Source organism: Helianthus annuus, chromosome 8 (genome assembly GCF_002127325.2).
Source record: "Helianthus annuus cultivar XRQ/B chromosome 8, HanXRQr2.0-SUNRISE, whole genome shotgun sequence".
Classification (NCBI taxonomy): domain Eukaryota; kingdom Viridiplantae; phylum Streptophyta; class Magnoliopsida; order Asterales; family Asteraceae; genus Helianthus; species Helianthus annuus.
In genome coordinates this window covers 37,206,324-37,278,412 of record NC_035440.2, presented here as the reverse complement: position 1 = coordinate 37,278,412, position 72,089 = coordinate 37,206,324, and positions in this window count along the sequence as shown.

Genomic DNA, 72,089 nt, shown 5'->3' with positions numbered 1-72,089 from the left:
ACTCACGTTATTCATGGGTTTTCTTTTTAGGTACAAAAGATGAGACGGCAGAGATGCTGATAGATCTTTTTACAAAATTGGAAAACGTCCATGATGCAAAGATCAAGAGGATAAGGAGTGATAATGGCACGGAGTTCAAGAATCGTATTCTGGATCTCTACTGTCTTCGCAAGGGAATTGAACATCAATATTCTGCTCCTTATACGCCTCAACAGAATGGAGTTGCTGAGAGGAAAAACAGGACGTTGATTGAAGCCGCTAGGACGATGCTTTCAGATTCTAAGCTACCAGTTCTTTTCTGGGGGGAAGCTGTGAATACAGCTTGCTACGTCCTAAACAAAGTGTTGACTGTTAAACGTTTTAACAAGACTTGTCATGAATTAATGTTTAACAAGAAACCAAACTTAGAAGGCTTTGAACCATTTGGATTACCCTGCACCATTGTGCGAAATAAAGATAAACAAAAATTCGGTGAGGTGGCTGACGAGGGCTACTTTCTAGGTTACGTACCTGGCGCACCGAATAAAAGGGTTTTTAATCTAAAAACTGGTAAAATTGAGGTTGTGTTTAATGTTGAAATCACTTCTTACAAACCTCAACAGTCAACGAGTGGACCAGCTATATTATATGATTATGAAAGTGTCTTTAAATCATTTAATATTCCTGAGTTTTCCAATGCAGATGAGTCTCAGCTGATTCAAACAGTGATTGGTGATGATAAAGGCGAGTTCATGCCTAGATCAAATGTTGATACAACAGATGCTCCGGGACCTTCTCAAGATGCTGCTGATACTGATTCAAGTGACGATGAACCCGAACCCAATCAGGGGGAGGATTTCATTAATCCGTTTGCGGATCAGCATATTCAGGGGGAGGTTGGCTCAAACCTTGGTGACAATTTAGAAGTCGATGCTGTTGCTACTACACGAGCAAATAGAGATCATCCAGTTGACATGATACTGGGAGATCCTACTGCAGGTGTTCAAACAAGAAGAAGCATAGCAGCGAATACAGGGTTATTTGTTTCAATTGAGAAGACTGGGATTGTGAACGAGTGCTTGTACAGTTGCTTTATATCCCAAGAGGAGCCGAAGAACATTCATATGGCTCTTAAAGACAATTCATGGGTTGAAGCAATGCAAGAGGAATTGGCCCAGTTTGCTAAGTTGAAGGTTTGGGAGTTGGTTGCAAGAAGGATGAAAGAGGTATAGTCACGCGAAACAAGGCTCGATTGGTGGTCAAAGGTTTCAATCAGCAAGAAGGAATTGATTACAATGAGGTGTTTGCACCAGTGGCAAGGTTGGAGGCAATTCGTTTGTTTCTGGCTTTTGCCTCATTCAAGGGCTTCAAAGTTTACCAACTAGACGTGAAGAGTGCGTTTCTTTACGGGAAAGTCCAAGAAGTGGTGTATGTCTCACAACCAGATGGGTTCGTTGATCCAGATTATCCAGATCGAGTGTACAAACTTGATAAGGCGTTATATGGGTTACATCAAGCTCCCAGGGCGTGGTACGAGACACTGTCTACACATCTGATAAAGAATGGTTTTGAAAGAGGTCAGATTGACAGTACACTGTTCATCAAGAGGAAGAAGGACGATTTTCTGCTGGTACAGGTGTACGTGGATGACATCATCTTTGGGTCATCTGATGAAAGCATGTGTAAAGAGTTCGAGCAGGTGATGAAGAGCAAGTTCGAAATGAGTGCTATGGGTGAGCTGTCCTACTTTCTGGGATTACAAGTTGAACAGAAGGCGGATGGGATGTTTATTCATCAAACAAAGTATGTGTATGACATTTTGAGTCGGTTCAAAATGAATGATTGCACTACTTCCAACACACCCATATGTGAAAATCACAATCTTGGCCCAGATCATGAAAGTACTGAAGATGTTGATCCTACTCAATACAGGGCAATGATTGGTTCTCTAATGTACTTGACTGCTTCAAGACCCGACATCATGTTTGCCGTATGCTTGTGTGCCAGATATCAGGCGAATCCTAAAGAGTCACATATGAAAGCAGTGAAGCGCATTATTCGTTACTTGAAGGGGAAACCTAAACTTGGGTTATGGTATCCAGCTGATAGTGATTTGACATTTGTTGCTTACACTGACTCAGACTTTGGAGGATGCAAGTCAAACAGAAAGTCTACAACAGGTGGTTGTCAGTTCTTAGGAGGCAGGATCGTGTCTTGGCAATGCAAGAAGCAATCCTGTGTGTCTACTTCTACGTGTGAAGCTGAATATATTGCTGCTGGAAGCTGCTGCTCTCAGGTTCTCTGGATTCAACAGCAGATGCGCGATTACGGTTTGGATTTCACTCGTACTCCTATTATGATAGACAATAATGCCACTATTTCAATAACTAATAATCCCGTGAACCACAGTCGCACAAAACATATTGACATACGTCATCATTTTATACGGGATTGTGCTGAAAAGAGACTAATTGAATTACATCGAGTCGACACAGAGGATAACCTGGCAGATCTTTATACTAAAGCATTTGACAGGGCTCGCTTTGAACACTTAGTCGAACTCAACGGGATGAGGAATCCTGAATAACTGGTTTTTCATAAGAATTTTTTTTGTAAATAGTTTACTGCTTTTCTTAAAAAATCAAAAACACAAAAAAAATTGAAAAAATCAAAAAAAAACATAAAAAAAATAGAAAATCAAAAATGAGATATCACTGTGTGAAAAAGAAGAAATGATAGTACATCAGCAAGTTAGACTGTCACACTGAACTTGAAATTAAATTGCTTAAGTGTGATAGCAGCTTCATCATATGATGTACCAGTAGGCAAAAAGCATGAAATAATCAACTTACCAATGTGATATAAACATAAATGAACTGAATATGTGTGGGGAACACATCAGTGGTGTATGGTTTAATGACCTTAATTCTTGCGTTGATAGATTGCCAAAATCTGAAGTTTTGGGTCTTTATACTGTTGTTTCAACTAGGGATATCTTGGCTGTCTGTCTGTTAGAACTAAAATTGTACATGACCCCAGGAAAGATAGTCACTTGGAATTAGCTCATTTCTATTTGAATGTCTGTATATTTCCCGATACACACAATTTTGATCTGATTCTGAAATCTTCTCTGTACAAAGTCGTGTACCTCCTCTGCTGCATCCAGATATATGCTGACCTGGAGGTGCTAGGCAACGACAGCTTCTGCTGCATCCAGATACATGCTGACCTAGCTGTTCGTTGTCGCGCTATAGATCTAATACACCCGAAAGAGGCCCTCTAGTGCCCAAAAGAAACCCAATAAACCTATATCAAACTGAGAAAATCTCATTTGATTTGTATATTATACCATCTCTACTAAGATCTATTCTTTTCTCTTCTCAACCTAATCCCAGTTAAGATTTCAGAACTCTGGATTGGACTTGTGAAAATATGTGGTAGGGAAGATACTTGCATGATAGAGTGTGCTGTTTATATTTCCAGGATTTGATTAGTATTTATTTGGGTGTTCATGGTTACGAAATCAAAACATGATAAAACAGGTTAAATGCAGAACTAAACACAGACAGGATATCTTAAAGGATGACATCAGTATACTCACCTACTACGATGAATCGTTGTGCATACCTTGATCGTGGGGGTATATCCTGAAGTGGGACACACTAGTATTTCAGAAAATAATATTACATTAACGTATCATATGGTAATGGTACTTGAAATGTTCATGCATTTTGTTTAAGTGGACAAACATACTGGTAATCGTCTTGAACTGCTTTTCACGAAAAATTAAATAAAGAATTATCTAATTGTGTGAAACAGTTTGCTTGTGCTGATATGATCTTCTTACCAGTGATTCTCACAAAAATAGAGTGTTTATTGTTTTTGTTATTTACTTGCTTTCAGAAAATATAAAAATCCAAAAATAGTGTCATTTTCTGTTTAAAATTCTTAACGTACGGAAAACTGTTATTCGTGGAGGAATTGTTACTGATAGGGGGAGACGGTGTTAGAAAGTGAGTTCAAAATTTTCAATCAGGCAGGTCCTTGTGTGTTGAACAAAAAGTTTTGCGTGTTGGTGATGAAATTGAAAAGGCTTAATCTGTGATACAGTTTAACTAATCTCTTGAAAAATAATAATTTATTTAACTTATGTTGAAAAATTCTTATGGTTTCTCGAGATGTTTGTTTTATAGTATACAGATTGAAGCAATTTGTTGCTGAGAAGTTGCTGTGAAGTGTGAAGATGAGAGTTTGATTGGATGCATGGTAGAACCTCCTTTCTATATTGCAGACAAGATTGAAGAGTGTGAAGATTGCTGTGCAAATGCTGAACTGGAGTTTACTCAAACGCTAACGTGTTGATGATTTGGTGATTGGATGCATCAGCTTAGGGGGAGTCTGTTGCTGACAGAAGCTATTGAAGCTGAAGCTATCCAAAGACCAAAGGCGTTGCGAGACTACTTTGAAGATTGCAAGAAGACTGAAGACAAAGTTTTGACTCAAGACAAAGTTTTTATGAAGCTATTGTCAAGGGGGAGTTTGTTGGTGCATATTTGTGACAACAGCTTAGATTTGGTCTTTGGATATCTTGTAATTAGTTAAACGATAAACAGTTAGCGGGTTTAGCTTTGAAATAGTTAGTTGTAATGTTTAGGCTTACTAAACCCAAGGAATTGGGTGATGGGGGCGAATTGGGCCTGTCCAATTCGCAGCCCAGGAGTGTAAACCTAGCCCACTTGTAAACCTTGTGTTATATAAACAAGGTTAGACATTAGGGTTAAGGTTAATCAGCCAAAACAGTGTTTGTGAGAGGATTTTCGTGAGAGTTCTAGCAATTTCGTGTAAGGGTTAGAGCTTGGACGAATTAGGGTTTGATTGATTGTAATACGTTTGTTTGATAATCAATAGAAACCCGGTTGAAAGTGATTTGCTGTTTCCTACACGTTTTCTGTTGCAATCTGATCTAGAGGATTCCGCACTCTAGGTTAGATAGACGATTCTGTGAAAGATCCATACATCAAGGGGACCTACACTTATACTCTGCTCGTTAAATCTGCAATGTGAGTCATTCTCTTTTTATCAAATTATTTCCAAAACCCTATTTATTTTCAAAAGTTATAATTACAGGGATTAAGTATTTGTAATCACCAAATTACAGCCGGTATGTGGGGTTTTGTATACATTACTTGATAACCGTCGCTATTAGACAACGAGTTAGCCAATGAGTGATATGACCATAGTCACAGACACCATCGGGCAAAGAGGCTACCGATGGATGTTCGAGTGACAAGTACTGTGGGTAGTTGGTTTGATATCAGAAACATTGTAATCGCTCTTAATACTGTAATTTATAACCAATGTGTCATTTTATTTAAAATGAATGATTCACTCAGTATTTCCCTGCTGACAAAACCTTTTTCAAACATGTTTCAGGTGATCTGTTGTGAGCAAAGAAAAAGTGCCGTAGAGCACTACAAGCTTAGAAAAGTGGCTCAATGTAAATAAATAAAGAAACATGTTTTGAGAAAATAAAGATTTCCCAGTGAAATCACCTTATTGTAAATTATGGGATTTATCCCTATATTATATATATACGAGCAGTTTTAATATTTAAAGATCCTGTTTTAAAAAGACTTCCGCTATCGCCTAAAATAAATACCACGGGATTTCCTGCCTCGCGGCCCTGGACCGGGTTACACCGGGGCCGTGGGCCGTAACAGGAAAAGGTGGTATCAGAGCCACTGATTTAAGCTTAGTATTGATTTTAGCCTATTAAAGTAATTAAGAAATACTTAGGAAATTTAATTGCCATTCTGTGAATATATGTTTTATTAACTGGTTAATTATTGAGTTACAGTATGGGTAAACAAAAGCTTTCTGCTATCTACCACAAATTAGATACTGCACCCACAGAAAAAGGAACCTCTTCCTCAAAACGCCCAGCAGATCTGGAAGAAGGGATTTTTGTCCGTAAGGCAAATTATGAAAATCCTCTCACCCCAGATAAAAGAAATTCGATTCTTAGGAAGGGACAGGAGAAAATAAAGAAACCCCAAGTCAAGAAAGTGAGGTTTAATCCAGAAATTCAGGAATTAGGCAATAATCCACCTTGGGAAGACAAATTAGATGAAAAATGGGCAAATCCTTATATGCTAGCTACCGTAGCAGAGAATGCAAACCTCTAATATCAATAAGCCTGGTCTAGTAGAAAATTACTACCCAGTAAATAAATAAATCCTAGTGTATTCTCTTTCCTGTTATCTTTTGTACAAATTAATATGCAATAAAACTTTAATGTTTATTTGTAAAACTTTGTTCCAAAGTTTTAACTTAGCATTTTTGTGCATTTTGCATATATGCTATCCAGCATGAATGAGATATCGGAAGCATTTCAGAATCTCAACCTCTACCCAGTACCAATTGAAGTCTCCCACGACTTTACTGGTTATATTGCTGACATAGAGGAACCTCTGGAATTCCAAGCTCCACCGCTGGAAAAAGCAAAACCTAATATGTAGGATGGAGGAAAGTGCGCAGAAGAAAGCCAGCCACTAGGAAACTCCCCAAAATAGAAAACCCTATAGACAAAGGAAAAGGAATCGAAACCGGAGAAAGTTCTAAGCCAGCAGAGATAGAAATAAGGAAAGATTCTAAAAAAAAGGAATAGAAATTGGAGAGAGCTCTAGACAACCTGAGGAAATCACATTTCAAGACGAAATAGACCGTCAACTGGCAAATTGTGATGTCATTAGCCCTATCCAGAATAATCTATATCCTTACCCAGCCGAAAACCAACTTCCTGTAAATCTGGAACCAGCTATTCCAGACCCACTAATCCACACTCGACCTTTAGGCCAAATGGAAGAATGGTGGACGAATGACTGGCAATTCCAAAATATGATCAACAGTCCTTATTCCTTCCTCCCACAGTTTGATCCAGAACCTATCCCCAATCCTCCAATGAGCAACGAAAACTTAGCCGAACTTCGTCAGTTCGGTGAAGAACTGATAGGTACAGGGAATAGGATCTGGGAGATGGGGGAACAAATCTCCTGGAAATACGACGAAAGGGAGCGTCGCTACTAAACTGCCAGTTGACCAAAGAATAGTGGGGTTAGGAAGAATGTCTGTATAATAACAGTAGTATAAAAATATAACTTTGTAAAATGGGAAATAAAACAGTGTAAGATAAGCAGTGTGTATGGATGCCTATATAATCTATAACACAAAATAGAAGTCGAAACATCAACAATTTTGACTCTATACACGTGTGTTGTAAAAAAGATTTATGTGATTACTTGCCATTGTTTTAGTTACAATCATTTGATACTAATAGTTATATCTATAATAATTATCAGATGGAAAACGCTAGTAATGAACCAGTTAATGAAGGGAATCAATCTGAGCAAAATCAGGAAAACCAATATATGACTAGACAAGATATTGAAAATATCATCACTCAAGGTATAGCTAATGCTATTCCTGCAATCATGGCTGCTGCTCAGAAACCTGTTGAACCGCAACAAATCATTCCTAGTAAACGTACCCAGGAAGACAATTTTAGTCATAGTGTAAATGGAGGCGGCAATCATGACGATAATAATCCACAACAGGCTCCACCTCCTAAGAAAATGAAAGCTGCAACGCCTGGGTGCACTTTCAAAGAATTTCTTGCTTGCAAACTTGCTGAATTTGCAGGCAACGAAGGAGCAACTGCAGTACTGCGTTGGTTAGAGAAAACCGAAGCAGTAATTGCAATAAGTAAGTGTGCCGAAGAAGATCAGGTTATGTATGCGTCAAATTTGTTCAAAGAAGGGGCACTAGAATGGTGGAACACCGTATTACAAGCAAAAGGTAGAAGGATGGCTTACGCTATGAGATGGGAAGAATTTAAGATTCTTGTAGAAAGAAAATATTGTCCTGAATATGAAAAGGAACAAATGGCAAATAAGTTCCTAAGCTATCGTATGGTAGGCGTAGAGTGTCGCGGTTATACTTCGACATTCTTTGAATATGCTAGAGTGGTACCAACACTGGCTTCGCCAGAACCGGTACTCATTTCCCGTTATGTTTGGGGATTAATTAGTGAAATCCGTAACATCGTTAAAGCTGTAAGACCTCGCACTATTGACGATGCTGTGGAATTAGCTAATACCCTAACTGATGAACTGGGACGTGCAAGAGAAGAAGATTGAAAGAAGGAATTGGCACAAAAGATTACCCAAGTATTTCGTTTGGGCAATAATAATAATAGGTTTAAAAAAAGAGGAATGAGGCAAGCTGCAAATCCGCCTTTTTGCAGAAATTGCAGAAAGAATCATTTTGGAAGATGCAATGTAACCTGCAACTTTTGCAAAATGATAGGACATCGTGAGGAAGATTGTAGGAAAAAGACCAGGGTCTGCTATAATTGCGGAGAAACTGGGCATTTCAAACCCGAATGCCCTAAATTGGTTAAACCAGCAGATAACAAAGGCAAACCAGCTGACGGAGCTACTAAGAAAAATGCTAGAGCATTCCAGCTGACCACCCAGGAAGCAGAACTCATCCCAGATGTAATAGCTGGTACGTTCTTAGTCCACGACGTTTACGCAAAAGTATTATTTGACTCTGGTGCAAACCAAAGTTTTATCAATACTTCATTCTGCCAAGCTCTTAATTTACCCTTAACCACCCTTAGGCAAATTTTTACAGTCGAAACGGCAGATGGGAATTCTGTTAACGTAAATAAGGTTTTGCAAGAAGGAAAGATAGAACTGTTAGGCCATAAGTTTTCTGCAAACCTGTTACCTATGAAGTTAGCCGGATTCGATGTAGTGTTAGGAATGGATTGGTTGATAGCCAACCATGCTCGAATCCTTTGTGATAAGAATTCCGTAGAAATCCGTACTCCCACAGGAGAGGTAATTTTAAATACAGGAGATAAACCACGAAAGCCACTAAAATTCATTTCAGTAATAAAGTTGGCTAGTTATTGAAGAAAACAAGAAATGGTGTATATGATTTCGGTAATCATTAACACTAAAAGTAAGGAACTCCAGGACATCCCTATAGTCTCAGAATACCCAGACGTCTTTCCGGAAGAATTACCTGGGTTACCACCTGATAGAGAAGTAGAGTTTAGAATTCATCTAATTCCGGGTACTACACCGATAGCCAAGGCACCTTATCGATTAGCACCCACCGAAATGCTAGAATTGAAGAAACAGTTAGATGAATTACTAAGCAAAGGATTTATACAACCTAGTTCATCCCCTTGGGGAGCACCAGTGTTGTTTGTGAAAAAGAAAGATGGATCGATGAGAATGTGTATCGATTATAGGGAACTAAATAAGGTTACAATTAAGAATCGGTACCCATTACCTAGGATTGACGATCTTTTTGATCAAATTCAAGGCACTAGGTATTTTTCTAAGATAGACTTGCGCTCCGGATATCACCAGCTGAAAGTACAAGAAGAAGACATACCTAAAACTGCTTTCAGAACTAGGTATGGTCATTATGAGTTTACAGTCATGCCCTTTGGACTAACAAATGCCCCAGCAGCATTTATGGACATGATGAATCGGATCTGTAAACCATATTTGGATAAATTTGTAATCGTTTTCATCGACGATATACTTATTTATTCCAAAAGTCAGGAAGAACATTGCAAGCACCTGCATGCACTCTTAACTTTGTTAAGAAAAGAAAAACTTTACGCTAAATTCTCGAAGTGTGAATTCTGGCTGCAAGAGGTACAATTTTTAGGTCACCTGGTGAATCACGAAGGAATTCATGTAGATCCTGCTAAAATTGAAGCAATCACCAAATGGAAGGTTCCGCAAACAGCTATGGAAATTAGAAGTTTTCTAGGCTTAGCTGGATACTACAGACGATTTATTAAGGATTTCTCTAAGATAGTTGTACCTTTGACTAAGTTGACCTGTAAAGCCGCTAAGTTTGAATGGGGACATAGACAAGAAGAAGCTTTTAAGATTTTAAAGCACCAATTGACGAATGCTCCAATTTTAGCCTTACCCGAAGGAACAGAAGATTTTGAAGTATATTGTGATGCTTCAAAATTAGGATTCGGATGTGTGTTCATGCAACGCAAGAAGGTAATTGCGTATGCCTCCCGGCAGTTGAAAAAGCACGAGGAAAATTATACGACTCATGATTTAGAATTAGGAGCCATAATTTTTTCCCTTAAAATCTGGAGACATTATCTGTATGGAAGTAAGTTTACTGTTTATACGGATCATAAAAGTTGAAGGTACATATTTGGGCAAAAAGAGTTAAATATGAGGCAAAGAAGATGGATGGAAATCTTAAGCGATTACGACTGTGATATTCAATATCACGAAGGAAAGGCGAACGTAGTCGCAGATGCCTTAAGTCGTAAGTATCAGGAAAAACAAAAGTGAGTCCGTGCTCTTAGATTAAATCTACAAGTAGATTTAAGGGAACAATTAAAGAAAGTTCAGGAAACAGCAATCAAGGACGATGCTGAAGGAATGAAAGGTTATATAAAGGAACTAGAGCAAGGAAATGATGGAATTTGGAAATTCCACAAGAAACGAATTTGGGTACCTAAGCAAGGAGAATTAAGAAATAAGATTTTAGAAGAAGCTCATAAATCTAGGTATACCATACATCCAGGAAACAATAAGATGTACCAAGATTTAAGAAACAATTTCTGGTGGATAGGAATGAAAAAGAATATAGCTGAATACGTATCTAAGTGTCTTACTTGTTCACAAGTTAAAGCCGAACACCAGAAACCTTCAGGACTACTACAACAGTTAGAAATGCCTGTATGGAAATGGGAACTCATAACAATGGATTTTGTTACTAAGTTACCCAAAACCAAGAAAGGTAATGATGCGATTTGGGTAATTGTGGATCGATTAACCAAATCAGCTCATTTTCTACCAATGAAGGAAACCTTTAGCATGGAAAGATTTGCCAAATTGTATGTGGATGAAGTAGTATCTTTACATTGAGTCCCACTCTCCATTGTATCAGATAGGGATAGTCGTTTCACTTCCCATTTCTGGACTAGTTTCCAGGAAGCAATGGGAACCCGACTTAATTTGAGTACTGCATATCATCCTCAAACGGACGGACAAAGTGAAAGGACGATCCAAACCTTGGAAGACATGCTTCGAGCATGTGTAATTGATTTTGGTGGTAATTGGGATAACCACTTACCCTTAATTGAATTCTCCTATAACAATAGTTATCATTCAAGCATCGAAGCTGCTCCATTCGAAGCACTGTATGGACGCAAGTGTAGAACCCCAGTTTGTTGGGCAGAAATAGGAGAAAGTCAATTATCCGGTCCAGAAATTGTGAAAGAAACTACTGACAAGATAACTCAAATCAAGGAAAGACTGAAGACTGCTAGAGATCGCCAGAAGAGCTATGCAGACAATCGCCGCAAGCCATTAGAATTTCAAGTCGGAGTCAAAGTACTTTTGAAAGTCTCTCCTTGGAAAGGAGTAGTATGATTCGGTAAGAAAGGAAAGCTGAATCCAAGATTCGTAGGACCATTTTCAGTAATGCAACGAATAAGACCAGTTGCTTATCGCTTACAACTACCAGAAGAACTTGCTGGAGTACATGATGTATTTCATATATCCAATCTTAAGAAATGTTTATCAGACGAATCCCTGGTAGTACCTCTTCAAGATGTAGAGGTAAATGAAAAGTTAAAATTCGTAGAGAAACCACTGCAAATAGAAGACAAGAAAGCCAAGTTTCTCAAACACAAGCGACTAGTGCTAGTCAAAGTCAAATGGGATTCAAAGAGAGGACCAGAATACACTTGGGAGCTGGAATCAGAAATGAAGCGGAAATATCCTCATTTATTCCAGTAAATCTCGAGGACGAGATTTTTCTTAGGGTGGGGAGGATGTAACAACTCTCACTAAAATAAAAACTTAGTAGGATAAGTATCTATTAAGGAAACCCTAATTGAGAAACCTAAGTAATTCTGCATAAACCCTAAAATTTTCATAACAATCGGAATCAGGATCAGGGCCCCTAAAACTTAGGGGGGGGGTAAACCCTAGCTGATAATTATCCTCTGAAAACGTTGTCTAATTTGAGAATTCTTAAACTGTCGACTCACCAGGCCTATACCAGTGACTAACCTACCCTACCCTAAATTGACACCCCAGGCGATACGCGACACGTGAAACGAATTCTTCCGCGACTAGCGGGAGGCGCCAATTTTGGGTATAAATAGAGGGGCCTGGCACTTGCATTCTGTTGATTGTTCGACGTTAAAATTCAAAATATACTACGAGATATTAGCTGATTACTATAAAACACACACAAATCACGAAGTGCTGCCGCAAAACAGGGTAATAACTCGATCGCTATTACGATTCAACGTCCGATCGATTGTAACTATCCAACGATTGTTTAAGTGCTGCTCAAATTGAGTTTATACTTTGTTATTCATCGTGATTTCGACTTGAATGTTTGATTGCTGTTCGAACTCGGACTATACTCTGTCATTCGTTGTGAATCCGCTGAATTGTTAAGTATTGCACTTGTAAATCGTTGTGAGGGTTTAATCTCGTGAATTGTCGTAACTGCTGTATTAGTTACTAACCCGTTTGTGTGTGCATTGTTATTTAAATTAGGTTAATCAAGGCTAATCAGTAGGCTTATACTCTGCTCGTTAAATCTGCAATGTGAGTCATTCTCTTTTTATCAAATTATTTCCAAAACCCTATTTATTTTCAAAAGTTATAATTACAGGGATTAAGTATTTGTAATCACCAAATTACAGCCGGTATGTGGGGTTTTGTATACATTACTTGATAACCGTCGCTATTGGACAACGAGTTAGCCAATGAGTGATATGACCATAGTCATAGACACCATCGGGCAAAGAGGCTACCGATGGATGTTCGAGTGACAAGTACTGTGGGTAGTTGGTTTGATATCAGAAACATTGTAATCGCTCTTAATACTGTAATTTATAACCAATGTGTCATTTTATTTAAAATGAATGATTCACTCAGTATTTCCCTGCTGACAAAACCTTTTTCAAACATGTTTCAGGTGATCTGTTGTGAGCAAAGAAAAAGTGCCGTAGAGCACTACAAGCTTAGAAAAGTGGCTCAATGTAAATAAATAAAGAAACATGTTTTGAGAAAATAAAGATTTCCCAGTGAAATCACCTTATTGTAAATTATGAGATTTATCCCTATATTATATATATACGAGCAATTTTAATATTTAAAGATCCTGTTTTAAAAAGACTTCCGCTGTTGCCTAAAATAAATACCACGGGATTTCCTGCCTCGCGGCCCTGGACCGGGTCAAACCGGGGCCGTGGGCCGTGACAGTTGGCTACCTGGTCAGGGGTTAAGGGAACGGTTTGGTAAGAGTCTTGCCATTGTTCAGTGTATAGATCCTGCAAAGGACCTGGATCAAATTTAGTAAGACCTCCTTCAATACCCAACGGTATTGGATGGCGGGGGTCCAAACTCTTTGATCCCCTCATAAGTTAAACTACTATTAAAACTTTAACCCGGCTACTTAGGACTGTATCCCTGCTGACTCAGACTACTTAGCCGATGTAACACCCCGAAAACGGGTTTGGTAATCAAACTCCGTTAATACTAAAGGACGGGTAAAGTACCGTTAGTAGTAAAAATAACTTGGTAAATATTTGGATTTAAATAAGAAATCCTAATATTAAATACAAACGAATCAAAGTTTTAAGGAAATTGAGTCTATAAACCATGTGTAAATAAGATGATACCATGTGGATTTATTAGGACCCTACAATTTTGGGCTTTAAAAGTAAATTAGATTGGTCCGGTTTTCAAAATGAGAAAACTAATATTTTATTTATATATTACTTTTCCAATAAAAATAATCTAACCCTATTCCTGCCGCATTTTTTCTCCGATAAACGGGTTATAACTTCCGGGACCCACCAAGTAACAAGGAATATTAACCTAGTAAGTTGGTGTCTTGACATAATAGAACAAATATAGTTAAAATAACCAAACTATATGATTAAACAAAAGTGGAGGGGCCTATGTTGTTAAAATTGAAACTTATGTTATTAGTTTTAACTAAAAACAAAACCAAACACCCCCAATTGGAAGTCTGGTCGATCAAGAACAGGAGAGGGCGACCTCCCTCATCCTCAAAACCCTAAAATTCACTAAACCCACAAATTGAAGGCTCAATCCAAGTTGAAATCAAAATCAGATCATGGAATCGTGATCACCTCGTCAAGAGGATCATAAGGTATGTCGAATTAGGGTATTTTGATTCAACCTAAGTTCTTGCATGTGATTGAAATCGAGTGTTGAGCTTAATTATGTGTAGCAAACATGAAAATTGGTAGTGATATAAGGTTTAGGGGCAAACCCTAGATGATTTCTTGTCAAATTCTTGCATGATGCTGGTATGGATCAAAATCACCATAGTGGGTGATTAATATGTTAGTAGAACTTGATAAACACTAGGGTTAAAACTCTTGTTCTAGTGTAAACTGAAATTATGAGATAATCCTTAAATTATTGATGTTAAAAATATGTGTATATTGTCTAATTGAAGTTAATTGGAGTGATAAACTCAAGTCATGAACTTGGTTTAGATCATGTAGAAATCTGACCCGCTAGGTGTTCGATAAAACGCCTAAATGAGGGATTAAAATGTTGAAAGTTGGGTAAAACGCAGATTTGAATATGTTAAGAAATAATGCGTTAAAGCTTTCGAAAGAGTTCTAAACTTATTATGAATTGAACTCTTTAGGCAAGGAATCCGGAATGTCAAGCGGACACGCCGGAGGAGATACACGCGGAAAAGGTGTGCTTTAAAGGTACGTAACTACGGTTTCGTTACGTTATGCTTGATTACGTATTTTCGCTAGTAGACTTTAAATTAGCATTATAGATGAAATTGGTAATTAGTTGAAGTGACGAAGATCACTAAATAGATAAATGGGTCAAAAGGTGAAATTATCACCCTTTGACAATATTGACTAATGGTTTGTTGAGTTATATGATTATAGGAATGAATATCAAATGGATGTATACCTCGCTATTTCTTAGCGGCTATTAAGGCAAGGTATCGAAACGGGTCAAAATATTGATCCGAGTCAGGTATGTAAAATGGTTTCACTCATCACTTAGAACTTGAGGCTCTCTAAGAGTTAAACAAAGTCAAAATTGGATATTCGGTTATCTTAAAGGCAAACCGAATGATTTAAGTTATAATTGTGGTATTCTAGAAAAATAATGGTTTCTAATCAGAATTATAGTTAAAAGATCGGATTTTGGGTCAAACAAGCATCTAAGAGTCATTCGTCGTAAAAGAGGGACTAAAATTGACAAAAATGCCCTTGTAGGCTAAATTGAACAAACAACCCTTAAAGGTTGTTTGGAAACGAGTCTTTATGATTTGATAAGTACTTAGGACGAGTATAGAAGTTGGAAAGATGTAATACATTAGTTAAATGGCTCTATTTGAGTCTTTGCCGTAGAACGATGAGTTGAGAGATAAACTCGGTTTATATAAATTACCATAGTAAACCCACCATAATTACAGTTGTGGTGGAAAATTATATGATAAGAAATGTGGTAAAGTAAGGTTAAGAACAATTGAAAGCGATTTTTTTAGCTAGAAGGTTCTTAAATACCCTTAACGGGTCAAAATAAGAATTTGAGCATAAACGTGTTTCTATTAAGTAAGAAACCCGTGATTTGAGATTAATATGATAGGAGATGTGGAATCTAGGAATTTCATTAGTTTAAAGAGCAAATAAACATGTTTGTTTGATAAAAGTTGAATGGGTCAAAACTTGGTAAAAAGGGCAATAAGCCGAAGACTTAAAAGTCTGAGATTTTGTTAATCCGGATGTCGGATTTTAACTCCATAAGATGGAGAATTAAATTACGGACGCGTAGGAAAAAGAATCGGGTAAAACGGATCAATAACGAAGAAGTTATGACCGTTTCCGTGAATTCGGGTTGAGCTGGGTATGTACAGCAACTGATTAAGCATCAGTCTGTGAAAAAGGGGGCCTAGCATCACGCGACGCCCCTTGGCGTCACGCGACGCCCCTTGCCTGTTCCGAAAATAAATTTGTTTTGTTGTTGTTTGACCCATGTAACTTGTTTATATTTATCATTTAACTATCAAAACTAACTTTTAAGTTGGTTTTGATCATAGGTGATTGCCAAGAGTGCCCGGATGAAGATCAAGCTCGAAGAAGAAGAACCGAACACATGAGATTAAAGCTTCCGCAGGGCATTACGTCGTAACTTTTAAACGAAGAACTTATTTATGTTATGTTGAAAACTTTTAAGTTGTAAAAGTTTTAAATTACTCTTATTTTTCTGAGGATACTTAATTGTAATTACATGTTTGTTTTCGTTACTTATACGAAAACCTATAAAATAATAACTAGAGTGTTACAAGTTGGTATCAGAGCCTTGGTTTAAGAGATTTAAGCATGGTGGGAAAACTATGCTTTGACTTAAACCTTATGCTCTTGATAAAGATTGGTGTTCGGTTCGAGGCTTGATCGCAAATCCGGTAAGTACGTGTATTTTAATGGTTTAGCATGTTAAAGTGTTGTAAACAACACATAGGGTTATCGTGTAATATACAATACCTCAATTAAATAATAGATATAGTTAACAAAATTACGTGCGTTAACACGTATAGTAGAAAAGCCTTGTATTATGATACGGGCATTTAATAAAGTTGACATTACTAACTTTTATGAATGTTCTAATTGGAGGAAACTCGCATTTGAAGATGACGAGGGTTGAACAAATTACGGATATGATGAAGGAACGGTCCAAAGAGTATGCTCATCAAGGACATAAATCGCGTGATGATCGCGAACAAAGTTCACGGCAAGAGAAGCCCGTTAGGGCAAGCATTACCAGGTGCATGCTTTTAAACTTAATCGCATAAGTGGTAATATGCAACAAACACGTAGGGGATAACGGTTGCATATATCTGATAAAACTTGAATAAGATATCTATTCAGGATGATGTTTCTAAGAGAAGTTTAATAGAAATATGTGTTATTTACGATGATGAACAACAAATAAATAATAGGATTAGTTCATATGGAAACTACGACGGGGGGTAATTATCCAAGTGGAAAACTCTCAATATAATGCTATTGAGAAAAGTAGCGATCACATTAACAAATGTGATTATATAATAGTTCGATAGAAAAGAAAAACATTTTATATGTTCAAATGTAAAACTAGTAAAACTAATGATTGTTGTTTTGCAATTAAATAAAGTTTTACTAAATGAAATCAGAGATATGAAATAAATAGAGGCATTACTTGCATAGGGTGTGATGTGAAAGCTATAAAAGGGTCATGTGTATCATGTGCTGATCACTTATTCTGGCCAAGTAAGTAGTGGCATATGATACCATGAGCTTTTTGTAGCGGACACATTTACGTCCGATGTAGTAAGGGCGGGGTGAATGGGACTAACTTAAATGGTACCCAAATGAATCAAATAAATAAGATGTTTGATAGTAAACGTAAACGCAAGTCGGACGACGGAAGCGTATTACGTTAAAATGACGAGCCCGAGAGAAGGGACAAATATCGAAGTAAATGAAAATACAAACCAACTAATGAGAATGCTAAGGCATGGGCATAAAGGTTTGACTGACATAAGTGATGAAATTCACGTGGACAAGTCAAACGAATTAAATAATGAATAAAGGACTTAATTGAATAAAAGCGATGGATTTCGCTAAGACGACCAAATAAATTAAAATGATGTCTAAAACCATATAAGAATGGTTACTTGATAATGATTACGGTAAAGATACCCGGTGGACGGGTAGGATTGTGGGTGAATGCGTAAACCGAGAGACGGGAACGCGAAATAGAAAGTCAAAAGACTCGGAATATGAGTCATGACTAAAAGATGACAAGAATTTTCGCAACATAAATTTTGGTAATTACGTTCAACCATTTCAAAGTTGGACGGGTCAAATAAAGAATGAAGTTTGACATTCATAAGCAATGAAAATTCACCCAAAATGAGTCAAACGATTCAGTTAAGGAACAACGCTTAATATAATAGGAAAACGCAAACCGGTGAACCCGGAAAATGAAAACATATAAAATGATTAAGATATATATTGGGAGGGGGTGTACTTACACTCGAACCCGGAAAATGAAAATATGTCTCTTAACGGGTCATTTTTATAAAACGTCAAACTTAAGGACAAAGTCGGAATATAAAAAAATTGAAGCGAGGTCTTAATGCATACCGGGAGGGTTGCAATAATAAAGACTTCTGTAAAACACCCGGTTGATGGGTAAGAATTAAACACATGCGTAAACCGAGAAACGGGAGCTCGGATGGAAACTCAAAAGACTCGGGTTTCGGGTCATGACTAAAAGACGATAAGATGTTGTAAATTGAAATTTTGATAAATTACGTTCAACTATTTTAAAGTTGAACGGGATGAATAAAGAATGAAAATTTTCATTCATAAGCAAAGGAATTTCATATGAACAAGTCAAAGGAATTAAATAAATGATGACGTTTGCTAATGTAAGTAAGCGTGAATAGAATAAACAAAAATGTGAAATATTAATGAACCTATGTAATGGGTTTAAAAGAAATATAATTTATAAATCGGGGAAACGGAGAGTGTAGGACAAACTGACGCGTAAGCAACGTCAGAAGTCATAAGCCGGAAGGTTAGTCCGAAAGTAAACGAATGAAGCCTTAGACTACGGTCAAGACCAACTAAAGTTCAAAAAGCGAAAACAAATGATTCCAAACATAACAAGGGATGCCTTGAAATTATATAGGTATAAATATACATTTGAAAATAAATACGAATAAAAGATGATCTACGGGATCATCATAACCTACGGGATTAAACGTAGCATTAAGGTATACGAGACCAAGAAGACCCTTGGGTCATAAGTAGAAAGAAACGAACTGCTAACATCTCACCTTAAAAAGGTGCAAAAATCTAAAGGAATAGCCTACAAGGCTAAGTAAAAGAACCTATGGGTCAGTTGAGTTAAGTGTGGGAACTGATTTTAAATTCCACGAATTAAATAATATCGGAAAGTAATGAATCCTCGGACTTAAAATTCCTAGAAATAATAAAAGGGTATAAGACAAGGTGAAGAGAAAACGTTAAACTAAAATTTAGTTTTAAGTAAGAAATAACGTTTTTACAAATATAAATCCTGATAGGAATTTAAATAGTAAGCATGAAGGATACAAGTCCTGACACTAATAGGCGCAAGATGATATATTCGAAAAAGAGATGTGTTCGAAAATGAAAGGTTGATATGAATTAAACATAATGTGACACGATCGCGGTCAAGAAATGCAATGTGAGGTAGAATCACGTTATAACTAAGCGAGCAGTAAAAGTAACTGGACTAATAAGTCCGGTTAATGAGACCGGTTAAGGTCAGCAATTCAAATCAAGAAATTTGGTTTGCTTGTAAGCGGTAGATTCGGTATAACTGAACCAAATAAATAAATTTGAAAACAAAAGAATTTGTTGCTAAAAGTGAAAGATTTCACTAAAGACCTTTAAACGGGTCAAAGTAACGGATTCATAAAGAATTCGATAGTATACGAAAGCGATGGATATCGCTAAGTTAACTAAACTAGTGGAAATAACGGGATTGTGTGAATTTTAAGTTGCACTATGTCTTATGAAATACGTGGACAATTAGTGACCAAAAATATGTTACCATACTTATCTGGTAGTACTAACAATTGGTTAAAAGTGTAAGTAATGTTTAAAAGATTTCTCAAATCGAATACATCGAGTTTAAACTCAATGAATTATGTAAGAAAAGGTTTCGAGGACGAAACCTCTCTAAGGGGGGTAGACTTGTAACACCCCGAAAACGGGTTTGGTAATCAAACTCCGTTAATACTAAAGGACGGGTAAAGTACCGTTAGTAGTAAAAATAACCCGGTAAGTATTTGGATTTAAATAAGAAATCCTAATATTAAATACAAACGAATCAAAGTTTTAAGGAAATTGAGTCTATAAGAGCCCGAGTTAACGGGACTTAAAATAAAAACGGGTTATAACTCCTGGGACCCACCAAGTAACTAGGAATATTAACCTAGTTAGTTGGTGTCTTGACATAATAGAACAAATATAGTTAAAATAACCAAACTATATGATGAAACAAAAGTGGAGGGGCCTATGTTGTTAAAATTGAAACTTATATTATTAGTTTTAATTTAAAACAAAACCAAACACCCCCATTTGGATGTCTGATCAATCAAGAACAGGGGAGGGCGACCTCCCTGATCCTCAAAACCCTAAAATTCACTAAACCCACAAATTGACGGCTCAATCCAAGTTGAAATCAAAATCAGATCATGGAATCGTGATCATCTCGTCAAGAGGATCATAAGGTATGTCGAATTAGGGTATTTCGATTCAACCTAAGTTCTTGCATGTGATTGAAATCGAGTGTTGAGCTTAACAATGTGTAGCAAACATGAAAATTGGTAGTGATATAAGGTTTAGGGGCAAACCCTAGATGATTTCTTGTCAAATTCTTGCATGATGCTGGTATGGATCAAAATCACCATAGTGGGTGATTAATATGTTAGTAGAACTTGATAAACACTAGGGTTAAAACTCTTGTTCTAGTGTAAACTGAAATTATGAGATAATCCTTAAATTATTGATGTTAAAAATATGTGTATATTGTCTAATTGAAGTTAATTGGAGTGATAAACTCAAGTCATGAACTTGGTTTAGATCATGTAGAAATCTGACCCGCTAGGTGTTCGATAAAACGCCTAAATGAGGGATTAAAATGTTGAAAGTTGGGTAAAATGCAGATTTGAATAAGTTAAGAAATAATGCGTTAATGCATACGAAAGAGTTCTAAACTTATTATGAATTGAACTCTTTAGGCAAGGAATCCGGAATGTCAAGCGGACACGCCGGAGGAGATACACGCGGAAAAGGTGTGCTTTAAAGGTACGTAACTACGGTTTCGTTACGTTATGCTCGATTACGTATTTTCGCTAGTAGACTTTAAATTAGCATTATAGATGAAATTGGTAATTAGTTGAAGTGACGAAGCTCACTAAATAGATAAATGGGTCAAGGTGAAATTATCACCCTTTGACAATATTGACTAGTGGTTTGTTGAGTTATATGATTATAGGAATGAATATCAAATGGATGTATACCTCGCTATTTCTTAGCGGCTATTAAGGCAAGGTATCGAAACGGGTCAAAATATTGATCCGAGTCAGGTATGTAAAATGGTTTCACTCATCACTTAGAACTTGAGGCTCTCTAAGAGTTAAACAAAGTCAAAATTGGATATTCGGTTATCTTAAAGGCAAACCGAATGATTTAAGTTATAATTGTGGTATTCTAGAAGAATAATGGTTTCTAATCAGAATTATAGTTAAAAGATCGGATTTTGGGTCAAACAAGCATCTAAGAGTCATTCGTCGTAAAAGAGGGACTAAAATTGACAAAAATGCCCTTGTAGGCTAAATTGAACAAACAACCCTTAAAGGTTGTTTGGAAACGAGTCTTTATGATTTGATAAGTACTTAGGACGAGTATAGAAGTTGGAAAGATGTAATACATTAGTTAAATGGCTCTATTTGAGTCTTTGCCGTAGAACGATGAGTTGAGAAATAAACTCGGTTTATATAAATTACCATAGTAAACCAACCATAATTACAGTTGTGGTGGAAAATTATATGATAAGAAATGTGGTAAAGTAAGGTTAAGAACAATTGAAAGCGATTTTTTTAGCTAGAAGGTGCTTAAATACCCTTAACGGGTCAAAATAAGAATTTGAGCATAAACGTGTTTCTATTAAGTAAGAAACCCGTGATTTGAGATTAATATGATAGGAGATGTGGAATCTAGGAATTTCATTAGTTTAAAGAGCAAATAAACATGTTTGTTTGATAAAAGTTGAATGGGTCAAAACTTGGTAAAAAGTGCAATAAGCCAAAGACTTAAAAGTCTAAGATTTTATTAATCCGGATGTCGAGTTTTAACTCCATAAGATGGAGAATTAAATTACGGACGTGTAGGAAAAAGAATCGGGTAAAACGGATCAATAACGAAGAAGTTATGACCGTTTCCGTGAATTCGGGTTGAGCTGGGTATGTACAGCAACTGATTAAGCATCAGTCTGTGAAAAAGGGGGCCTAGCGTCACGCGACGCCCCTTGGCGTCACGCGACGCCCCCTGTTCCGAAAATAAATTTGTTTTGTTGTTGTTTGACCCATGTAACTTGTTTATATTTATCTTTTAACTCTCAAAACTAACTTTTAAGTTGGTTTTGATCATAGGTGATAGCCAAGAGTGCGGGGATGAAGATCAAGCTCGAAGAAGAAGAACCGAACACATGAGATTAAAGCTTCCGCACGGCATTATGTCGTAACTTTTAAACGACGAACTTATTTATGTTATGTTGAAAACTTTTAAGTTGTAGAAGTTTTAAATTACTCGTATTTTTCTGAGGATACTTAATTGTAATTACATGTTTGTTTTCGTTACTTATACGAAAACCTATAAAATAATAACTAGAGTGTTACAAGTTGGTATCAGAGCCTTGGTTTAAGAGATTCAAGCATGGTGGGAAAACTATGCTTGGACTTAAACCTTATGCTCTTGATAAAGATTGGTGTTCGGTTCGAGGCTTGATCGCAAATCCGGTAAGTACGTGTATTTTAGTGGTTTAGCATGTTAAAGTGTTGTAAACAACACATAGGGTTATCGTGTAATATACGATACCTCAATTAAATAATAGATATAGTTAACAAAATTACGTGCGTTAACACGTATAGTAGAAAAGCCTTGTATTATGATACGAGCATTTAATAAAGTTGACATTACTAACTTTTATGAATGTTCTAATTGGAGGAAACTCGCATTTGAAGATGACGAGGGTTGAACAAATTATGGATATGATGAAGGAACGGTCCAAAGAGTATGCTCATCAAGGACATAAATCGCGTGATGATCGCGAACAAAGTTCACGGCAAGAGAAGCCCGTTAGGGCAAGCATTACCAGGTGCATGCTTTTAAACTTAATCGCATAAGTGGTAATATGCAACAAACACGTAGGGGATAACGGTTGCATATATCTGATAAAACTTGAATAGGATATCTATTCAGGATGATGTTTCTAAGAGAAGTTTAATAGAAATATGTGTTATTTACGATGATGAACAACAAATAAATAATAGGATTAGTTCATATGGAAACTTGGACGGGGGGTAATTATCCAAGTGGAAAACTCTCAATATAATGCTATTGAAAAAAGTAGCGATCACATTAACAAATGTGATTATATAATAGTTCGATAGAAAAGAAAAACATTTTATATGTTCAAATGTAAAACTAGTAAAACTAATGATTGTTGTTTTGCAATTAAATAAAGTTTTACTAAATGAAATCAGAGATATGAAATAAATAGAGGCATTACTTGCATAGGGTGTGATGTGAAAGCTATAAATGGGTCATGTGTATCATGTGCTGATCACTTATTCTGGCCAAGTAAGTAGTGGCATATGATACCATGAGCTTTTTGTAGCGGACACATTTACGTCCGATGTAGTAAGGGCGGGGTGAATGGGACTAACTTAAATGGTACCCAAATGAATCAAATAAATAAGATGTTTGATAGTAAACGTAAACGCAAGTCGGACGACGGAAGCGTATTACGTTAAAATGACGAGCCCGAGAGAAGGGACAAATATCGAAGTAAATGAAAATACAAACCAACTAATGAGAATGCTAAGGCATGGGGATAAAGGTTTGACTGACATAAGTGATGAAATTCACGTGGACAAGTCAAACGAATTAAATAATGAATAAAAGACTTAATTGAATAAAAGCGATGGATTTCGCTAAGACGACCAAATAAATTAAAATGATGTATAAAACCATATAAGAATGGTTACTTGATAATGATTACGGTAAAGATACCCGATGGACGGGTAGGATTTTGGGTGAATGCGTAAACCGAGAGACGGGAACGCGAAATAGAAAGTCAAAAGACTCGGAATATGAGTCATGACTAAAAGATGACAAGAATTTTCGCAACATAAATTTTGGTAATTACGTTCAACCATTTCAAAGTTGGACGGGTCAAATAAAGAATGAAGTTTGACATTCATAAGCAATGAAAATTCACCCAAAATGAGTCAAACGATTCAGTTAAGGAATAACGCTTAATATAATAGGAAAACACAAACCGGTGAACCCGGAAAATGAAAACATGTAAAATGATTAAGATATATATTGGGAGGGGGTGTACTTACACTCGAACCCGGAAAATGAAAATATGTCTCTTAACGGGTCATTTTTGTAAAACGTCAAACTTAAGGACAAAGTCGGAATATAAAAAAAATGAAGCGAGGTCTTAATGCATACCGAGAGGGTTGCAATAATAAAGACTTCTGTAAAACACCCGGTTGATGGGTAAGATTTAAACACATGCGTAAACCGAGAAACGGGAGCTCGGATGGAAACTCAAAAGACTCGGGTTTCGGGTCATGACTAAAAGACGATAAGATGTTGTAAATTGAAATTTTGATAAATTACGTTCAACTATTTTAAAGTTGAACGGGATGAATAAAGAATGAAAATTTTCATTCATAAGCAAAGGAATTTCATATGAACAAGTCAAAGGAATTAAATAAATGATGACGTTTGCTAATGTAAGTAAGCGTGAATAGAATAAACAAAAATGTGAAATATTAATGAACCTATGTAATGGGTTTAAAAGAAATATAATTTATAAATCGGGGAAACGGAGAGTGTAGGACAAACTGACGCGTAAGCAACGTCAGAAGTCATAAGCCGGAAGGTTAGTCCGAAAGTAAACGAATGAAGCCTTAGACTACGGTCAAGACCAACTAAAGTTCAAAAAGCGAAAACAAATGATTCCAAACATAACAAGGGATGCCTTGAAATTATATAGGTATAAATATACATTTGAAAATAAATACGAATAAAAGATGATGTACGAGATCATCATAACCTACGGGATTAAACGTAGCATTAAGGTATACGAGACCAAGAAGACCCTTGGGTCATAAGTAGAAAGAAACGAACTGCTAACATCTCACCTTAAAAAGGTGCAAAAATCTAAAGGAATAGCCTACAAGGCTAAGTAAAAGAACCTATGGGTCAGTTGAGTTAAGTGTGGGAACTGATTTTAAATTCCACGAATTAAATAATATCGGAAAGGAATGAATCCTCGGACTTAAAATTCCTAGAAATAATAAAAGGGTATAAGACAAGGTGAAGAGAAAACGTTAAACTAAAATTTAGTTTTAAGTAAGAAATAACGCTTTTACAAATATAAATCCTGATAGGAATTTAAATAGTAAGCATGAAGGATACAAGTCCTGACACTAATAGTCGCAAGATGATATATTCGAAAAAGAGATGTTTTTGAAAGTGAAAGGTTGATATGAATTAAACATAATGTGACACGATCGCGGTCAAGAAATGCAATGTGAGGTAGAATCACGTTATAACTAAGCGAGCAGTAAAAGTAACTGGACTAATAAGTCCAGTTAATGAGACTGGTTAAGGTCAGCAATTCAAATCAAGAAATTTGGTTTGCTTGTAAGCGGTAGATTCGGTATAACTGAACCAAATAAATAAATTTGAAAACAAAAGAATTTGTTGCTAAAAGTGAAAGATTTCACTAAAGACCTTTAAACGGGTCAAAGTAACGGATTCATAAAGAATTCGATAGTATATGAAAGCGATGGATATCGCTAAGTTAACTAAACTAGTGGAAATAACGGGATTGCGTTATTTTAAGTTGCACTATGTCTTATGAAATACGTGGACAATTAGTGACCAAAAATATGTTACCATACTTATCTGGTAGTACTAACAATTGGTTAAAAGTGTAAGTAATGTTTAAAAGATTTCTCAGATCGAATACATTGAGTTTAAACTCAATGAATTATGTAAGAAAAGGTTTCGAGGACGAAACCTCTCTAAGGGGGGTAGACTTGTAACACCCCGAAAACGGGTTTGGTAATCAAACTCCGTTAATACTAAAGGACGGGTAAAGTACCGTTAGTAGTAAAAATAACCCGGTAAATATTTGGATTTAAATAAGAAATCCTAATATTAAATACAACCGAATCAAAGTTTTAAGGAAATTGAGTCTATAAGAGCCCGAGTTAACGGGACTTAAAATAAAGACGGGTTATAACTCCCGGGACCCACCAAGTAACTAGGAATATTAACCTAGTTAGTTGGTGTCTTGACATAATAGAACAAATATAGTTAAAATAACCAAACTATATGATTAAACAAAAGTGGAGGGGCCTATGTTGTTAAAATTGAAACTTATATTATTAGTTTTAATTTAAAACAAAACCAAACACCCCCATTTGGATGTCTGATCAATCAAGAACAGGGGAGGGCGACCTCCCTCATCCTCAAAACCCTAAAATTCACTAAACCCACAAATTGAAGGCTCAATCCAAGTTGAAATCAAAATCAGATCATGGAATCGTGATCACCTCGTCAAGAGGATCATAAGGTATGTCGAATTAGGGTATTTTGATTCAACCTAAGTTCTTGCATGTGATTGAAATCGAGTGTTGAGCTTAATTATGTGTAGCAAACATGAAAATTGGTAGTGATATAAGGTTTAGGGGCAAACCCTAGATGATTTCTTGTCAAATTCTTGCATGATGCTGGTATGGATCAAAATCACCATAGTGGGTGATTAATATGTTAGTAGAACTTGATAAACACTAGGGTTAAAACTCTTGTTCTAGTGTAAACTGAAATTACGAGATAATCCTTAAATTATTGATGTTAAAAATATGTGTATATTGTCTAACTGAAGTTAATTGGAGTGAAAAACTCAAGTCATGAACTTGGTTTAGATCATGTAGAAATCTGACCCGCTAGGTGTTCGATAAAACGCCTAAATGAGGGATTAAAATGTTGAAAGTTGGGTAAAATGCAGATTTGAATATGTTAAGAAATAATGCGTTAATGCTTACGAAATAGTTCTAAACTTATTATGAATTGAACTCTTTAGGCAAGGAATCCGGAATGTCAAGCGGACACGCCGGAGGAGATACACGCGGAAAAGGTGTGCTTTAAAGGTACGTAACTACGGTTTCGTTACGTTATGCTTGATTACGTATTTTCTCTAGTAGACTTTAAATTAGCATTATAGATGAAATTGGTAATTAGTTGAAGTGACGAAGCTCACTAAATAGATAAATGGGTCAAAAGGTGAAATTATCACCCTTTGACAATATTGACTAATGGTTTGTTGAGTTATATGATTATAGGAATGAATATCAAATGGATGTATACCTCGCTATTTCTTAGTGGCTATTAAGGCAAGGTATCGAAACGGGACAAAATATTGATCCGAGTCAGGTATGTAAAATGGTTTCACTCATCACTTAGAACTTGAGGCTCTCTAAGAGTTAAACAAAGTCAAAATTGGATATTCGGTTATCTTAAAGGCAAACCGAATGATTTAAGTTATAATTGTGGTATTCTAGAAGAATAATGGTTTCTAATCAGAATTATAGTTAAAAGATCGGATTTTGGGTCAAACAAGCATCTAAGAGTCATTCGTCGTAAAAGAGGGACTAGAATTGACAAAAATGACCTTGTAGGCTAAATTGAACAAACAACCCTTAAAGGTTGTTTGGAAACGAGTCTTTATGATTTGATAAGTACTTAGGACGAGTATAGAAGTTGGAAAGATGTAATACATTAGTTAAATGGCTCTATTTGAGTCTTTGCCGTAGAACGATGAGTTGAGAGATAAACTCGGTTAATATAAATTACCATAGTAAACCCACCATAATTACAGTTGTGGTGGAAAATTATATGATAAGAAATGTGGTAAAGTAAGGTTAAGAACAATTGAAAGCGATTTTTTTAGCTAGAAGGTGCTTAAATACCCTTAACGGGTCAAAATAAGAATTTGAGCATAAACGTGTTTCTATTAAGTAAGAAACTTGTGATTTGAGATTAATATGATTGGAGATGTGGAATCTAGGAATTTCATTAGTTTAAAGAGCAAATAAACATGTTTGTTTGATAAAAGTTGAATGGGTCAAAACTTGGTAAAAAGGGCAATAAACCGAAGACTTAAAAGTCTGAGATTTTTGTTGGACCGTTGTAACAATTTTGTTAAACCGGATGTCGGATTTTAACTCCATAAGATGGATAATTAAATTACGGACACGTAGGAAAAAGAATCGGGTAAAACGGATCAATAACGAAGAAGTTATGACCGTTTCCGTGAATTCGGGTTGAGCTGGGTATGTACAGCAACTGATTAAGCATCAGTCTGTGAAAAAGGGGGCCTAGCGTCACGCGACGCCCCCTGTTCCGAAAATAAATTTGTTTTGTTGTTGTTTGACCCATGTAACTTGTTTATATTTATCATTTAACTATCAAAACTAACTTTTAAGTTGGTTTTGATCATAGGTGATTGCCAAGAGTGCCCGGATGAAGATCAAGCTCGAAGAAGAAGAACCGAACACATGAGATTAAAGCTTCCGTATGGCATTACGTCGTAACTTTTAAACGACGAACTTATTTATGTTATGTTGAAAACTTTTAAGTTGTAAAAGTTTTAACTTACTCGTATTTTTCTGAGGATACTTAATTGTAATTACATGTTTGTTTTCGTTACTTATACGAAAACCTATAAAATAATAACTAGAGTGTTACAAGTTGGTATCAGAGCCTTGGTTTAAGAGATTCAAGCATGGTGGGAAAACTATGCTTGGACTTAAACCTTATGCTCTTGATAAAGATTGGTGTTCGGTTCGAGGCTTGATCGCAAATCCGGTAAGTACGTGTATTTTAATGGTTTAGCATGTTAAAGTGTTGTAAACAACACATAGGGTTATCGTGTAATATACGATACCTCAATTAAATAATAGATATAGTTAACAAAATTACGTGCGTTAACACGTATAGTAGAAAAGCCTTGTATTATGATACGGGCATTTAATAAAGTTGACATTACTAACTTTTATGAATGTTCTAATTGGAGGAAACTCGCATTTGAAGATGACGAGGGTTGAACAAATTACGGATATGATGAAGGAACGGTCCAAAGAGTATGCTCATCAAGGACATAAATCGCGTGATGATCGCGAACAAAGTTCACGGCAAGAGAAGCCCGTTAGGGCAAGCATTACCAGGTGCATGCTTTTAAACTTAATCGCATAAGTGGTAATATGCAACAAACACGTAGGGGATAACAGTTGCATATATCTGATAAAACCTGAATAGGATATCTATTCAGGATGATGTTTCTAAGATAAGTTTAATAGAAATATGTGTTATTCACGATGATGAACAACAAATAAATAATAGGATTAGTTCATATGGAAACTTGGACGGGGGGTAATTATCCAAGTGGAAAACTCTCAATATAATGCTATTGAGAAAAGTAGCGATCACGTTAACAAATGTGATTATATAATAGTTCGATAGAAAAGAAAAACATTTTATATGTTCAAATGTAAAACTAGTAAAACTAATGATTGTTGTTTTGCAATTAAATAAAGTTTTACTAAATGAAATCAGAGATATGAAATAAATAGAGGCATTACTTGCATAGGGTGTGATGTGAAAGCTATAAAAGGGTCATGTGTATCATGTGCTGATCACTTACTCTGGCCAAGTAAGTAGTGGCATATCAAGTTTTTGGCGCCGTTGCCGGGGACACAAGGATTTTAAGAAAGCTTAAAATCGACGGCCTAATCAGTTTTTCAAAACTTTTTCAAAACTCGCGCTCATTTTTCTGCATTTTAGTTTAGTTTGCATTACAGTAGCCTGAACACGGGGCCGTGCTGCATATTTTTCATAAAACACCCAGATACAGAGTCTGAACACGGGGTCGTGCTCATTGAACACGCCCCCGTGCTCAACAAGACCAGTAACCTCTGATAAAAACACCCAGATACAGACCCTGAACACGGGGCCGTGTCCAGCTTCTGTTTCCGTCTTTATTTTTATTTCTGGTCCCGAGACTCTGTTGTGGTCTGTTGAGTGATTCTTATGGATCAATACTCAGGAGGCTACAACTACACAGGAGGATGATTATAGGGGAGACTATTGCACTAATTGTGGAAACCCACACTCGGTACAATATTGTAAGTTATTTCAACCATCCACTTCATACAACTATTATGAGGAGCCCAGGTACGAGCCATCGACTTCATACACATCCTATGAAGACCAAAGGTATGAACCTTCTCCCTCATACTCATATTTTGATGAACCAAGGTATGAGCCTTCATACTCATACTTTGAGGAATCAAGATATGAGCCACCACCTTCATACTCTTATTATGAGGAGCCATGGCGTGAACAACCCACCTCATATGAGTACTATGAAGAACAAAATTACGACCCTTATCTATCATATACTTACAATGAAGAACAATGGTATGAACCATCTACTTCATATGAGTACTATGAGGAACCAAGGAACGAACAACCGGATTCAAGCTTTAAGGATCCCGATCCTTTCTCTATCACTGAAGTGGCCGATAGGATAATAAAAAAACTTAAAACTATCAAGCGATACATAAAAGAATCTCGCGCAAGGGAAAAGGAGTCCCGCGCAAGAGAAGAATTAAATAAAAAAACGATAGTTGAAGAGTTAAAAATGGAAGAACAAATAAGTGAAAAACTGACACGTGAGTTAAACAACGAAAAAGGTGAGGATAATAGCGTTAAAATCCAAGAAGAGTCTAATTTTGAAGAAATTAATCTCTTGTCACCTTCTTTTGAAAATCATATTTTAGTACCCACTCATGCTAAGTTTTTAAAAGAGTTAAACACTAACACTAAAATTGAAGAAATTAAGTGTTAAGTTAACTAATGATCAAACTTCGCTAAAAAAAGAAGACCCTTTTGAAATTAACATTATACCGGTTCCATGTTTCTTTCAAAATTCCTTTATGATAAAGATCTTTGTGTTAACATAATGCCTAACTACATTTTCGAAAAATTAAGTATTAGTGATTTTTCTCCACTTCAAATACCCATTTTTCTATCCGATCAGAAAGTAATAAAATCAATCGGTGTAGTTGAGGATGTCTTGGTACAAACAAATCAAATGGTAATCCCAACCGACTTTGTCATCCTCGATGACGCTCCTCTAGTGTTGGGACGACCTTTTGTAAAAACTCATGAAGCTTTGAAAAACCGGAAGTTCAACAATCTACCTCTTCAACTAGGGGCATTCAAAAGGAGCATAGATCTTGAGCACTCAATGAAATATCCTTTTGGAAACAATGACCCCCTAATTGAAGATGAAGATGAGCCACCCGATACAAGTGAAAAGATTGACCACTTTGTTGAAGAAGAGGTCGCCATAGAACAAACTTTTAAAGTTCTTGATCAAAATGAGCAACAAAATATGGAGTCTCCTAAAGACCCACCCCTTGAGCTCAACGAACTTCCGAAAGGTTTGGAATATGCTTTTCTAGACAAAGATGGTAAATCACCTGTAATTATTTCGTCTAAATTAAGTAGTTTAGAAAAAGAAAAATTAATTAAACTTTTGAAAAAACATAAAAATGCGATCGCTTGGAAGCTTGTAGATATTAAAGGAATAAGTCCTTCCATGTGCACGCACAAAATTTTAATGAATGATGACTACAAATCAGTAATACAACCACAACGTAGAGTAAATCCAAATGTGCAAGAAGTGGTTAAAAACGAAGTCATCAAATTACTTGACGCTGGACTTATCTACCCTATCTCAGATAGTCCCTGGGTAAGTCCCGTCCAAGTAGTTCCAAAGAAAGGAGGTATGACGGTAATAACTAATGAAAAGAATGAATTATACCAACGAGAACCGTCACAGGATGGAGAGTATGTATAGACTATAGACGATTAAATGAAGCAACAAGGAAATATCACTTTCCTCTGCCCTTCATTGATCAAATGTTTGAAAGATTATCCGGTCATAAATTTTATTGTTTCTTGGATGGTTTTTCAGGTTACGTTCAAATCCTGATCGCACCTGAAGACCAGGAAAAGACAACTTTCACATGTCCCTATGGAACTTTTGCTTATCGACGCATGCCTTTTGGTCTGTGTAATGCCCCCGCAACATTCCAACGTTGCATGGTGGCCATCTTCCATGACATGACAAAAAAGACAATGGAAGTCTTCATGGACGACTTTTCTATCTTTGGAGATTCATACGACCAATGCCTCGATAACTTTGAACGAATGCTATCCTGACGTGAGGAAACTAACCTCGCCCTTAATTGGGAAAAATGGCATTTCATGGTAACAGAGGGAATAGTGCTCGGTCACAAGATCTCTAGCAAAGGAATGGAAGTTGATCGAGCAAAAATAGACACTATTTCTCGATTGCCTCCACCATCCTCCGTTAGAGCAATCAGAAGTTTCTTAGGGCATGCCGGATTTTATAGGCGGTTTATCAAGGACTTTTCTAAAATTTCAAGACCTCTAACAAAATTACTTGAAAAAGATGCGCCTTTCATCTTTGACAAGGATTGCAATCAAGCATTTCTAACCCTCAAGGAAATGCTAGTCAATGCACCTATCATGATAGCGCCTGATTGGAAATTTCCTTTCGAAATCATGTATAATGCAAGTGACTTTGCAGTTGGAGCAGTCTTGGGGCAAAGAAAAGAGAAGCATTTTCACCCAATCTATTACCCTAGTAAAACACTTAACGATGCACAAGAAAATTATACAACAACTGAAAAAGAATTACTAGCTGTGGTATTTGCTTTTGATAAATTTCGTTCTTATCTTGTTCTTTCTAAAACAATAGTCTATACAGATCATGCAGCCATTCGATACCTTTTCAAGAAACAAGACGCAAAACCCCATTTGATCAGGTGGATTTTACTCCTCCAAGAATTTGATATTGAAATCAAAGACAAAAGAGGAGCAGAAAACACCGCTGCAGATCATCGTTCGCGCTTAGAAGACCCAGCTTTGGAGGCAACTAGGGACGAGCAAATCAACGAAAAATTTCCAACGGAGTCCCTAGAAATGGTGGAATACAAGGAAGAACCATGGTATGCCGACTATGCTAACTACTTAGCTAGCGGTATAGTCACCAAAGGATGGCCACATCACCAAAGAAAAAAATTCTTTGCTAATGTGAAGCATTACTTTTGGGAAGATCCTTATCTTTTCAAAATGTGTGCTGACCAACTCATCCGAAGGTGCGTACATGGTAGTGAAGCTAGAAGAATTCTCCGCCATTGTCATGAAGGTCCATAAGGAGGACATCATGGTGCCGCTAGTACCGCACGAAAGGTATTTGATTCAGGATTTTATTGGCCGACCATTTACAAAGACGCGCAAAGTCTAGTTAAGACATGTGATGCTTGCCAAAGATCAGGTAATATTTCTTCCAAAAACGAAATGCCACAAAATGGCATTCTCGTTTGTGAAATTTTTGATGTGTGGGGACTCGACTTTATGGGACCTTTCCCGCCGTCAAAAGGAAATAAATATATACTTGTGGTAGTAGATTACCTGTCTAAATGGGCCGAGGCCGAGGCACTTCCAACAAATGATGGAAGAGTCGTGGTAAGATTTCTGAAAAAATTATTCTCTCGTTTTGGAACACCTAAAGCATTAATAAGTGATAGAGGTACCTATTTTTTGTAATCATCAACTCGAAAAAATCTTAACAAGATATGGGGTCTATCACCGGGTCTCAACAGCATATCACCCTCAAACAAACGGACAAGCCGAAGTGACTAATCGAGGTTTAAAACGAATACTTGAAAAAACCGTAGGATTAAATAAAAAGGAATGGGCCGATAAATTAGATGATGCTTTATGGGCTTTTCGAACTGCCTATAAAACAACCATAGGCACAACCCCGTATAAGCTCGTCTATGGAAAAAGTTGTCATTTGCCGATAGAAATAGCTCACAAGGCCTACTGGGCAATAAAAAATGTAAACTTGGATTTAGAATTTGCAGGTAAAAATCGATTTTGTCAAATAAATGAATTAGACGAACTAAGGAATTATGCATACTCTAACTCTGAAATCTATAAGGAAAGAATGAAAAATTTACACGACAAACACATTAAACCTAATGAATTTCGAGTAGGAGATCAAGTTCTATTGTTTAATTCACGACTTTGATTATTTCCGGGTAAACTAAAATCTAGGTGGTCAGGACCTTTTTCAATCACCCATATTTTTCCTCACGGTGCAGTAGAAATTAAATATCAGAATGGAATTCCATTCAAAGTCAATGGCCAACGGCTAAAACTATATCAAGGATTCATTAAGGATGAGGAGGAAGAAATCTCGCTTCAAACGGTCGACAAGTAAAGGCATCAACATCATACCTAGTAAGTTACGAACAAGCGGATAAACATCGAAACCGGTAAGTCTTCTAACCAAGTTTTTTTTTGGGAAAACAGGGCACTCACACGAGCACGAAAAAAAATTTAAAACTTTGCTCGGCACGGGGCCGTGTTCGCTGGACACGGGGCCGTGCCCGCGCATCTGTCGGGATAAAACCCCTTTTTCATAACAGTTATCTCATTCCACAAGCCCCGTTTCCCCGAAAAACGCTCTGGTCCAGGCGATTTTCCGTAGATTTTCGACGTCTCCTCTCATTCTAACAACATAAAGGTATGATTCTATCATCATTAGTAGTTAGATTAGTTACTTGCATGTAGTTAAAACATCAAAAATTTGGGGAAAAATCTAGGGTTCTTGAAGTTCATCGGGATCAAACCTCAATTTTTTGCATAAATCTGTTAGCATTAGTTTAGATTAGTGTTATGGAAAGTAAACCCACTCGTATTGTTGATAGATTTGCCCGAGTTCTCACAAAAACCCCAAACCCTTGTTTTTGAACCGAAAAGATAAAATCGAAAGGGTAAACGGTTTATTTTGGGAAAAACGGCACTTGGGGTTTCATTTTCGGGGGAAACCGCACTTACTTGGCCAAAAATTTTCAGATTTTCAGGACCGGGTCGAAAAATGGAATTTTTGAGTAACAGACAGACGCCTGGACACGGGGTCGTGCCCGCTGAGCACGGGGCCGTGTCCAACTCACTGTTTACAGTTTTCTCCGAAAATCTCATTGTTCCGTGCTAACTTTTGGTGTATTCTTTCAGATGTCGAAGAAGTTCACAAGATTCAACGCAAACGAGCTCGATGCTAGGGCCAGATATGACACACTTCAAACAAGACCAGAAGAATACCCAAGACAAGCATGCACGGACCTCTTAGCCATGGTGAACCAACTTGACGGGTTTAACAACCTCGTTACCGGCCCACTAAGGATTGCCCTAACCACTAGACTTCGTTTCGTCCATGAGTGCACTATGGAGTTCTATAGCACCTTCACTTTCAATTCAAGGTGTGACCCTTTCGACAAAAATGGGGTGGCATTCCAATGTGGCAGAACGAGGTACTCGATCTCAATGGCACAATTCAGGGCAATAGTGGGGCTGTATACGGAGGAGGATTCGGGAAGTGAAGAGAACACCGGAGGAATGCGAGAGTTGGATGAGAACGAACGCCAAGCCGCATGGGCTCAGATTGGTGAAGGGTACTACAATCCGAGGAGCACTAAGAGCACTAAGCTGAGGGATCCGCTTTACCGCGACATTCATAGGCTCCTCGCTTACTCTCTTAGTCAAAGGCATGACAGCAGCGGCGTTGTTGGGTTGAGAGATTTGGTGGTTCTTCATTGCATTCATAGCCGAAGGCACCTCGATGTTCCGTTCCTCCTACTCCGAAACATGCATCTAAACCGGCTAGCTCATGCACCAACCCCTATTTTCTTCGGGGGATGGGTGTACCGCCTCTTCAAGCACTTCGTGAACATACCTAGGTCCTTCGAAAGGAGTCCATGGTCGGGACGGGTCGATGTACACATCTGTCGCTCCATGAACCTAATCTATGAGGCGGATGACGGGTCGGTCAGCTTTCAGAGGATGCAAGGCCATGCATGGAACCCACAAGAGGCGCTAGTCCTTCACGCTCCACCTCCCCACTACCAGTACCAACCTCACGGTGAACCGGGCCCATTCCTCATAAGGAGGTGGTTTTCCTAACTTTCAGAGTTTGCATGATCTTTTGCAGGAAAACCTTATGTGCACCAGGAACACCTACAACCTCGCCAACAACACATACAACCGGGTCGGAGCCATTAAAAGAAACATCTCCGATATCCAAGATGACATCGGAAGCATCCGGGAGTATATGGCGGGGCATGGAGGAGGAGGTGATGAGGAGGGCAGTGATGAAGACATGGACTAGGCGGGTGGAGCAGGAGCAGGAGCAGGTGGTTGGTGATCCCACAGGTTAAATCCCCTTTTTTCTATCGAACAATTTCCGGCCTGCGTGCCAAGTGTTGAACAATTTACTTTCCCTAACTTCTTTGGTAATCTAGGATGTTTGGTATTATTTGGTGTGGTATTTATTGATAAAACAGGTACATACGAGGCTTAGAGTACTAAACACTAGTAATACTAAAGCCGGAACAGGAAAACCAGAGCTAGAAACCTGTTTTCAACCTTGCAGACTGTCAACACGGGGTTGTGTCCGGCCGACACGCCCCCGTGGCCACCTCCCAGACCTGCTGTTTGTTTACTTTCTGCAGATTTTTGCCAGACACGGGGTCGTGTCCAGCCAACACGCCCCCATGTTCACCTTCTGTAAGTTTTCGTTACTGGCAGCTGAACACGGGGTCGTGTCCATCCGACACGGGGCCGTGCCCAGGATGCTAGTAACATAAAATTTTGCTTTTAACACCCTTTTACACATTCAATCAACCTAAAAACATATTTTTGGGACACATTGAGGACAATGTGTAATTTAAGTGTGTGTGTGGGGGGGGGGGATGCTAAAACTTTGAATCTTGCAAGTCCTAATTACAAGCCTTACACAAAACTCTATTGGAACCGCTAATCACCCCAAATTTTTTTCAAAAATTTTTCATTTTTTTTACTTGTCTAAGTTTAAGTTGGGAATTTCAAGTTCTAACAAGGTTATATTTTTACAAGTTTACAACTGATAGCGTCGTGATAAAAAGAACCAACATAAGAAAATTATGAAACGGCATGACAAGCTTAGTTAAAATTTGATTATATATACTTGATCACATAAAAACCCATTCCCACAAAAGTGAGTTTTGAGCCTTTATTGAGCATACAAATACATATCTTTACACTAAATGCTCATTTTTCGCTTCTTGTGTGAATAGACGCTTGGTTCGTACGACTCTAGAACTTGCCACGAAAATACATTCCCGGTCCTTACCAACTTAAACCCGAGTAAGTAAATGATGGAGGCATTAGGACTAAATTTTTTTTTCTACACCATTATTTTTCATTTTTTTTTACCACCTACCCAAAATCCCCCTAGTTAACCCCTTTGAGCCTAAACCTTTTCATTTCTTAACCCAAAACAATCACCCTTTTTACCCACCTAAACCTTTTTATTTTAACCCTTTCTTTTAGTAACAAAGCTCGGTTTTTCTTATGACTTTAATAAAAAAATATAGTTGACGAAACCAAATAAACAAACAAGTTCATCAAAATTAACCTTGTTTGAGAAATGGTTCATCAAAATACAAAATTAAAATTGTGAAAAATAAAAAGTCTTTAAAAAACCGATAGTTTTTACGCTTTTCGCCTTTTTTACTAACCACTAACCCAACCACCCACCTTTAGCCCAAGCCTAACCCTTCACCCAAAAAGTCCTCTTGGTATTTACAAAGGTATATAGTTAAAAAGGAGGAGGATTGATTGCTTGGTAAGCCTATGGTAAGAGTAAGTTCCATGCCGCTCTCGAGTGATTCACTAAAAATACACCTTCGGCCGAGTGTTGAGTGATCCCCCGTGACGTAGTGAACTTGTATATAAATAGAATTTAAAAAAAAGGCATGTTATGCCCTAATAAGTAATTTATCTTATGAAACGTTTTTAATAAATCATGACGAATAGGATTGTAAATAAATAAAAATAAAACTTAAATAAAGAATCTTGGAAATCCCGACACTCTATGACAAGTCCAAAAACCTTCTCTTCTACCCATTCCATTTGGGAGTGAAAAAGCCACATTATAAAGAGTTTTGCTTGAGGACAAGCAAAGATTCAAGTGTGGGGGTATTTGATGTGCACAAAATGCAACATATAAATTACATCAATTGTGGCATAAAACTAACCCTTTTTTAGTACTAATGTTGGAAAAAGTGTGCTTTTGTCTTCCTTTTGTATTTTCAGGATTAAATGAGCTCAAATGAACAAAAGAAGCAAAAAGACAGCTAAATCTAACATAAATACAAGAAAAGGAACAAACGTGGCATGCCCGACCTCCCGACAGCATCTTCCCAAAGCAAAACAAGAAGACAGAAGGCTGAACACGCCCCGGGCTCAGTGAGCACGGGGGCGTGCCCAAGTGACAGCAGAAAAGACAAAGTGATAGAAGCTTCTACTGCCCACCATGGGGCCGTGCTCAGCTGGACACGGGGGCGTGGTCAACTGTTGCAGACGCATTTAATGAAATTGAGAATTGCAATTAATGAAGAGAGAGACTCGGATGGACACGGGGCCGTGCCCAGTGGACACGGGGCCGTGCCCAGGCTTCTGTTCAGCCTATAAATAGGAGTGCTTGGAGCTCTTGCAACTCATCCCTTGGCACACCACCTCTCTCACACTTCACCCACCACCCACCACCATCACAACACCATCATCCACCACCATCATCCATTGTCCATCATAGAGTGTGTGAGTCGTCTCGGGATCCAAGATCAATCGTAAGAGTTCTTGACAATCAAAGGCCATGTTTGCCTAAGTCTCTTACATCACTTGGTGAAGACAAGTGTTTAGTGCAATACTTTTTATTTTTAATCTTTTACACTTTTTAATTGGTTTTGTATTAATGACTTTAATTACTAGTTTCTTATGTTGAAGGTGATTCTTCCTTATCGTTTGTCCGTGGTGTCTTGGCATTATTTACTATCTATATAAAATGAAAGATTTTCACCATTCATATCTCCACGGTCTATATGGAGGTATGTTGGCTACCTGGTCAGGGGTTAAGGGAACGGTTTGGTAAGAGTCTTGCCATTGTTTAGTGTATAGATCCTACAAAGGACCTGGATCAAATTTAGTAGGACCTCCTTCAATACCCAACGGTATTGGATGGCGGGGGTCCAAACTCTTTGATCCCCTCATAAGTTAAACTACTATTAAAACTTTAACCCGGCTACTTAGGACTGTATCCCTGCGACCAGGCGAAACGATTGGAGAAAGAAGCCCATCTTTCTACAAACCACCGTTTGGGTCATCGTTCGGGCCCAAAATTGCTTATTTCTATGAGTTATTTATACTTTTATGTTTTTAGTGCTTTTCATGGACTTTTATTTCGTTCTCGCTTTTGGCCCAAGTATGTTTTAAGGCCCGTTTTCAATTTACGTTGTTATTTATATGGATCTAAAGGGAGGAAGATAATCAGTTTTGAAGTTTATGAAAAGTCATTTTTCTCTCCCAATTCACTTGTGAGTGTTTTGAGTGTGAAACCCCAATTTTCGGTATTCTACGAGAATCAACGAATTTTGGAAGAATCGTTCCTAGTATTCTGTGTGAATCAACAGGTCTGATTTCGTATCCCATTTCCTAGTCTACATCAAATACTTACAACGAGGCAGATGTTCGCTTTTTAGTGGGTATTATACCCGAGAATTATTTCTAATATTCAGAAATTTAGAGAGAGATTTTGATTTTGAATGAATTCTCATCTGAAGCCGTGATCCCCTATTTATAGTTCTGATCAACCAGCGGGTCGCGGCCCGCGACAGCCGCTTCTGTCTTTCTCGCGGCTTGCGAGGCCTGCTTGGGTAGGCCCTAGCTTAGCTGATTCGACCACTAGACCCAACACGTTGACGACACGTGGCAGCACCGGGTGTTTGCCTAGTGTTGAGTTGTCGCGCCCCGCGGCTGATGTAGCCAAGGGGGTCGCGCCCTGCGAGCTCCCCCTAAATCTTATTTTATTTGATTTTTGTAAAATTAAAGGTATTTTAGGCCCATTTTTCGCATACGGGGTGTATTTTAGGACATATGGGGGTATTTTAAGGATTTTGGGAGAGTTATTATATCTTCCCCACCTTGTTTTAGAACTCGTCCTCGAGGTCTACTGGAACAGGTGTGGATATTTCCTCTGCATCTCAGATTCGAGCTCCCAAGTGTACTCTGGTCCTCTCTTGGAATCCCATTTTACTTTAACTAGAACTAATCTCTTGTGTTTGAGATTCTTGATCTTTCTGTCTTCAATTTGTAGGGGTCTCTCTACAAACTTAAGGTTCTCATTTACCTCTATGTCCTTAAGAGGTATCACTAACGATTCTTCTTTTTTTTTTTTGAACGACAAATTTGGATCACTGACGGACCACTGGAGTATCATCGTGCCACCAGCAAAACCACCCGATCAAATCCATCTCCACTAGGCAATAATGCCTATACACCAATTCTGGAGGAAACCCAATAAATCTGGGACAACCCCCTTTGTGGGAATCGAACCCATAACCTAATGGTCATAAGCCTTATCCCACCCCCAAGATACCACTAGGCTATAATTCCATGGGTCACTAACGATTCATCTGCTAAGCATTTCTTAAGATTACATACATGAAACACATCATGTATTCCTGCCATTTCCTCTGGCAGTTGTAGCTGATAAGCTACTGGTCCTATTCTTCTAATAATCTCAAAGGCTCCAACATACCTGGGGCTTAGCTTTCCCCTTTTGATGAATCTGACTATTCTTTTCCATGGCGAAACTTTTAATAATACCTTATCTTTTACTTGAAATTCCAATGGTTTTCGCCTGTTATCAGCATAGCTCTTTTGACGATCGCGTGCTGCTTTTAGTCATTCCTTCACTTGAATAATCTTGTCTGTTTTTTCTTGTACTATTTCTGGTCCAGACAGTTGCTTTTCTCCAATTTCTGCCCAACAGACTGGAGTTCGGCACCTTCGTCCATAAAGTGCTTCAAATGGTGCAACATTGATACTGGTATGATAGCTGTTATTATAGGAAAATTCTATTAATGGTAAATGATCGTCCCAATTTCCTCCGAAATCAATTACACAAGCTCTAAGCATATCTTCCATTGTCTGAATTGTCCTTTTGCTTTGTCCGTCCGTTTGAGGATGATAATTTGTGCTTAGATTTAACTTGGTTCCCAATGCTTTTTGGAAACTAGTCCAAAAATGAGAGGTAAAACGGCTATCTCTATCAGACACAATAGATAAAGGAATTCCATGTAATGAAACTATTTTATTTACATATAGCTTAGCTAACTGTTCTATACTGAAAGTTTCCTTCATCGGTTAGAAATGAGCTGACTTGGTTAATCTTTCTATAATCACCCAGATTGTATCGTTACCTTTTCGTGTCTTGGGTAACTTGGTAAAGGAATCCATTGTTATCAATTCCTATTTCCATATTGGCATTTCTAGTTGTTGCAATAAACCTGAATGTTTCTGGTGTTCAGCTTTAACATTTGAACAGGTTAGGCATTTGGCAACATAAGCTGCTATATCCTTTTTCATTCCTATCCACCAGAAATCTTTCTTAAGTCTTGAGACACTTTATCACTTCTAGGATGTATCGTATACTTAGAATTATGGGCTTCTTCTAATATTCGGTGGCGTAGGTTTCCTTGTTTGGGTATCCAAATTCTTTTCTTATGGAATCTCCAGATTTCATCTGTTCCTTGTTCTAATTCCTTAATCATTCCTTTTAATCTTTCAGTATCGTCCTTGATTCCTAATTCTTGTATTTCCCTAATCCGTTCATTTAAATCTATCTGTAGATTTAATTTGAGAGAACGTATTCGTCTTGGATTTTCATGATACTTTCGACTTAAAGCATCAGCTACTACATTAGCCTTTCCCGCATGATACTGGATATCACAATCATAATCACTAAGGATTTCCATCCATCGTCTCTGTCACATATTTAACTCCTTTTCCCAAAAACATATCTTACTCTTATGATCGGTGAAAATGGTAAACTTACTACCGTAAAGATAGTGTCTCCAAATTTTAAGGGCAAAAATTATGGCTCCTAACTCTAAATCATGGGTTGTATAGTTTTCTTCATGATTCTTAAGTTGTCTAAAGGCATAGGCTGTAACCTTTCGACGTTGCATCAATACACATCCATAACCTAATTTAGAAGCGTCACAATAGACTACAAAGTCTTCAGTTCCTTCTGGTAATGCTAATATGGGTGCGTTGGTTAATCTTTGCTTAAGGGCTCTAAAGGCTTCTTCTTGTTTTGGTCCCCATTCAAACTTAACAGATTTACAGGTCAGTTTTGTTAAGGGAATGGCTATTCTAGAGAAATCTCGGATAAACCGTTTATAATTCCCTGCTAATCCAAAAAAACTTCTTACTTCCATTGGTGACTCAGGACTTTCCATTTAGTAATTACCTCGATCTTTGTAGGATCCACATGAATTCCTTCATGGTTAACCAAATATCCAAGGAATTATACTTCTTCCAACCAAAATTCACATTTTGAAAATTTAGCATAAAGCTTTTCTTTTCTCAGCAAATTTAGGAGTGTATGCAGATGCGCTGCATGTTCCTCTTTACTCTTAGAGTAAATGAGAATATCATCTATAAAGACAATTATGAATTTATCCAGATATGGTTTACATATTCTGTTCATCATGTCCATAAATGCGGCTGGGGCATGGTTAGACCAAATGGCATGACGGTAAATTCATAATGGCCATACCTTGTTCTGAAAGCAGTTTTAGGAATGTCCCCTTCTTGTACTTTCAGTTGATGATATCCTGAGCGTAAATCAATCTTAGAAAAGAATCGAGCTCCTTGCAGTTGATCAAACAGATCATCGATTCTCGGTAGTGGGTACCGATTTTTAACCGTGACCTTGTTCAGTTCTCGGTAATCAATGCACATACACATTGATCCGTCCTTTTTCTTGACAAACAAGATTGGTGCTCCCCATGGCGATGAACTAGGCTGTATGAATCCTTTCTCCAGAAGTTCATCCAAATGTTTCTTTAGTTCTTGAATCTCTGCTGGTGCTAAACGCTAAGGTGCCTTGGCAATTGGTGCAGTCCCTGGTAGTAGGTGGATTCTGAATTTGACTTCCCTATATGGCGGTAGTCTTGGTAATTCTTTTGGTAAAACATCTGAGAATTGAGATACTACAGGAATATCTTTCAATTCCTTTCCTTTAGTGTTAATGATTATGGAAATCATGTACACAAGTGACCCTTTTCTTGCATAGCTAACTGTTTTCATCACAGAGATGAATTTCGTGGATCGAGATAGCTTATCTCCTGTAATTGTGATCTTTTCACCCTTTGGTGAATTTACTTGTATTGAATTTTGATCACATAGGATATTGGCTTTATTGGCTACTAACCAATCAATTCCTAACACAATATCAAATCCAGCCAGATTCATTGGGTAAAGATTAGCAATAAAATTATGGTTTAAAATTTCTATTCTTGCTCCCTGCAAGATTTTAGTAATCTTAATGGATTCTCCATTTGCCGTTTCTACTAGACATTCTTGTTGAAGTTTAGTTAATGGTTGATTGAGAAGTTTGCAAAATGAAGTATTAATGAAACTTTGGTTCGCAACAGAGTCAAATAATACTTTAGCAAAAACATCATTAACTAAAAACGTACCGGCAATCACGTCCGAAATCATCTTGGCTTCTTCTGCAGTTAGAACAAATGCTCTAGCATTCTTAGAAGTCTTGTTGTTCATGGCTGGAGCTAGTTTCGAACAGTTCGACTTGATATGCCCCTTTTCTCCACAATTGAAGCATACTACATTGCTGGGTTTCTTCCTACAATCTTCCTCCTGGTGTCCCTGTATCTTGCAGAAGTTGCAGTATGTGAAACGTCTTCCTGAATGCTTTTTCTTGCAGGACTTATAGTAAGGTACAGAAGTAGAGCCTATGTTTTCCCATGGTTGGAATTACCGTAGCGGAATTCCTGGGTAAGCTTTTTGACTAGGTTCTTCCTCTGGTTCTCTTCTTGCGTATTTACTAGTTCATCAGTCAAGGTATTTGCTAGTTCTACAGCTTCTCCTATGGTTTGTGGTCTAGCTGCCTTGAGTACATGTCAAATCTCACTGATTAATCCCCAGATGTAACGGGAGATTAATACTGGTTCTGGTGAAGCTAGGGTTGGCACTATTCTAGCGTATTCGAAGAATACGGTAGTGTAACCCTTGTAGTCTACTCTCTACTCCAGTCATTCTAAGCTTTAAGAACTTATTAGCAATTTGTTCTTTTTCATTAGGAGGACAAAATTTTCTTTCAACCATGTTCTTAAACTCAGTCCATTCCATATTATAGACTCTGTCACTTTCCCTAGACTGGAGAATAGTATTCCACCATTCTAGAGATGCATTCTTAAAAAGATTGGAATCAAACATGATTTTATCTTCCTCTGCACACTTGCTTATTTTTAAGACCGCCTCAGACTTTTCTATCCAACGTAGAGCTGCAATGGTTCCTTCATTGCCAGAGAATTCCATTGGTTTGTAGGACCAAAATTCTTTGTAAGAACAACTATAAGACATGGTTCTTCTTCTTTTTGGAATAGGCAATTGAATTAATTGTCCATTGTTTACACTGTGACTGGGTTCAGTAGGTGGTCGTTTACTTCCACTGTTAGTTTTATTATTTTCTGCTTCCTTAACCGTTTTGATAATATATGGCATAGCGTATATAATCCTTTGTGCCACTATGTGTTGGATGGCACTGTTCTCTAATTGGTTCCCGTTATTATCGTTATTCGGGTTTTCCTGATTCACTTCGTTGTCCATCTGGATTATAAACATTTACCAAGTATTAATATCACAGAACAAGATTTAATGCGAACAATCACACAACAAACAAATTGATCAAAATCGTCGTGCATTGAGACATTTACTCTATTTCATTTATATATTACAACTACAACTGGAATTTAAAATATACTACTAGTTATGCATCAGTAAGTATTTAGGTTATCAAATTTTTTTTCAACTACACGCATATGTATATTTTGTTATTATTATTACTAGGGGTTCATCCAGTACTGCACATTTCGCTCGTCGTATTTCCAAATGAGCCTTTCCCCTATTTGCCTTATTCTTTCTCTTTCATCCACCAACTCCTCACCAAATGTGCGGAGTTCCTGCACGTTTTCTGTACTCATGGGTGGTGGTGGTGCGGGTATTGGGTCAGGGTACTATGGTACGGGTTCTCCATATGGATATTGGTTTTCTAGTATTTCCCGAACATACTGATCAACATCCTAATATAGATCTAGAGGGTCAGGGTTCGGGTATGGTGCTATAGGGTTTGGTATGGGCTCCTCTTGTGGGTAGAGTTCTCGATAATCCCTATGTTCATTCTCCCATGGGTCATAAGCTAGAGGATTGGGTGCTGGGATTCTAGGGATTTCATTTGGGTTGAATGCGGGTATGGGAATCTGGTCTCCTGGGTTAGGTTCTATTTCCATGGGTTGGGTAGGGAACAATGGTAGTGGCTGTGGTGCAATGATTTGGTCTAAGTTTGGGTCTACAGCAGTGGTAGCTAGTATGTGAAAGTTAGCTAATCGCCTATTGATTATGTCTTGGGTCTGGGCATTCATCTCCCTATTTGCTGCTGCTAAAGCCTTTTGTTGCTGTAATATCCTCATTCGCTTCCTACGCTCGTGTGCTCCCCGACTGAACCATCCTCTCTTTTCGTAGGGAATGATTCTTCAGATTGCGCCTTAAATATGAAGATCCATTCTTCTGTATTAGCTGAATACCTCGAAGGAGTAGGCTAGGAGGAAGTTCCTTCATCTTTAGGAGAACTAGACAAGTGACGATAGGCGTCCGACGGACCTTGATCACTCATACTGTAAACTAACAAATTGTCAAGTAACACAAAACAATAATATACATATATGCACGTAATCACATAGATTATTTCCTAACATAATGGATAAAATTTTGGTGTCAGCAGAACACTTCTGTGGCTGAAATCAGTGGTTGTAGCTCTCATACCACCTCCTGTCGCAACCCCCGACCCCTGCCCCGGGAGGCGGGCGGCCGCGAGCTACTCAGAGTCAATGGTATCGGTGTTTAATAGTTTGGCAGCGGAATTTACTTTAGGACCGTAGTTAGGAAATAGTTTATCAGAGTAAAACACCACATTTTTATAATAATAAATACATGGGAAATTCCCAAGTTTCCATTACAAACATGTTTATAGGGATAAACCCTAATTTATTGAAATAAAACCTCTTCTTTATTTAGGTAACTTTTATAGCCACTTTTCCAAGCCTTCAGTGCTCTCCAGCTGGCTTCTAATTGGCTTTCACATTTTGTTACCTAAAACGCGTTTAAAAACATTTTATCAGCAAGAAATACTGGCGAGTGAATCCTAGTTTAATCAAGAAAAGTTTTATCATTTTTCAGCATTGAGGGCAACCCGCAATTACATTTGTTTACATCTACTTTAATTACCACCCACGGTACTGTCAATCCTGACTTGTGGTAATATTACTACTTACAGTGTAATAACAAGTTATGTATACAAAACCCTAACATACCGACGATAATTGTAGATTTACAAATACTCAATTACTGTTAATTATAATTTAAAACATTTGAGGTTTTGTCGAAATAGTTTACAAAGAAGGATTAACTCACACTGCTAATTTAGGTATTTCCTTGTGACTTCCTGGTTATAATCTATTAAATTAAACAATGCACACGCGTTAGTATAATAACCCAAATTTACATTAGCTATACCATCCCCCCGAGACAGAACTCCAACGACTGGGTCGGGCACAGCCTAGACATGCGTTACGGAGCTCTAGATCAATCGGGCAGAGTAACTAATACGTAACCGGGGGTTATAATACTTATAATGAGGCAGAGCTTTGATTTTTAGTGGGTATTATACCCGAGAATTATTTCTAATATTCGGAAATTTAGAGAGAGATTTTGATTTTGAATGAATGCTCAACTGAAGCTGTGATCCCCTATTTACAGTTCTGATCGACCAACGTGTTGCGGCCCACGACGGCCGCTCTGTCTTTCTCGTGGCCCGCGAGGCATGCTAGGGTAGGCCCTAGCTTAGCTGATTCGACCATTATACCCAACACGTTGACGACACGTGGCAGCACTGGGTGCTTGCCTAGTGTTGAGTTGTCGCGCCCTGCGACTGATGTAGCCAAGGGGGCCGCGCCCCGCGAGCGCCCTCTAAATCTTATTTTGTTTGATTTTTGTAAAATTAAAGGTATTTTAGGCCCATTTTTCGCATACGGGGTGTATTTTAGGATATATAGGGGTATTTTTAGGATTTTGGGAGAGTTGTTATATTCAAGATCGTGCGTAGTGTAGTTCTTCTCATGTATTTTGAGTTGTCTCGACACGTAAGCGATAACCTTGTCTCGTTGCATGAGAACACAACCAAGACCTAGGTTTGACGCATCGCAATACATGATGAAGTCATCGTTACCATCGGGAAGGGCAAGGATAGGAGCATTGCAAAGCATCTCCTTGAGCGTTTGGAGTCGATGCACGATTCGCACTTCTCTCCCAATCAAAAACATTAATGATTCTCGTGAACAAACTAAATTTATACTCCCCAAACAAAAGTTAATCTTTTTTAGTCAATGAGGTAAGAGGAACGACGATTTTTGAGAAGTTTGAAATGAAACGACGGTAGTAACCAGCTAGACCAAGAAATGAACGGATTTCAGACGAAGATTTAGGAGCAATCCATTCTTCATAGCTTCAATCTTTGCAGGGCCAACGTGAATACTAAGTTCACTGATGGTATGACCAAGGAATTGAACTTCTTTCAACCAAAATTCGCATTTGGAGAACTTGGCGTAACGGCGTTCAGCAAGCAAAAGCTGAAGGATAAGACGTAACTGTCGCTTGTGCTCTTCTTGAGTCTTGGAATAGATGAGGATATCATCGATGAAGACAATCACGAAACGGTCTAGATAAGCCTTGCACACACGTGTGACAACTCGAGTTTCCGAGATTCCACTTTCGCATTTATTACACGATAACTGTTTGTCTAGTTGTTTACTTACACAATTTGTTTGCTTTGTAACTGTATACGTTGTGATATGATAAAGTGTATTGTGATTGTTGCATGGTTATGTGTTATTTTATGATTGATTTGACAAATACTTGATGATGAAACTGTAAATTATATGTGGTGTGTGTGTTTTATGTAAAAAAATGATACTTAGGGGTGAGTAGAGTAGTTAGTGAAACCTTAATAACTCCTAACCCTAAAACCTCCCTCACAAATCATTCTACGGAAATTCAAATCATTCTCTCTACAACCATTGCTCTCATCATTCTTGGCTACACAAGTTCTCTCGCATCAATCTTGATTTCCCAATCCATCTAGAATCAATCTAAGGTAAACGTTTAATGATTATTTGTTGTTAATCATTGGTTATTTGATTCATGCAAACCCTAGTTCTCCAAACAATGGTTCTGTGTTTATTGATCATTCTGATTATTGTGAAATGGTTTATGTTTAGTTGTGTAATCACTTGCCTGACACTAAGATGCCTGATATGATAGAGATGTTTGATTGTTGATTAGATTACAGCATTGCCAATGTATGAAAATTAGGGTTTTGATCGTGATCTGCAATGTAACTGTTCCATTGGAAAACTGTGATTTGGTTTTGAATATAGCATGATTGTTAGTCCGAACATTTGTGTCAGGGTTTTGCGAAGTTACAAAATCCGAGTTTTTACATGTGAGGCATGGTCCGAATTTTTGATAAGAAACACATGGTCTGATTTTGTAAAGGGGGAACATGGTCCGAACTTTGTAAAGGGGAGGCTTGGTCCGAGTTTTATAAGGGGGAATGGTTGGTCCGAGTTTTTAAGAGGGGTGGTTGGTCCGAGTTTTTAAGAGGGGTGTTGGTCCGAGTTTTAAGAGGGGGTGTTTGGTCCGAACTTTGTGATTGTTGTAGGGTCCAAATTTTAGTAATGCTTGCATGATCCGAGTTTTGTAGTGATTGAATGATCCGAGTTTTTGTAATGCTTGAATGATCCGAGTTTTGTTAATGCTTGAAAGGTCCGAGTTTATTGTAAACACCAGCATTAGACTTAATGTTAACACTAGGGATCTAGTTTACTTATAATGCCAAGTTCAAAACCCTGTATGAGGAACACTTTGCATGCTACTGTATGTTACTGTATATTACTGTATGTTACTAGATGATATTGTATGTATGAACAATATATGCCATGTCATTCTGTACACAATTATCACACGGAACACAGTTGTTGGACACCAAGGAATTGTAAACCCTAATTGAACGTAAACACTTACATCGAGTTTATATGCAATGTACCCTAGGTCGTGTGTAACGGACCTAACCATTAACTAACACTAGAAGCACAATAACAAAACCGAGCAAACCAAGGTGAGTTCACACCCTTACTAAGGCATGGGATTCCCGGGGTAGGGAATGGGATTGGATGATTATCTGTATTTACGTTGTTGTTGGGAATTATGAATTACTAACCTCGGTTGGGAAAGGTCACTTATAGATACTGCTAGACTAGTGATACATGGGGAAGCCCCCACTACTCTTCGCACACATGCCTGTAATGGTCGCGATACTGATACTGATCTTCGCACACATGCCTGGAATGGCCGCGATACTGATACTAAACTTCGCACACATGCCTGGAGGGCCGCGATACAAATAAAACTAGTCTACAATACATGGGAAACCCCCACTAATCTTCGTAAACATGCCTGGAGGGCCGCGATGTAATTATAAACGATACATGGGTTACTAAACAAAAGAACGTTTTACGATATGAACACTATTACTAAACAACCTACTGTGAACTCGCTCAACTGGTTGTTGACTCTCTGTTACATGCCTTGCAGGTCGTTAGGTATACATGGAGCTTGCACTGGGAGGCATGGTCGTTGTGGACAAGGATCGTGATTGCTTTGATTAAACATTTTGACATTACATATTCATACTTATGTTGGGTTTTTACTTATATGCTTCCGCTAAACATTGATATTGCACTTATGTTTTGAACACCTTTCATATTGGTTTGGTTAAATTACATTTACTTTTACTTATTACTTACATGTTCAATATGATTGGTGGCTTGATCCTGGTCAGTCACGCCTCCAACCGGTGATACTCCGCGGGTAGATTTTGGGGGTGTGACAGATTGGTATCAGAGACATTGGTTATAGAGAACTTGGTTTTAATATGGGGAAAACGTTTTTATTAAAACCAGACTATAACCAGTACAGTGCTCAACGATCCACAACGACGCTTCGCTCCACGTGCAAGGCTCAACATCATAGGTACTATTGTTCATGTTTACTTTGCCTACTTGATAGAATTACATAGAACTTTGCTCGTGGTATGCTTAGATTACATTGCCTACTATTTGTTATTGCTTGAGAACATTTGTGTGCTTACTCTCTTCTGTCATCGCACTACTCGCGAACGCCCTCTCACTTATGTTACCTTTTCTATGAAGATCATGGCTGGACGCATTAACTTGACACAAGCCCAGTTGACGGCTCTCATCAACGAACAAGTTGCTGCGGCACTTGCAGCCGCACAAGCAGGAGGTATACCCTGCAGTCGTAACTCACACTAGGATCTTTAGATCCTACACTCCTAAACCAACTCTTGTGTTTAACCTTGTCCTGTCCTTATATACACAACAGGTCAACACGCTCAGCCCCCTGTTTGCACTTTCAAGAATTTCATGGACTGTCGTCCAAGCACGTTCAGTGGCACGGAGGGAGCAGTGGGACTCCTCCATTGGTTTGAAAAGCTTGAGTCTGTGTTTGAGATGTGTGAATGCCCTGAGGCTCGCAGGGTGAAGTACGCCACTGGTACTCTGGAAGGAATCGCGCTGACTTAGTGGAATGCGCAAGTTCAACTTTTAGGATTGGCAGCTGCTAACGCCACTCCTTGGAATGATTTCAAGGAGCTGATTAAACGGGAATACTGCACACGTGACGACATCCACAAGTTAGAAGTGGAGTTCTTTCATTTGAAGATGTCTGGGTCGGAAATTGAGGCATATACAAAAAGGTCAAACGAGCTGGCCGTTCTGTGTCCAACTATGGTGGACCCTCCTATCAGACGTATTGAGTTGTATCTCAAGGGGTTGGCACCAGAAATTCAAAGCCAAGTGACATCGGCCAACCTTGCTAACATCCAGGATATTCAGCGTCTTGCTCATCGCCTCACAGATCAGGTAGTGGAACAGAACAGGCTGCCTAAACATATCAGTGCTACCGATGCTACTACTTCCGCTACTCCCAGTGACAACAAGCGGAAATGGGATGGGGATTCCAGCAAAGGATCAGCTACAGCTCAGTAGGTTCAGCAGCGCAAGATTGATAACTACCAGAGCCCTGGTCAGCAAGCTTCGGGTAATCAAAGACAGGGTGGATATCGAGGAAATCTCCCAAGGTGCAATACTTGCAACAAGCACCACAACGGCCAGTGTAACAAGGGTCGTTGTCAGCGGTGCCTCAAGATGGGTCATGAGGCTAAAGATTGCAGAAGCTCACGACCTGCGAACCAGAATCAGCAACAACAGCCACCTGCTCCACGAAACCGTGAGCTGCGAACCAGAATCAGCAACAACAGCCACCTGCTCCACGAAACCAGCAGCAACAACAACAGCGAGGCAACAGAGGATGCTATCAATGTGGTGCTGAAGGCCACTTCAAACGTGATTGCCCCCAGTTAAACCAGAACCAGAACAACAACAATAACAACAATCAGGGCAATGGCAACAACAACAACGGGGGAAACAATAATGGCAATGATGCTAGGGGTCGTGTGTTCGTGCTGGGGCAGGGTGATGCAAGGAATGATCCTAACGTGGTTATGGGTAAGTTTCTTCTGGACGACTTTTATGTTTCTGTATTGTTTGATTCGGGTGCGGATACCAGTTATGTGTCTCTAAAAGTTAGTCAAATGTTAAAACGTACACCAACACCCTTAAACACCAAACATGTCGTAGAGATAGCCAATGGTAAAAGTTTAGAGGCCACACACGTAGTCAAGGGTTGTAACATTGTCTTAACGGGTCAGACTTTCTCCATCGACCTCATTCCTATAGTTCTGGGTAGTTTCGACATCTTTATTGGGATGGATTGGTTATCCCAGCAGCAAGCAGAGATCCTATGCAAGGAGAAGATAGTTCGTATTCCCCGTTCGGGTAAAGAACCTCTCGAGGTTCAAGGCGACAAGAGTGGTGCCGTGGTTGGCATCATCTCCTTTTTGAAGGCTCAGAAATGTTTACGAAAGGGTCACACTGCCATTCTAGCACTTGTTACAGATGCATCAACGAAAGAGAGGAGATTAGAGGATATCCCAGTTGTACGTGACTTTCCTCAAGTGTTTCCTGAAGACTTACCTGGTCTACCGCCTCATCGCCAGGTCGAATTCCAGATTGAACTAGCTCCTGGAGCAGCACCAATAGCTCGTGCACCGTATCGATTAGCTCCAACCAAACTGGAAGAACTGTCTAAGCAATTGCAAGAGCTCTTGGATAAGGGCTTTATTCGTCCTAGCTCTTCGCCTTGGGGAGCTCCAGTGTCATTCGTGAAAAAGAAGGACGGTACCTTCAGGATGTGCATAGATTACCGCGAACTCAACAAGGTGACAGTGAAGAACCGCTACCCTCTGCCACGTATTGATGACTTATTCGACCAGTTGCAAGGGTCGAGCTACTACTCCAAGATTGACCTGAGGTCAGGTTACCATCAGCTGAGAGTCCGGGATGAGGACGTCTCTAAGACAACATTCAGAACTCGCTACGGCCACTACGAGTTTCTAGTCATGCCATTCGGGCTAACGAACGCACCTGCAATTTTCATGGATCTTATGAACAGGGTGTGCAAGCCTTACCTAGATAAGTTTGTGATTGTTTTCATCGACGACATCCTGATCTACTCCAAGAGTCAGGAGGAACACGAGCAGCATCTACGACTTATCTTGGAACTTCTTCGAAAGGAACAACTATACGCCAAGTTTTCAAAATGCGACTTATGGCTTCGTGAAGTTCACTTTTTGGGCCATGTGGTTAACAAGGATGGGATTCATGTCGATCCATCCAAGGTAGATTTGATCAGGAACTGGCCTGCACCACGTACACCAACGGAAATACGCCAATTCTTGGGTTTGGCGGGTTATTACAGACGGTTCATCAAAGATTTCTCAAAGATCGCACAGCCGCTTACATTACTGACACAGAAAGGTGTTACCTATCGTTGGGGTAATACACAAGAAACGGCTTTTCAACACCTAAAGGATAGGCTATGCAGAGCACCTATTCTCTCATTGCCAGAGGGCACGGATGATTTTGTGGTCTACTGCGACGCGTCGATTCAGGGTCTTGGTTGTGTATTGATGCAAAGGGATAAAGTCATTGCCTATGCTTCGCGGCAACTTAAAGTTCACGAGCGGAACTACACTACACATGATTTAGAACTTGGAGCTGTTGTTTTCGCGCTTAAGATATGGCGACACTACCTGTACGGTACCAAGTGCACTATCTACACCGATCACAGGAGTCTCGAGCATATTTTCAAGCAGAAGGAATTGAACATGCGACAACGTCGATGGGTCGAGCTACTTAATGATTACGAATGCACCATCAAGTACCATCCAGGCAAAACCAATGTTGTGGCTGACGCCCTCAGTCGGAAAGACACTACGCCTAGACGCGTGCGAGCATTACAACTTACTATTCAGTCTAGTCTTCCTGCACAGATACGAGATGCTCAGGTAGAAGCATTGAAACCAGAAAACGTCAGGGCTGAAGCCCTACGCAGCTCAAGACAACAATTAGAACAAAGGGAAGACGGCGCCTACTTTGTAAAAGGACGCATTTGGGTTCCACATTATGGCAACTTACGCGAGCTGGTAATGGATGAAGCTCATAAGTCCCGCTACTCGGTACATCCAGGTTCGGATAAAATGTACCACGATCTTAGAACTACGTACTGGTGGCCTAGCATGAAGGCCCACATAGCAACTTACGTCGGCAAGTGTTTGACCTGTGCGAGGGTCAAGACGGAATACCAGAAACCATCAGGCCTACTTCAGCAACCAAAGATACCACAATGGAAATGGGAGGAAATTTCCATGGATTTCGTTACTGGCCTACCTAGATCCCAGCGTGGGAATGATACTATTTGGGTGATCGTGGATCGACTCACAAAGTCTGCACACTTCTTGGCTATCAAGGAAACTGACAAGTTCTCTACATTAGCAGACGTATACTTGAAAGAAGTTGTTTCGAGGCATGGAGTGCCAACCTCTATTATCTCAGATCGTGATGCACGATTTACTTCAGAACTATGGCAAGCAATGCACAAATCCTTTGGCTCACGGCTAGAGATGAGCACAACTTATTACCCTCAGACAGATGGGCAGTCTGAGCGCACTATCCAGACTCTAGAAGACATGCTTCGGGCGTGTGTTATCGATTTCGGCAACAGCTGGGAAAAACATCTTCCGTTAGTGGAGTTTTCGTACAATAACAGTTACCACACCAGCATACAAGCCGCTCCATTTGAGGCATTGTACGGACGTAAATGCCGGTCACCTCTCTGTTGGGCAGAGGTGGGGGATAGTCAAATAACAGGTCCAGAAATGGTAGTTGATGCTACTGAACGGATTGCACAGATACGACAACGCATGGCGGCAGCTCGTGAGTGTCAGAAAAGCTACACTGATAAACGCAGGAAACCACTCGAGTTCCAAGTTGGAGATCGAGTGCTACTCAAAGTCTCACCCTGGAAGGGTGTGGTTCGTTTTGGTAAACGAGGAAAGCTCAATCCGCGGTATGTTGGACCGTTCGAAATCATTGAAAGAATAGGCAAAGTGGCCTACAAACTGAACTTACCAGCAGAACTCGGTGCAGTTCATAACGTTTTCCACGTGTCTAATCTGAAGAAGTGTCTGTCAGATGAGACCCTCATAGTTCCTTTGAAGGAACTCACTATCGACGAACAGTTGCACTTCGTCGAGGAACATGTTGAAATCACGGACCGGGATGTTAAGGTCCTCAAGAACACTAGAATACCTCTGATACCAATCTGTCACACCCCAACCGATGGCGGAAACACAGGAGTGAGACAAAAACGAGATTGCTCATTGCAACATAACACTAAAAGTGACAGTAATTTAAGTAAATTGATTCCGTTTCATTTCATAACAACTCGTCACATTACAATACATGGAATTTCAAGTACAACATAAGTTCAACACAACAACGAAACAAAGTACAACATAGTACAAAACTTTTATACAACAACGTAATCTAAGATTTCTAGGTGTGTATCTAAAGCATCATTGCTATGCCCATTTTAATATCATCATCATCATCATCATCATCATCCTGCAATACGTTAAAAATATGTGGTTCAATACAAAAGTATTGGCGAGTATACAAGTTTTGATACATAGCATAAGTACAAAAGTTTAAACGAATCCACATGGCAAACTAGTTATCAAGATTAACATTAAACTGGCATGTGAATATTCAATTCAACCAAAGGTTTAACGGAATGACTAAAGACTTAACATGACCTTACGTTCACGGGCGGTACGTTACTCCTGTAGTGCTATACATGTTAAGGGTAAGTTCGTACGAAGTTAATGACAAGTTTATCACAAAATGAACAAACCCAGATCAACAATTTATGTATAACGTATGCACACACGTATTGGATTGTTTATGCATTTTAATAAAGTTTAAGGGGCTGTTTGTTTACCTCTTAATGAGGCTCTTAATGGTTCAGACCTCTTACCGGTTCAGCACTTAATGGTTCAGACTGTTTGTTTCACGATCAGATGTCCGAATGGTTCAGACATTTGTCTCTGAATGGTTAAGATTTATACAGAGTCTGAATGGTTAAGACCTCTACTCTGAATTGGTCAGACATTTGACACTAAACGGTTAAGCATTATACAGGCTCTTAATGGTTCAGACCTCTTACTGGTTCAACACTTAATGATCCAGACCTCTTACTGGTTCAACACTTAACCATTCAGATGTTGCCAAACAGCCCCTAAGTGTAACTGTGTAGGTTTGATAATAAACATATTGCACCCAAAGTGTAAAACAGAAAGAGGGAGTGCGAGTATACTCACGGTTTTGCTAAATCTTCTTTAGTAATCCCGCGAGCGTAGTGTTGGTTGACGTAGTACTGGAACGCCAAGGTTATTCTACCCGGCGAGCAAAGGGATGGTGGTAATAGTACAGGAACACCAATATTACCCTACGGGGCAAACTGTTGGGATTTAACCCTACCAGAGGAACAGATAATGAAACCAAAACCGGATCACAACAGTGGACTCACAATAAGCAGCTGTTTACTATGAGCTTTCCCCTTGACAGTGGCTCCAACATCTGCTATACTAAAAAGTACTGCTTTTATCAACATCTGCTGACCCACAACTGCTGATCAACACAAAGACTGATGAAAGTTAAAGCCCTGCTGTTCAATCTGCTGCCTTGAGTCAAGCACTGCTGATCATGACAAGTACTGCTGGGTTCACAGCAGTAGAATGATGCAGCAGCAGTTTTATTCATCTCATGTAATGTAATGCAATATCAGTTGTTAGCAAAGCAGTAGTTGTATAGATCAGTAGATAGAGTCTGTTAGGTTGTTAGATGTTACTTTCATGGTGACGTCAGCTGAGATGCTTCAGTAGTTTGGATTGTCTATAAATGTAACAGTACTCTGTACTATTGCATTTGATCGTTTTGAGTGAGTTCTTCTCCTCAAGTCAATCCTTTCATCTTGTACAACCAACCTTGGAGCATTAGGCTGAGGGGGAGCTTAGTACTGTAAGCATGCTTGTAATCTTTTAATTTGCTTTGTAACATTTCGACTGATGAAAAGCAATTGTTTATCAAACTACTCTCTCCTTTGGATTGTGTTTAACAAAGTTTGTATTCATTTTCGCTGCACTTTTTACTGTTTCATATTCTCTGAATGTTCAATATATACAAACAAACACAATCATGACAGCCTCAGATCCTAACACAAACGAAGGCATGAGTTGGAGTTGGAAGATTATGAAACAGAATCTAAAGTACTTAGTATAATACGAAAAGTACAAATAAACAAAAAGTATTTCTCTTCGTGCACTTGTCCCGACACTTAGTTTCTATGTTTTTATGAGTCCTAGTTTGCCCGACAGAATCAGCGACAAGGAACGCGGAAATCAGAATAACGGAAAACTGAAATACGAACTGTTCGGACGAGAGACTGTTTGGGACGAAAGGGCCATTCGCGCGGATGGGATCACCCTGTCGCGCGAAAGGGACTGTCTGGTGAACGGAGTCTCGTTTGAACGTTTTAACTATCAAACAGTTATGTTCGTGATTTCTTTTAAGTTTATTAGTTATTATATCAGTATATTAATAGTCCACAATGTTCATAAGGTTCATAAAAGTTATGCATGGAGGTATAACCTCATTATTGTTAACCAAAGCACAAATCAGTTAACTTAGTTAACCGACCGGTTGGTCACAAATACAGGAAGGAAATAACAGAATGTAGAAGTAACCAAATGTTGGGATTGAACCCTACAGAGGAACAGTTGATTAAAGCCAAAACTGGATCAGATCAGTGGATTCAGAATAAGCAGATGTTTGTATTCAATCCTTCCCCCTTGACAGTGGCTCTAACATCTGATGAATTCAAGTACTGTTCTTCCTAACTACTGCTGACCCAAAAGACTAATGAAGACTAAGTGCTGATGCTCAATCAATTGTTATGTCTCAGGTACTGCTGAAGACCAAAGCACTGCTGGAGCCTAAGCAGTGGAATGAAGAATCAGTTGTTTTATTTATGCTTTGTATATTGTTATCAGTTGTTTGGAATCAGTGGTTGTAACAGGTCAGTAGTTTGAGTTTGTTAGGAAGTTAGATGTCACTTTCAGGGTGACATCAGCAAAGATGCCACAGTGGTTTGTTCGGTACTATAAATAGAACAGTAAGCTGTACTGTTCTATTAGCTCTTTCTTCACAAGTCATTCTGTACGAACAAACTATCTGTGAGCTCAGGCTGAGGGGGAGTTTGTAATACATGCATGCAAAGTGTTATTAAATTATTGTAATAAATATAATCTTTCGATTTCATGTCAAACATGTGTGTTGAAAGCAATTCTTCCATTTGATTGTGTTGAAAGTTTATTTCATTTTATTCCGCTGCAAATTGTTTATCATTCATCTTCACTTTAATCAAACAAAAAAATCATTAGAAACTCAGATCCTAACAATTGGTATCAGAGCAAGGACAATCAAATTTGATCAAACAATCATTTTGACGTAAAAGTTCAGCTCAAAATCGTTGATACTTTTAATTGTTCGTTTTGTTGAAAAACAGAGTAAGGTTTAATCACGAGAAAAGTTTATTAATCAGTACCTGCAAAACAACCAGGATGACGTCACAATCACAAGATGTTAACAATAACATCGGTTCACTTTTTAAACCACCTATGTTGAAGCGAAATGAGTACAACATGTGGGAGCGAAGGATGTGTCACATCCTAGCTCAACAGAACACCGGATGTTGGAAATTGGTTATCTATGGACCACATGTTCCAATGGTGTCGAGTGCTGAGGATCTAAAGGTTTTTGTTCCTAAGAAATTAGAGAACTACGCTGATCAGGATTTTTAAAAACTTGAACTAGATGCCAAGGCATTCAACATAGTTGCATCTGCACTACCAAATGAGATCTATGCTGGACTTTTACACTGTAACAGTGCCAAAGAGTTGTGGGATGCACTTAAGGAACAATTTGGGGGGACTGAAGAAGTGCTTGAAAACAACAGGGAAATTTTAAACCAACAGTATGAAACATTTTGTCACATTAAGGGTGAATCGTTAACACAACAGTTTGAGCGTTTTAGTTGTCTCATGAGTGAACTAAAACTTGTTAAGGTTGAATTTACTAATGCAGCCCAAAATAGCAGGTTTCTTAGGTCACTTCCTGATAAATGGGACAGAATTGCTTTTATAACCAGGAATTCTGTTGGGTTCAAAGATCTGACCCTAACCCAGCTTCATGGTAGACTCCTGACCTATGAAAGAGAGTTGAACCAGAAAAAAAAGTTACAAGAGTCTGGAAAAGTTGCAGATGACTATGCATTTGGCAACACAGCTCTTTTGGGTCAGGAAGAGTCTGGCAGTAGTAAGGATCAGAGTTATGATCACTTTATTGACATAACAGCTGGTGGAGCTTTTAACAACTCTGATCCTCACTCATCCAATTATGCTTTTACAGCAAATGGAGAAAGCCAAAACTCTGATAATCTGTGCTTTGAACTCAATGACCTTCAGCATTTTGGTCCAACTGATTTAGAGGAAATGGACATATTACACCAACTTGCACTGCTGAGTGTTAGAACCAGCAAGTTTTACAAAAGGACAGGGAGAAAATTTCTAGGGTTGCATGGGAATATAAAAGTAGGGTTGGATAAGTCAAAAATTAAATGTTACAAGTGCAACAGGTTAGGTCACTTTGCTAGAGAGTGTAGGAGTCAAAACAGTGGACCAATTATCACACACCCTAGCCCAAGACCACAAAATAACCAAAGCACTATGCAGTATTCCCATTATACCCCTGCTGCCCATGTAAACACTGCCCATTATGCACATCCTGCAACCCCTGTTCCTGTGCATTATGTCCAAACCACAGTCCCACAAATTCAGTATGTCCAAGCTCCTGTCCCTCAGGTTCAAGTGCAACCAGTTGCAGCTCAACAAGCTGCACCAACAGTGGTTCAAGCAGATCAGCAAAGCTTTTTCACCCAAGGCTTTGTTGACTGGAGCAGCTTACCTGATGAGCTAGGTGATGAAAATTTTGCACTCTATGCTACTAATGATGCTCCTAATGATGAATGCTGTTTTATGGCATTAGAGTCAACACCAGAAGGGCTGGAAACTGAAGAAGGACAGTCAAATGCTGAAACAGTGGATGAAATTGCTGAAGCAGTGGTTACAGCTGTTGCAGGTGAAATACTGTTGGGAGAAAATTCAAAACCCCTGTTGGAACCACTGTCTGACCCTTGGTCTAAAGAAGAAGAAGAAGAGAAGAAACAAGGTGAAAAAGAAGAAAAGGTGGCTGATGAGAAAGAGCATGTTTGTGATTGTGCCATGATGGCTGCAGCTAAGGTATCACCTTAGGTTCTTAAAAATCTGTGTTCAGACAAATGCATCATAGCATTTGCTAACATTAAATAGGTGAATGAAAACCTTAGGGATAGAGTGTTAAATGATGAAGTTCAATTTGAAAAGTCTTTAAAAGAATTAAAAATCAAATTGGCTGAAAAAGATAATGAAATCTGCAGTCTCAAGCAAGAGCATAGCATAACCAAGGACCAACTCCAGTCTATGATAGAAAAATATCAAGCCTGTAAAAAAGAGTTAGAATCCACCCAAATAGCTTGTGAAAAATGGGTAGAATCCTGCAAAGGTTATGAAGTTATGCATGAAAAACAGATCAAAAGCAATGTAAAATTTGGTGTAGGTTTTAGAAAACATGATCAAGTTGAAAACACTACTGCAAATGAATCTGTTCAAACCTCTGTTGAAATCATACCCACAAACAAGGATGGCCAAGAAGTTAAAATAACTGATAAACTTGGAAACAAAATAACTCTGGAAAGATCTGTGGGGTCCTCAACTTTTGAGGAGATTGAGAAATACCAATTCAAACCCACATGGTCTGATGAGTGTGACATCCTTGAAAACTTCAAACCCATGGACTTCACAACTATAGATGGTGTTAATGCTCCTAAGGCCAAGGTGATTCCTCTTAAGGACATCCCAACAGTAGTTCAAAACTCTATTGCAAAGGAGTCTGAAAAGAAGAAGAAAAAGAGAAAAGATTAAAAACCTGTTTTGTGACTTTTGTGAAAAGAAAAATCACCTGACCAAAGATTGTTTTCACTTAAAAGCTTATGATCTTAACAAAACAAGTACTATTGAGCCTTCACAGAGCTGCACCATCTGTGGTAAAACAAACCATTCTACTCATCAGTGTGTGTACTTTTGAAATCCTTTTAGGTCAAAAAGGAAGAGTACATTTCAAAAACACCAATGAGTTCTTCAAAATCATCTGTCAAGAATCAACCACTGTTTGTGCCAGTTCAAACAACTGTTACAAAACAGCTGAACCAAACCTCTGTTAAAAGAGAAGTTCAGGTGATTGATGCACCACCTGCTAACCAATACCAAAGAGGTAAAGGTCAACCACCATACCAAAGGGTCCCACATGTTTATGAGGTTTACAAAAAGCCTTCTAAACCAAGAGTGAACAGGCATCTCTTTGGGTACCAGCAGATGATAGGGCAAGACCCCCAACAGTGGTTAGAGAAAACCAGTTCCAAAACTGTCCAAACCCCTGAGCTAACCACTGTCCATCCACCTGAACTTAACATAGACACTGTTGAGACCCCATCCAAAGCCTTATTGGCTTTGGAGACCCTAATGAACTAACCTTTTACTTGATGTGCAGGGAGCTTCTACATACTTAGATAGTCTTTGGTATGTAGATACTGGAGGCTCCAGGCACATGATTGGATGTAGAGCCCTACTCAAAGATTTCAAAACTCATGGAGGGGGTGATATATCCTTTGGTAATAATAATAAAGGGAAGGTGATGGGGTCTGGTACACTTCAGTCTAGTAATGTTAAGTTTGAAAATGTCAATCTAATAGACAATCTAAAATTTAACCTCCTTAGTGTCTCACAAATGAGTGATAAGGGCTATGGCTCATTCTTTACTAAGGATTATTGGACCAGAAATGGTTAAAAAGATTGAAGAAATAATAAAAAATGGAAAAACTCAACTTGTTGCTCAAAAGAGTGGCAATGTTTATGTTGTTGATTTTTCAAAAAAGAGCCCTAGGACTGATGCCTGTCTGTTCTCAACTGCCTCTAACAAAGAGACAGAACTTTGGCACAGGAGATTGGGGCACACAAATCTCAAGACAATCACTGCTTTATCAAAACAGGGTTTAGTAAGAGGTCTTCCTCAAAAACTGTTCACCTGTCCTGAGCATTGTGTTTCCTGCTTAAAAGAAAAACAACATTAAAGCTCATTTAAGTCCATTGAAGAGTCCAAAACAACCAAGTGTCTGCAAATGCTGCACATGGATCTGTTTGGCCCAGTAAAAGTCATGAGTCTTAAAAAGAAAAGATATTGTTTGGTGATTGTAGATGACTTTTCTAGGTTTACATGGACTTATTTCTTACATTCCAAAGATGAGACTGCAGGCATTCTGCAAGACTTTGTCAAACAGGTTGAAAAGCAGTTTGACTTGCCAGTAAAAGTCTTCAGGAGTGACAATGGCACAGAGTTCAGAAATAGGGAGTTGGATGAGTTTTGTGTGTCAAAAGGAATTGTAAGGCAGTACAGCATTCCAAGGACACCAGAGCAAAATAGGGTTGTTGAGAGAAAGAACAGGACATTGATTGAGGCTGCCAGAACCAGGCTTGCTGATTCAAGTTTGCCATTAACTTTCTGGGCAGAGGCAGTGAACACTGCTTGCTATGTCCAGAACAGAGTTTTAATCAACCCCAGGCATCAAAAGACTGCCTATGAACTGCTGTATAAAATCAAACCACTGATCTCATACTATAAAGTATTTGGTTGCCCATGCTTTATTTTGAACTTAAAAGACTCAATTTCAAAATTTGCAGCCAAAGTAGACAGTGGATATCATTTGGGATACTCAACCACTGCTAAGGCCTACAAAGTGTTTAACACAAGGACCAAAATAGTGGAAGAGACTTTGAATGTAAAGTTCAATGAACTTTCTTCAATGAAAATCCCTGCAAATCCTTTAGAGTTGTTTGATCTTGATAAATTTACTTTTGAAAATGTTTCTGTCAAGACTAACAATGCAGGTCCATCACTAAGTCCTCCATCAGACTATGGATAAGAAGTCATCATTCCACAACAAAAGTCTACATCAAATGGTAGAACAACAGATGTTCAAAATAGCTGTCAAAGCTCAACCACTGCTACCTCAACAGTTGTTGACCAAAGTAGCCCATTAACCCCTGCTTCCACATCATCAAACACTGTTGATAAAAGTCCTCAAACAGTGGATAAAAATCAACATGTGTCCACACCACTACCTCCTATTCCTCCACCTCCATTTTAAGCCATTGCGGGATCATCAAAGTCAGCAGCAGTGGTTAGCTCAGATGATTCACATCTACAGCCCTCACCATTAAATGCCATTGTTCCATACAAAGGAGATCTTATCTTCTTGAAGTCTCATCCACAGACCAAATCATTGGCAACATCAGTGAAGGGGTGCTCACAAGAAGAATCCCAAAACATCTGTCTTTTTGCTGGTTTTCTATCTCTCCATCAGCCAGTCAAGTACCAAGAGGCACTGAAAGACAACAGCTGGGTAGAGGCCATGCAAGAGGAGCTCCAACAGTTTAAAAGACAACAAGTATGGGAGCTTGTACCACTGCCAGAGGATGTGAGTCCTATTGGCACAAAGTGGGTCTTCAAAAATAAAACTGATGAAAGGGGCATTGTTGTCAAGAATAAAGCAAGGCTAGTGGTTCAAGGTTTCAGGCAGGAAGAGGGCATTGACTATGATGAAACTTTTGCCCCTGTATCAAGATTGGAAGCTATTAGACTGTTTCTGGCCTTTGTTGTCAACCACAACATAAAAGTGTTTCAAATGGATATCAAATGTGCTTTCCTCTATGGTAAGATTCAAGAAGAGGTATATGTTTGTCAACCTCCTGTCTTTGAGGATCCATTTTATCCAAATCATGTCCACAAGCTAAACAAAGCTTTGTTTGGCTTGAAATAAGCACCTAGAGCCTGGTATCAAACTCTTTCCACCTTTCTTCTTTCCATTGGTTTCACAAGAGGTAAAATAGACAAAACACTGTTTTTAAAATGGAGAGGGAAAGACTTGATGATTGTCCAAATTTATGTGGATGACATCATTTTTGGAAGCACATGTACTAAAATGTGTGAAGAATTCAGACAACTCATGACAGCTGAGTTTGAGATGAGTGCAATGGGTGAACTCCAGTGCTTTCTTGGTCTCCAAGTAAGGCAACTGCAAAATGCTACTTTCATCCATCAAGGTAAATATGCCAAAGAACTTTTAAAGAAATTTGAGATGGATGATTGTAAACCATGTAGTACACCTATAGCAACCACAAAAACAGTCATGTCTGATGAAAAGGATGATTTGGTTGATCAAACTCTTTATAGAAGCATCATTGGGTCTTTATTGTACCTAACTGCATCTAGGCCAGATATCATGTTTGCAACATGTGCTTGTGCAAGATCCCAATCAGCCCCTAGAAAGTCAAACCTTATTGCTGTAAAAAGGATATTCAGATACCTCAAAGGTGCTCCCATACTTGGTATCTGGTATCCAGCTGATAGAAATATCAAGTTTCAGGTTTCTCAGACAGTGACTTTGTTGGATGTAATACAACAAGGATGTCCACTTCAGAAGGGTGCCAATTCCTAGGCAATTGCTTAGTGTCTTGGCAAAGCAAAAATCAAGCAGCTGTTTCAACATCCACTGCTGAGGCAGGGAATATAGCTGCTGCAAGCTATATAGCCCAACTGCTTTGGCTTCAAAATCAACTTCTGGATTTTAGTATCACTACCTTAAAGACACCTCTCATGTTGGACAGTCAGGCAGCAGAAAATATCATCAAAAATCCAGTCTCTCATTCAACCACCAAGCACATTGATATCAGACATCACTTTGTGAGGGATTGCTATGAAAAATGTGTGATTTATCTGCATCATGTTCCAACTAAAGATCAGCTGGCAGATGTGCTAACAAAAGCTTTAGACACATCCACCTTTGAAAGCTTGATCTCTAGGATTGGCATGTTGAACATGGAATAACAGGAAAAATACTGTTTTTCTATGAATAAAAGCATCAAAATGTTTTCAGAAAATCAAAAATATATCCTTAAAAATAGCTAAAAATGAAAATTTTCATTAATCCTTAAAAGTCTGCCATAACCACTGTTTTTGGTTCAAACATCTGCTCTGCTAAATGTTGTCCACTACTGAAAGTCAACCTCTGTTCTTTCATTTCCTTGTTAATCACTGTTGATCAAACATCAGTGTTTTAATCCACTGATAGGCTATCCACTGATAGTTAAAAATTAGCCATTGTTCTCATTGTAACCGTTGCAAACCACTGATATTGTTTCATCAGTGGTTTCCTACCAACTATCCTCCATTATCATCAGAGGTTGTCCCGTGGGCAGTAGTTGGCCGTCAGATCTTTTGTAACCGCTGCCACGTCAGCGTACACTTTTTCCACCTATAAAACCCTGATCAAAACCCCAAACAGGGCTTTCACTGTCGAACCGAATTCAAAATTCCTTTCAAAAAGCAGTTTCTTCCAAATTCTCTCAAAAAATCACTCATCTTATTCATTCGTTCTTCACCATCTTCGATCCAATCATGGCTCTTCCATTCAAAACTCCTCACAATTACTTGGGTCTCCTTGAAAAACCAAGTCATACCACAACCTTCAACTCAGTAATTGTTGCTCTGTCGTCTTCAAAGTACAAAACTTTGTTGACCTGTGATGCTCCGATTTACCTGGATACCCAACAAGAATTTTGGAAAAATGCTAAACTTGAAACTAAGGATAAAAAGCCCTTAGCCATTATTTCTTCAATAAAGGGTATTTCAGTCACCATCACACCTCAAACCATCTCGGAGGTCTTTGAACTCGATGATCTTTCAGGTAAAACCTCTTTCCCAAAAACAGAGTATCAAACGGACTTCATTGAAAGAGGGTATGAAGAAGAAATGAAAAAAGATACTTTACAAAAGGGCAATTTTCCACCTGCCACAAGGTTTTTATTTCATACCCTCCTAATGTGTGTGTCAAACAAAACCACTGCTTTCAATGAAATCCCATTGAAGATCCAATACCTGGGTTATGCTATACTACATAAAGAAAATTTTAACTACTCCTAGAAGATCTTCAATTATCTTGTTACAAATTCTAATAAAAAAATCATTTTTGTTATTTCCAAGATTTTTAAGTTACTATTTTAAAAAGAAAATTTCAAAGGATAATGCACATGTGCTTATCCAAGGCAATCCTTTTCAAATAAATAGCCTAACCACTGAAACATTTACAAGGCTGTCAAAAATTTCCAAAACACAAACAGAGGTTCCTGAGCAGACTTTAGAAGCAACCACTACTCCTCAGGATCCTGCTGTTGAGCCCACTGCTCAAGGTGATCAAAGCAGCACAACCACTGCTATGAAAATCACACCTAAACCCACCAAAAAGCCCAAAAGGAAAAATATCAAAAAGCCCCCCAAACCCATCAAAAAGGTAACTCTAGAAGATGAGCTCCCAGAGGATATACCTGTGACAACACAAAAGTCACCAATAACCACTGCTACTACTTCCTCACAGCAGTTGGAAGAAAGACCTCAACCTGAGCCTAAAACTCCTCCTACATCTTCTCAAAAAGAACAGGTTATAAGAACAGGGACACCACATTATGATGCTCTGGAATCACTTGATTCCATCATCCATAGCCCACCTCCCGGGGCAAATTCTCTTTCTACCTCAATCCTCACTGCATAAATTCCACCAACCATATTACCTCTATTGGATGCAGTTGATTTACCCAGACACAAATCAGTTCTTCTTAATCACCTATCACTGAGAATATGCCACAACAAGTGACTGAGTCTGGTGTCTCAATCTCTATTAACCCACCAATAGTTGAGGAGGCTACACTGCAGGAATTACAAGTAATTCCTGTTAGTAGTTCAAGTGGAGTAGCTACTACAAGTGTTGAACCCACTGGTTTACACTTGGGCAGTAGTTTCATAAGTGAGAATCCCTTGAAGGCAATTTCTTCTTTGGGAACCAGGGTGTTTCCAGTTTTCACTGGTTCACTTAAACTAGTCACCCCTACTGAAGGAAGAAGTCCCTAGTACCAAGACAAAGGGGCATCAGTGGATGATTTCTGGAAATCTTTCCCTAAGTCAACCACTGATACAACCACCACTGGTGGGAAATCAGATGATCCCATTAACTTGGGTGATGGTTTAATGTAGGAAGAATTGACGGAGAGGGTTGATAAACTAGACACATCTGTTGTAGACATTAAGTCTATGCTGCAACAGTTGTTACAAGCACAAAAGGCAACACCCACTGCTGCACCAGCTGCAACATCTGCTCCATCATCTGCTCCTACTCCCACTGAGCTTTGGGAATTATTTCAACCTCTGCTTCACAAACAAAGAGCATGTGCTGATCAATAACATGAAATTCAAGTTCAAAAGATCAGAAATTTGATGGAAGCAAGGTTCAAGGATACACAGGCAGATATCAAGGCAATTAAGGCCCATTTACTACAAACCACTGGCACTGCTCCTCCTACAATCATCTTTGTTGACAAAGCTCCTGATGATGCCAAAAAGGGGGAGAAAGTTAAGAAGAAAAAGGGATATGAAGATGGTCTATACATTGAACCAGATAAAAAATCTAGTCTGGCTGCAGAAATCCCTAGGCCAGATGGTTCCAAAAAGGTTGATGTAACCTTAATCGCTTTTGCTGATGAAAAAGCAAGGCTGAAAAGGGATATGGAGACAAAGGGTAAAACAAGTTTTGAGCAGGAGAAGAAAGTTTTAATGGAGATGGAAGAAAAGGGTACTTCTGAGCCCAAGGATGAGCAAGAAAATCCTAAGCCTAAAAGAAGACAACCCACTAGAAAAGTGAGGCAACCCAAATCCACACCTTCCAGAATCACAAAACATACTCCCCAAACTCCTAAAAGCTCCTCTCATCAATCTTCCAAACCAACAGATGTTACCCCAACAACTGCCATCAACACTACCACAACCACTCTCACTCAATCCACTGTCCCTCCAAAAACAACTTCACTACCACCAACACCACCTGCCAAAAGGCAGAAGACAACAATTGACACATCAACTGTTGGAGTGACAACAGTGGTTGAAACACCAGTTGTTTCAACAGCTGTTAGTCAGCCACCCATTACTCAAATCACCACCACTTAACCCACCAAAACACCACCAACCTTTCCTAAACCCAAAAGGAGAAGGATAATACTGGAAGATGACACTTCCCCACCTCCAACATCTTCACAACCACTGACCCTTGTTACCATTCCAAACCCTGTTCCACTCTCTTCAGTACAAGCTCTAAATCCAAACACTGCCATTGTTCCTGCAGGAGTCCAGTATCCATTAGATCTTCCAGCAGTTAGAGAGGAGATAAAATCCTTCTACTCTGAAGATGACCCTGCAAAAAGGAACCTGCCATCTCTTCAAAGTTATCCTAGGCCTAATAACATAGAAGAATATTTGAAGTTAAAGGCTCAACAAGCAGAGGATATCTCTAAAAGAAATACAAAGGGAAAATCTGACAAAGAGATTCAAAGATACTTTCAATACCTGCTCACTCAAGTCAGAACTTTGGAGCAGTTTTCAAAAGATCTTTGTCAGAAATTATCAGAAAAAGAGATGATGAAAGCCTGAGAAAAGATTACATTGAACACATTATAGCATTCATGAAATACAAGGCAGAAAAGGCTCAATATAAAGAATGCCATAATGTGTTCAATGTATTTCTCGAAGATTGATTTGAGATCCGGGTATCATCAACTTAAGGTTAGAATGGAAGATGTGCCGAAGACAGCTTTCAGAACGAGGTATGGACATTTCGAGTTTTTAGTGATACCTTTCAGGCTCACTAATGCACCAGTCGCATTCATGGACCGCATGAATAGAGTCTGCAAGCCATACTTAGATAAGTTCATCATCGTCTTCATAGATGACATACTTATCTGCTCTCGTAATCAAGTTGATCACGAGAAGCACCTTCGATGTATCTTAGGATTACTTCAACAGGAGAAGTTATATGCTAAATTCTCCAAGTGCGAGTTCTGGCTTCGCGAAGTCCAATTCCTTGGACATGTTGTTAGTGAGCGTGGCATCCAAGTTGATCCCACCAAGATAGAAGCCATTATGAATTGGGAAGCACCGAAGACGCCTACGGAAATTCGCAGCTTTCTGGGTTTAGCTGGATACTATAGAAGATTCATTGAAAACTTCTCAAGGATAGCTGCACCATTAACTTCTTTGACCCGTAAGAATGTGAAATTTGATTAGGGTCCAAAACAACAAGAATCTTTTGAGATTCTTAAACAGAAATTGAGCAATGCTCCGGTGTTGACCTTACCCGAAGGAATTGAAGAGTTTGTCGTATACTGTGATGCTTCACACACCGGCATGGGATGTGTACTTATGCAGCAAGGCAAGGTGATTGCCTATGCATCACGAGAATTGGGTGTCGTTGTATTCGCATTAAAGTTGTGGAGATATTATTTATATGGAACTAAATGTGTGATCTATTCGGATCACAAAAGTCTCCAACACTTGTTCAATCAAAAAGAGCTCAATATGAGACAACGCCGCTGGATAGAAACTCTAAATGATTATGATTGCGAAATTCGCTACCATCCAGGTAAAGCAAACATGGTTGCAGATGCTCTAAGCCGAAAGGAAAGAGTCAAACCCATCAAAATTAATGCCAAGAGCATTGAACTGAAGAATAGCCGGAACGAAAGGCTATTAGCTGCACAGAAAGATGCTGTTTTGGAAGCTAACCTTCCAGAGGAAAAGTTAGGTGTAACTGCTGAACAGTTAACACCTGGAAAGGATGGAATTCTCAGACTAAATGAAAGAATTTGGGTTCCTATTCGTGGAGGACTTCGAGATATAATCCTCCAGGAAGCTCACAATTCCAAATACTCAGTTCACCCTGGAGGTGACAAAATGTATCAGGATTTGAAAACTAATTATTGGTGGTTAGGTTTAAAGAAATCTATTGCCACACATGTAGCTAAGTGCCTGACTTATGCTCAGATTAAAGTTGAACATCAAAAGCCATCAGGTCTGCTTCAACAGCCAGAACTTCCCACATGGAAGTGGGAAATGGTGACTATGGATTTTATAACCAAGTTACCTAAAATAAGGCATGGAAATGATACCATATGGGTTATAGTTGATAGACTGAATAAGTCAGCACATTTCTTACCCATCAAGGAGACTCATAGCTTCGACAAGTTAGCCCAGTTGTACGTGAATAAGATTGTATCTCTTCACGGCGTGCCGGTGTCTATCATCTCTGATAGAGATACTAGATACATCTCTCACTTTTGGAAAAGTTTCCAACAATCTTTGGGCACTCATTTGAATTTTAGTACTGTTTACCATCCTCAAACCGATGGACAGAGTGAGCGTACGATTCAAACGTTGGAAGACATGCTTCGTGCATGTGTTATAGATTTGGGAGGTAGTTGGGATGACCACCTACCCTTGATCGAGTTCTCCTATAACAATAGCTACCATAGTAGCATTCAAGTTGCGCCTTTTGAGGCATCATATGGTAGGAAATGTAGAACGCCTGTTTGTTGGGCAGAAGTAGGAGAAGCTCAGTTATCAGGACCTGATATAATCCTTGAAATGACGGACAAGATTGTCCAGATTCGTGATCGCCTGAAAGCTGCCAGGGATAGGCAGAAAAGTTATGCTGATAAGAGGCGAAAACCTCTAAAGTTTGAGGTGGGCGACAAAGTATTACTAAAAGTATCACCCTCGAAGGGTGTGATGCGTTTTGGTAAGAAGGGCAAGTTAAGCCCTAGGTATATTGGACCATTCGAGATTATCGAATGTGTCAGCAGTGTAGCTTATAAGCTAAACTTGCCTGAGGAGCTCAATGGAATTCATAATGTGTTCCACATCTGTAATCTCAAGAAATGTCTAGCTGATGAATTAGCTATGTCTCATAAAGACGTACAGATTGATGAAAGCCTGAGATTTGTTGAAAGACCTATATCGATCGAGGATTGTCAGGTTAAAAAGCTCCGAAGGAAGCATGTGCCTATAGTAAAGGTCAAATGGGATGCTCGTAGAGGTCCCGAATATACATGGGAAGTCGAGTCCACTATGCGACAGAAGTACCCTCACTTATTCCAGTAAATCTCGGGGTCGAGATTTCTTTTAAGGGGGTGAGGATGTAACACCACGTAAAAACGTGTCCAATTATGTACAAACAGGTGTCCTAAACTCTAAATATGTAAAAGATTTAGTTTGAAGGACTAAAGTTGATAAACAGTGAAAATATGTATGCGAAGGGACTAAAGTGTCAACATGCCAAACTTGTGCCTCTGAATGACCATACATGAAGAATATATTCTTAATCGAGTGATTAATTGGATATAAGAAGCCGTTTGTGAAAATAATCGAAAGATTATAAACTACAGGGGTTAAACGTGTCAAAATGTTAATTCTTACCTCTGAGTGACCTTTTAACGAAACCGAAGCTTCGAAATATTCAAATATACTCTCAAGAATAAGTGATATAAGTTTCACGAGGTTTCGAGATCGTTATGCGTTGTTTACGCAAACTCCCAAGAATTAGTGTTTAAAGTGTCAACAAGGCGAAACTTATGTTTTCGGTGATCAATTAACGAAACCGGGCCTAACGGAGTTTGGTTATACTCCCTTGAACCTCTACAAACTAACTTCAAGGGCCAAAAGTGCTTAAAATAAAAGATTAAAAGAATGAAAAGGTGCAGGGACTGAAATTGTCAAAGAACAAACTTGTTTAGCTGGTTAACCAGGTGGTCGCGTGGCGCGACCTTGAAGCCCCTCAGCCGTCGCGCAGTGCAACGGCACTGTTTCGACATATTATTGTTGCCAGGTGCAGGTTGATGCCTTTTTCTGGAGCTCCAAACAAAAATTTCGATTCAAGGGACTTGCTCATGGTTTTTAGAAACCACTAAGACACCTGTAGAGCCCTGATAACATCCTTAACCACATGTATTCATCTGGAGCTACTTGAATCACCTATATAAAGGACCTTAAGTCCAACAATTCAAGTGCTCATTCTCATATTTCAC